This window comes from Odocoileus virginianus, chromosome 9 (genome assembly GCF_023699985.2).
Source record: "Odocoileus virginianus isolate 20LAN1187 ecotype Illinois chromosome 9, Ovbor_1.2, whole genome shotgun sequence".
Taxonomy (NCBI): Eukaryota; Metazoa; Chordata; class Mammalia; order Artiodactyla; family Cervidae; genus Odocoileus; species Odocoileus virginianus.
In genome coordinates, this window is record NC_069682.1 from 75,875,322 (window position 1) to 75,947,410 (window position 72,089).

General features: G+C 46.2%; 1 protein-coding gene across 10 annotated transcripts; it reads right to left on the reverse strand.

Moving 5' to 3' along the window:
- Window positions 1-8,690: 8,690 nt before the first annotated feature.
- Window positions 8,691-45,380, reverse strand: ZNF217 (zinc finger protein 217). 10 transcript variants are annotated; one of them, XM_070472770.1, is made up of 8 exons: window positions 45,284-45,363; window positions 43,864-44,099; window positions 33,110-33,191; window positions 17,715-19,459; window positions 14,399-14,515; window positions 12,064-13,431; window positions 10,739-10,870; window positions 8,691-8,896 (listed from the first exon to the last, which is right to left on the reverse strand). In XM_070472770.1, exons 4-7 carry the CDS (start codon window positions 19,108-19,110, stop codon window positions 10,761-10,763), a joined length of 2,991 nt encoding a protein of 996 aa, XP_070328871.1. In that variant the 5' UTR covers window positions 19,111-19,459; window positions 33,110-33,191; window positions 43,864-44,099; window positions 45,284-45,363; the 3' UTR covers window positions 8,691-8,896; window positions 10,739-10,760. The 10 variants fall into 10 exon arrangements, with proteins under 10 accessions (XP_070328871.1, XP_070328870.1, XP_070328872.1 ...); XM_070472769.1 differs by lacking the exon at window positions 45,284-45,363 and having other exon boundaries at window positions 43,864-44,301; XM_070472771.1 differs by lacking the exons at window positions 43,864-44,099; window positions 45,284-45,363 and adding an exon at window positions 37,413-37,466.
- Between the last annotated feature and the right edge of the window lie 26,709 nt (window positions 45,381-72,089).

The following is a 72,089-nucleotide window of genomic DNA, read 5'->3' on the forward strand; positions in this document are numbered from 1 at the left end:
TTCCGGAGCCCAGGCGCAGGGCCCTGTCCCCTCTCCTCAGCCGCCGGGCCCGCCCGCCGCCTGCGCCTCCTCCCTGCTCCGGAGGAACCCAGGGCCTTCGTACAGACCACGCTAGGCCAGATCTACCTCCGGAGGTTGTTGGCGGAGTCCCGGGGGGGGGGGCGGTTTGGGGAGGAGGGGTGGGGAGACGGGAGGGCAGGAGGGGGGTCTAGAGAGAGCGAGCAGGCAAGAGACGGAGGCTCCCTGCATGGAAGACTGACCCCCCCACCCCCTTGCCGAGATGACCGACGACCCTGGACCTTCCTACCCCCATCCTAACCCAGAGGCCCTCCTGTGCCCGTTCTCAGAAGCCAGCTCTGAGGCAAAGTGGAGGAGACAGTGCAGACCCATCTCTTTCTTTTTAAAAAATTAAACTGAAAAAAAAAATTTAAACTGAGTTTGGGGTATTTCCTGGAAAAAAACACACACACATATCAAAACAGAAGCGCTGTCATTCTTCTCCAGGGTTACAGTCAATAACTAATGAACATAAAGCCTAGCTCATGGGGTGTTGGACTACAGAATTGTTAAGTATTTCAATTAAATCCTATTAAGAGAGTCTCATGGTTGCAGATCATTATTGTTCTGTCTTAGAAATTTTGTTCCCAATAGTTGAATAGCACCTGCTTGGACGAGTAAATGACGTTTGTTTACAAAGAGTGCCACCTGGTGGCGTGGTTTATTTTACACTTTCCAGTGTCCTCTGGGGGCTCTCGTGGTCAAGAACCCACCTGCCAAGTTGGAGATGCAGGTTCGATCCCTGGGTTGGGAAGATCCCCTGGAGGAGGAAATGGCAACCGCTCCAATATTCTTGCCTGGAAAATTCCATGGACAGAGGAGCCTGGCGGGCTACAGTTCATGGGGTCACAAAGAGTCGGACGCGACTGAGCGACTTTCCCTTCACTTCAGGGCTAAGATGTCTGGGGTTTGGTCAGCGCCACTGGGAAAACAATCTGTAATCATTCAAAGTGTTCAGTCATTGACTGTCTTTAAGAACACACCTGTCACAATTTGGCAAGAATGTACTGAAATCACCTTCCTCATGACTAGAGGCTGGTTTGGCTCCAAATATACTCAAATTCCAGGAATGGCATTAGCTTAATTCACAGAAATACTGGCATTTCACAAAACTCGTGTATAAACGCAGCCAGCGACCCAGCTCTCTGTTAGCAGCACAGAGCTGGCTCAGCCCCGTTACCAGCCAAGAGCAACTCACTGACTTCTGGGTACCTCAGCCTCCTCATCGATAACAATGAGAATAAACTCTCCATGTTAAGATAACGTAAAGTCCCTTATTCTTTTTTCTTTTTAAATGATTTTTGACTCAGCAATTCCACTCCTAGATATACACTCAAGGAATACTCATATATTAACATATGTATTTTCTAATATTTATTTGATTGTTTGGGCTCCTAACTTCCGGCATGCGGGATCTTCCCTGCGGCACACGGCTTTCACTTTCTACACTCCATGTAGATGGAGCGGTGCCGTGATCAGTCACCCGGTCACGTCTGACTCTGTGGCCCCACGGACTGCAGCCTGCCAGGCTCCTCTGTTCCTAGAATGTCCCAGGCCAGAATACTGGAGTGGGTGGCCATCCCCTCCTCCAGGGAATCTCCCCAACCCAGGGATCAAGCCCCCGTCTCTTGCATTGGCAGATGGGTCCTTTACCACATGAAAGTGAAAGTCGATCAGTCATGTCCGATTCTTTGCGACCCCAAGGACTGTCCATGGAATTCTCCAGGCCAGAATACTGGAGTGGGTTGCCTTTCCCTTCTGCTGGGGATCTTCCCAACCCAGGGATAGAACCCAGGTCTCCCACACTGCAGGTGGATTCTTTACCATAGAAATGACCACTTGATGTCAACCTTTCCTACAATGAAGGATGCTTGGATTGGCAGCTTTTTCTGCATATGTTATCAGTGACTTGTGAATCGCTAAGCCTCTCAGATATGAATATCCTTTTCCAAGCATATTCTTTTCTCTATAATCTCCTACAATCTGCTTATCAAATTCTTGCCCTCCAACTATCTCCACGCCCTCCACCCCCACCCACATGCACACCCAGTAAAAAAAAACAATCATTTAAGTACTCCATACCAAAGCTCTCTCAATCCTATCTTCCTTTCATTCCTCTAAAGTACCTCTGCCACCCACAGTTACCCTCCATGTAAAACTCCTCTCACTCAATATACCGCTGTATAAGGAAATAAAGGGGTGGGAGGGTTCCCTGGTGCTCAGATGGTAAAGAATCCACCTGCAATGCGGGATACTCGGGTTCAAATCCTGGGTCAGGAAGATCTCCTGGAGAAGGGAAAGGCAACCCACTCCAGTATTCCGGCCTGGAGAATTCCATGGACAGAGGAGCCTGGTGGGCTACGGTCCACGGAGTCACAAAGAGTTGGACAAGACTGAGCGACCAAGAACAGCACATAAGAAAAATAAAACTAACCAGCGGTGAGTGCACATTACATTTGTTGCCATGGAAATGCTTATGTTGAGAAACTCCAAATCATTTCAAAAGTATGAGGTTGTTGAGATAATTCCAAGCACCCACCTGTCTTTCATGACTTGCTGGGTTAGAATAAACCATATATATTATCCATCCATCCATCCATCCACCCTACCAACAAATATCCGAAGCTCTGAGGAAGCCCAGGGGATACACTGATAACAAATCTCTGCCCTCCGGGGGGTGACCTTCAGATGGGGAAGACCAATCAAACAAATGCACATTGTGATGGCAGGCAGTGCTGAGTGCTTCGAAGAAAAATGCCACCAGATCCAGAGACGGAGGGGGCTGGAGACCTGGGGGTCAGGGACGTATGAGCACGTGAGTGTGGATTACCTGGACGACTGCGGAAAGGAGTCTGGGAGGCTCCAGAAGGAAACCCGAGTCCCCCGTGGCGGCCGTAAGCAACGGGAAGGGCTGGGGGATCCCGCTCAGGCAGAGAGCAGAGCCGCGGGCAGGCTCGGTTTCATTCTGAGCCATGTGAGGTCACCGTGGTCCCAGCGAGGACAGAGGTAGAACTGTCTCTGGGGGAGACCGGTGTGGCCGCACAAGGAGGCGCGGCTGAAGGGGACGAGCTTAAGGAGGGGAGACGGGAGGCTGGGAGGATGGCGTCATCCGGGGACGGCTGGCGGCCTGGCTCACGGTGATGGCGACCCGGGGACGGCTGGCGGCCTGGCTCACGGTGATGGCGACCCGGGGACGGCTGGCGGCCTGGCTCACGGTGATGGCGACCCGGGGACGGCTGGCGGCCTGGCTCACGGTGATGGCGACGGCGATGGCGATGGGGGTGCCTGGAGACAGCCCCGCATCCGGGCGTGTTTTGAAGGGAACAGAAGGCGCAGGTTTGCTCTTGGATTGGACAGGAAATGAAAGACGGGCAAGGGGGACTGAAAGGGCTTGGTCCACCCCTGGGCGGGCAGGGGGCGGGGGGACACAGGCCGCGACGGGCCGCCATCAGGGGGTGCGTGCTGAGCTCAGATGCCAGCTGGGGGCTCCGGGGCAGACGTGGAGAGGCAGTGGTGAGGGACACTCCAGGCTCAGGGCGGGACCAGTGTGGACAGAGACCTGAACCCTGGGATTCTGCTGCTGCCTGCCGGGTCAGAGGCGTGAAACTAAAAGATCCATCTGCCACTGTTGGGGGCACGAGTGAAAAGCCTTGGGGCGCTGAGAATGGAATCAGTCCACGGGTCATGCCGCCTGTGCGGCAGGAAGCGCAGAGGCTTTTTAACAGTCGTCATGACGAGATCAAGTCAGTTAGCGACAAGGTCAAGGGTTCGATCCTATGTGGGCCACTCTTTGGTCACCTCTGCAGGGAGGCTGCCCTGTTTTAGGGCTTCCCGGGAGGCTCTGCAGTGAAGAATCCGGCTGCCAACGCAGGAGCCGTGGGTTCCACACCCGGGTCGTAAGATCCCCTGGAGAAGGAAACGGCAGCCCACTCCAGTGTTCCTGCCTGGAAAGTCCCACGGACAGGAGCCAGGCGGGCTACGGTCCACGGGGTCACAGTCAGACACGACTGAGCGAGCTGTGATGGGACCCCTGCTGCCCTTCTGAGGCAGGGCGTCGAGGCGCCTCGCCTGACTTCTCGCTCTTTCGCGTTAAGTCACCTGACTTCCCTGGTGGCTCAGGCTGTGAAGCATCTACCAGGCGGGGGACCCAGGTTCGATCCCCGGGTCGGGAAGATCCTCTGAAGAAGGAAATGGCAACCCACTCCAGTACTCTTGCCTGGAAAATCCCATGGACAGAGGAGCCTGGTGGGTTACAGTCCACGGGGTCGCAAAGTGTCAGACGCGACTGAGCGACCTCACTGGTGTGCTCGGGAGGCACTCAGCCTTCTCCCTCCTACTCCAGACTGCCCACCAAGCCTGCCGGAGAGGGGGCTGGAGCCGTGCCAGATGCTTCTGCCCGCTACAGCCTGCGGGGGCCACAGACGTGCGGGAGTTTGACGAGTGTGCAAAGGTCACGATGAAATTTCCGTAACAAATAAGGCTAAAAGGCAGAAAAGAAATGTGATTTTCTTTTTCCTTCTTTGGTATGACTTTTCACAAACTCAAGAGGTTGGAAATCTTCTGTCACATGAGTATGTCCCATTCATTCTAATAAGTACCTTCCCTGGGTGGTCCAGTAGTTAAGACTGCCTTTCAATGCCATCACTTCATGGCAAATATATGGGGAAACAGTGGAAACAGTGACAGACTTTATTTTGGGGTGGGGGTAGGGGGCTCCAGAATCACTGCAGATGGTGACTGCAGCCATGAAATTAAGACTCTTCCTCCTTGGAAGAAAAGCTATGACCAACCTAGACAGCATATTAAAAAATAGAGATGTTACTTTGCCAACTAAGGTCTGTCTAGTCAAAGCTATGGCTTTTCCACTAGTCATGTATGAATGTGAGAGTTGGACTATAAAGAAAGATGAACATCAAAGAATGGATGCTTTTTGAACTGTGGTGTTGGAGAAGACTCTTGAGAGTCCCTTGGACTGCAAGGACATCCAACCAGTCCATCCTAAAGGAAATCAGTCCTGAATATTCATTGGAAAGACTGATGCTAAAGCTGAAGGTCCAATACTTTGGCCACCTGATTCGAAGAACTGACTCATTGGAAAAGACCCTGATGCTGGGAAAGATTGAAGGCAGGAGGAGAAGGGGACGACAGAGGATGAGATGGCTGGATGGCATCACCAACTCAATGGACATTAAGTTTGAGTAAACTCCAGGAGTTGGTGATGGACAGGGAGGCCTGGCGTGCTGCAGTCCATGGGGTCACAAAGAGTCAGACACGACTGAGCGACTGAACTGAACTGAACTTCAATGCAGGGAGTGTGGATTCAAACCCTGGTCACGGAACCAAGATCCAACATGCCTCAAGGCCAAAAAATCAAAACATAAAATAGAAACGGTATTGCAACAAATTCAAAAAACAAAAACAAATTCAACAAGCCCACATCCAATTAAAAACAAAAATCTAAGTGTATATATATATATAAAAACACGCTGCTTAGCAGAGTCTCACTGAAGGGTCACACGACTGGCTCACCCCCGGGTGCCCGTCCCAGACACGGGCACCGACGGCAAACCCCGGGCACCCCAGCCTGCCCAGGGCTGAGGGGGGAGCAGACTCCAGTCTCAGAAGGCCTGAAAATGCACCCGAGATGCCACGCTCCTCTCTGGCCCTGAGAAGGAGCGCACAGTGGGACAGGAGACCCAGCCGCTCCCGCTAACGCCCCGCAGAGCTGTCTGGCCTTGGGGACGCACGTGGCCTTCTGGGGACCTTGGGCTCCTTTTCTGTCCAAGGAGATGGTGCAGTCGCTGGAAAGTTCAGCTCTCTCACCCTCTTGACATTTCACAGCCATGGGGTGGGGAGGGCCCTTACCTTATTTCTTTTTCAGCACTTGTCTGAGCTGGGCTAAAATATGGTCAGTGTACCCACGCAAAAAATTTTGAACCCTAGATAACTGATAAACCGTACAGAATAAAAGGCTTGAGTACACGCAAGTAACTAACAGTCACACACTGTACATGTCCAGGAGTGATGGGGTAGAACTGGAATTGGGGGAGGAAAACCCCATCTCCCCAAAACTGAGATCAAAACTAAACCTCCAGACTATTCACCTGCTTATAGGGTCACATACAGAGGCTGGAGAGACAGGTTAGATGAAACCGCAAGATCCAATAAACCCAAACATGGAAATGAGAATTTCTACAGGACAAATGACCCAGTTTCTTCAATAAATGAAATGTCCTCAGCGTGCGTGTGGGTGTCAAGGGAGAGGAGGTCAACATTAAAATGGGGCCAAGAAACCCCTCAACTAAACTGCGTAAGTGGATCTTGTTTGGATCCTGACTGCAACTTCCTAGCTGTCAGAAGGTGTTTCTGACAACTGGAAATGCAGCAATGGAGATCGGTTATGAGAAATCGTTGTCCATTTAGTTAGATGTCATCAGGAAAAGCCCTTATCTGTTACAGATACTCGCGGAGGCATTTGAGGAACGAAAAGTAAAACATGTTGAAGCTTTGCTTTAACAAGGAAGGTGAGCTGGGGAGTCACAGACGAAGTGTCGCAGGCGAGCCCGTGGGGATGCAGTCCCTTCATCTTTCTACGACTGTGTGTGTTTACGAAAAGTTAAAAGTCAGACACCGGGGACTCAATAAAGACCAAAGCCCAAGACTGCAAAACACCAAATCTATATTTACATCCACATATAATAACATAACTTTAAGCTGAAATATATCATAAATAAAACAAGTAATGTCTACTGTTTGACAACTTAAGTATCAACAATTAAAATAAATCAAACTGGAATGAAATAAATACATAAACAAAAATCCAACAGATTGTACCTCTAGTATATGTACTGTTGTCTCAAAGGGAAAAGAACATACAAAACCAGTAGTATCCCAATAGTTAATACTGATGGACAAAAAAAAGGAAAAAAAAAAACAACATTTTGGAGTACAAGGGCTGTGGAAAGAAAAATAAAACTATTTTTAAGGATTCAGAAATGTGGCTAAAAAGGAGAAATCTGAAAGGTACCCAGATTTCAGCATAACGTGAATTGACTTGTTTTCAAATAGATTTGGTGATTTTTTTTTTTAAATACAGATTTAAATTTCAGCCCTCTATCATCGTGTTTATCCCCTTTTAAGATTTATATTTATCGTCACAGCAAGCTTTCTGTAACACTTATTGGATTAGGTAAGGATCATGTCAATCATCTTTCTCAATGTGTTAATCTTCAAAAATAGGCTATAAAAGTGCAAAACTAGGAAAACAAAAATCTAGATTATGTACATATGGCTCAGCTTGTGAACAGAAAGAAAGGTCAATAGTGTACACTTTCCTGATAAAAAGCACTTCATCACGATGCCAGCAGGGTCAGCTCAGGGTAGGTCTCCCTTCTCACCTGGGAGTTAAGACTTTTCTATCAAGTGAGCGTCGTGTTGCATAATGAGAACAAACAAAAAAGTCAGGATTCTTTTGAGGACATTACCCTTGTTCTAATGGAGAAGGGCAAGGCAAGAAAAATTAACAGTGCAAATTTATTTTTGAAACAGTTTTCTTAATAAAGTATGTTGTGGTCACTAAACCCAGGTGCTGCCTGTAACAGTCAGCCATGGACAGTGGATTAAGGGAACAGAAGTGTAATAAAACATTTAGTAAGGCAGCTGGTGGCCAGTCTCTCTTTAAAACCCAAACTGTCCTGTACACTGAGAAAATAGTGCTGCCTCCAAACCACCAAAAATGGGAAGATGCCGAGGTCTCCAGACCAGGGAACTCCCCGGAGTACCAGGAGCCTCAGTCAGCACTCCTGCATGATCCATGTGTCTGTAATTAACCGGAGTGTGTCCACAGTCAACCCAAGTGCCAGACACACGGAGACTACCAGATGCAAACCTAAAATTTACCCCTCAGCTTTCATTTCTTTTAAAACTGCTTCCAATATATGTAATTCACATGTATAATTTAGCCTTTATATTTTTATATAACTAATTCAGGCAAACGCCAGAATTTTCCAACAAAAATGATTCATTTGATAGAAAACTAAGTAACTCCACATACAATTTGGTATGTTTACTGAGTGTGTGGCTGGCCTAGAGGAAATGCTTCTCTATAGATACACACACTTAAAAATCCCCCCACCAATCCCCTGAGAAGAGGATTCTGGGTCTGGGTCTTCCTCAGACGACCTACCGAAATTTGTAATAAGAGGGCACCAACTAGAGAAAGGCTGATCTTAGGACAAGCAGCACATATTCAGGGGGTCGATGTTTCCATTCAGACAAGAGACTGTGGAGGGTTTAACATAATACAAATCACTGAGATTAAAAAACAAAAACCGCACATTTTAGATGAAAGAGGACAAATAGCAGAAATGTGCTCAAAGTGATGAGCAACATTAGAGGAAAAGAATACACACAGTATTTAAACAAGCAGGTTTACAACATATATTTACAAAATTTTTTACCTGAGGTGCAAGCGTTATATACTTTCTCCCCACCCCACCCCCTAACCCAAATGATTTCTTTTCAGCAGCGCTCAAGTATGCAAAAAAAAAAAAAAAAAAACCTCCATTTTTTTATTTGGTCAATTCTAAAAAACATATTATTTGGGGCAAAATAGAGATGATGTCCAGTCTCCATTTGTGTACAACCCAAATTCCAACTATAGTCTTTATTGCTATTTGGTACAAAAGTTAACAGAACAACTTTACAAAACCGTAGTGTTCCTTTATGTGTTATATACACAGTACAATCACAGCTTATTTCAGTAGCTTTCAACATCTGCTTTTTCAAAGGATGAACTAATTTAATTTCATGGAGAGTACACATTTATATCCATCAAGACCTAAGGGGGGAAAAAAGGTTTAAACATGATTAGGATTAAAACTAAATACAGTTTACAAAATTTTTTTAAAAGTGTAATAAATACACAGAACTAAAAGGATCTAGAAATGCAATGGGTTCCATTTAAGCTTAAATTTTTAACCAAGTCTCAGGAGTCTGAATAAATAAGCTGCACTATTTAGGAGATGCTTACAATGAACAGTGATTTAATGAAGATGATTTAACCAACAACCAGAATTTATATCAGATACGTGTCAAGTCAACTGCCACCTATAGGAAACTCTGGAAACTTATACCTAATGAAAGGAAAATATATGGCACAAGACCACAGGTATTTAAGATAAGACTCAGAATAGAATAACCTCCTCCATGAGAAGGACAGGGCATAAAACACGTGTAACACTGTTTGGCCAATGTCTATGGAGTTTTACAGCTGAAATTCCCAGCCCTGGGCCAGGCACCACCTCAGCACCGCTCAGGGTGGAAGTCGGGGGCACAGGTCAGGTGGGCATAAAGGTATGAACAACAGCACAGAAGAACACAAACGGAAGCCCCAGCGCCTCACAAACATGCTGCAGAAATACATGAACTTAAGTACCAGAACAAGGTCATCTGGCCAGGAGGGTGTGGCAAGGATGTTCCAGAGCAGAGAGAAAGGCAAGCAGAGAAGCCCAGAGGCTGCAGGAAGAGGCGGGAGCTGGACAGTCCCCACCTGCTGCCACACACAGTGCAAATAACCAGCCAGAAATCGTGTTTATGTTTCAAGGCAGAGAGGATCTAATCCCATTTCTGCTATGGCGCCAGCCTCATACCACCAGCATCACCTGAGTGGGAGAGAAGGATGCAGGCGGACAGGCCCGTATGCCCCAGGAGTCCCAGGGAAAACAGGAAGGAGAAACTATGCCCAGGTCCACAGGTCTCTATCTCTGAATCCAGATCTAGCAGGCACTGGGTCAAGAGTCTGCTCCACAAGAATATGGCAGTGGTTTAGCAGAAGAAGAGCAATCTGGGAGGGAATTAAATCTGTCCATGAGCCTCAGTCTTTCCATTCACTTTATTGTTAACTCTCACATAGAGGTCATGCCCTCTGCCCACACTTGGAAGTAACTAAATTAACATGTGCATAACTCCAAGAGTGCCACCTGAAGCTTTTGGGTAGTTACCACTAGATACATCTGCCTTGTGAACCAGAAAGTCAACATAAACCTCCTTGCTCTGGCCTACTCTTGCTCCCACTCTGATAAGGATTTATAAAGGTTCTTAACAAGCACTTAAACTGGAGGGTTGGGGCACAGGCCTTGGATTTTGCAGACCTAGGACCGAAAGCAGGCAGAGGAAGGCACTGGGCAAGTTACATAAGCCAAGTCCCAGTCTCCACATCTGTAAAGTGGGCACAGAGCCTCCTAACTTGGGGATGGCAAACTTTTCCTGTAACTAGCTAGACAGCTCTCTTTGCAGACCAAGTCACAACTATCCACTTCTGCTTTTGTGGCCGCAGGCAGCCATAGACAATATGTAAAGGAAAGGAAGTGGTTGTGTGCCAATAAAACTTTATTAACAAAAACTGATGGCCAGCAACAGGCCTAAGACTCTAATGATTAAACTGGTTCATGATGATAAACAATTCATTCAACCCCTGGCATGAAATAAGCCCTCAGTAACTTTCAGTAGCTTTTGCTACTTTACCATGATCATCACCACTGATGTCCAGAGACTCTGAGGGCTCTGTTTTAAAAACACTTCAAAATTCAAGTTAAAAGCAATTTTACTTTGTAATATTATACTGGATAAGTTAGATGGTTTGTTTTCAATTAGGTAAAATCAATACAGTGTATGTGCTCACCTTTCATCCCCAAAATAGGAAATCAAGTTTTTTTGTCATTTGGTCGATAATGTGCGTTCCCAATAAAATTCTCATAGTTCCTCTTTTGCAGCATGCTGCTAGATAAGTGTTGATAGGATACAGGCCTTTTTCCTGATTGGGGGGGAAAAAAAAGCGTAAACGGGCATTTAAAATTAAGCTCAACGATTAGGTAAGATGTATGGGGGTTGTCAGAAGTCAATTTTCAAAATTCCTAACTGATAATGTGAGCAGAACACAGAAGATGCATATGTATTATAAAGTTAGTTACAAGGTAAAATGTTTTTAATTACCAGGAAGACATTTCTTAGCTTAGAATTTTAAGTCACTAAATGGTAAAATTATCTAAGTGCTAGTAAAATTTAAAAGCCAAAACGGCAGCCTTTGTGTATCATGAACCGAAACTGTGTGGAGGAAAAAAAAAGACCGATTTACTCGCAGCAGAGTCTTTTCTCTTCAAGTAAAAGACACAGTTATGGCTCATGTCCACTTTGAGTGCTAGGGGAGGTGGGGAGGAACACTTCTAATCATAAGGCTGCAGAAATTATTTTTTTCACCAAAATTTTTATAACAGTCAGTCACTGGACTGTGTGAAAGCAACTGTTTTCTAATTAGCTATCCCCACATCAACTGGCATCAAGCCAATGATACAGAACTGTCACCACCCAGAACCTTTCATTTCAGAATAGCACAGAGACGTTTAAAATGGACTTGTCCCTTTGGGCGGAGAAACCTGCAGCGCTTACAGCCAGAGAAGGCACTGCGGTTTCCCCGAGTCGGCCGAGTGGGCCAAGGCCCCACGCCAGTCTCACCCACTCTCGCAGGATCCGGTGTGGGCTAGCCACCTCGAGGGAGGGGCGCCCGGGGCAGGGGGGGCTTTAGAGCCGCCTCCCGGGGACAGGGGCCTTCAAGGTACCTGTGCGCATCGAGGGTAACACGGAGAAGACTGTGCTTTGAGATTCACTTAAGGCTGAGCCCCGGCAGAAGGCGGCAGGGCAGCTCCCTAGGTCTGGACACCAAAGGGACCCAGCAGCCTGGGAGGGGCCCGGTGGTCCCCGCGCCTGCAGAGCGCTTCCGAGGGCCCCTGGGCCGCCTGTGCGGGCGCCGGACCCGCGCTCGTCACGAGGGCGGGCCGCCGGGCCCCCAGGCCGGGCGCCCAGGACAACTGACCCGGCATGGCAAGGGGGTGCCACCCCCAGGCCCTGCCACCTCCAGCCCGGGAGGAGCTGGAAGAGGGGCCGCTGCGCCCGGCACCCCCACCCCCCCGCCCCACTAGGGCCCCGTGGGGCCCCCCCGAAGACGCCCACCTTCTAGCGCAGCGGCTGCGGCGGCGCCGGGCGCGCAGGGCAGCAAGGCGGCAAAGGCGGGCCCGGGCGCGGGCCGCGGGCGCGCGGGGGGCGCGCAGGCGCACTCGGGCGGCAGCAGGGACGCCAGCCCGCGCACCACGCGGTACTGCGGAAGCTCGGGCGGCCGGCGGCACGGCGTGCAGGGCGGCTCGGGCGCGACCCGCGGCCGCTTGGGCAGCGGCTCCCCGAGCTCAGCGCCGCTGCGGCCGCACGCGTAGTCCCGCGCGGGCGCCCAAGGGCCGTCACTCCTGGCAGGGTGGTCGCTCCTGGCAGCGTCGGCGGGGGGCTGCGGCTCGGGCCGACGTGTCTTCTCCGGGCCCGCCTTGCAGGGCGGCGCTTCGGGCGGTGTGCGAGCGGGGCCGGGCCCCGGAACCCCAAGGCCTGGCGGTGGCCGGGCATTCAGCGCCTTGAGGTTGCTGGGGGCTAAAGTGCTGGCGTCGGCGCCCGCAGGCGGCGGAGCTCTGCCGGACCCCTGGGCACCGGACGCAGGTCTCTCAGCCGGCGCGGGCTTGGGCTGTGCCGGGGCGACCGGCCGCGGCTTAGGCCTGAAGGCGCCGGGCAGCGGGGGCACGTCCTTGCCCAGCAGGAACGGCGGGCAGCCGGTCCGCCGGCTGCGAAGCACAGCCCTGCCCCGGCAGCTCTTGTGCGCGTCGGGGTGGTACTTGTGCTCCAGCCTCTGGTGCATCGTGAGCACCTCCGGGTAGAAGGTCTTGAAGGTGCAGAACGGGCAGGTACTGCTGGCGGTCACGCTCCTGCCCAGAGGCACCCCCGCGCCCCCGTGCGGGGCGCCGAGGGACAGGTTCAGGGGCTTCTCCTGGCAGCCCACATCCGCCCGCGTCTCCCGGGGCCCGAGCTGCGCGTGGCGGGCCGCTGCGGCCGCCTCTGTCCTGCACCCCAGGGGGCTGGCCTGAGGGTCCGCAGGCAGCCTCTTCTTCAAGGCGTCCAAGCAAGCGGGCCCGGGGGCCTTGCTCGGCTTCTCGGCACTGTCATCCGCTGCATCCTTGCTGAAATCCTGAGTTTCCCTGTGCACTGGCACGAGCACTGCGCTGCCCAGGATGCTCTGAGAGGCGGGGGCCATCCCCTTCAGTTGCTTTGCGGGTGGGCTGCCTTTAACATCTTTGGCACCGTCGAAACATCTTTTCAAATTTTTGGTTTGCGCGCTGTCGGCGGTTAGGAGTGCATCCTCGGCCTCCTGAGGTCTCCCGTCGCTCTTGCCGTCTGCGGCGGCGTCCGTCTGCTTGTCCTTGTGATGTCTCTCCAGGTGATACCGCAAGGAGGTCTTCTGCGCTGCAGCATAGTCACAGAATTCACATTTGTATGGTTTTTCACCTAAAACGAGAAGTGTCACTTTACTACACAGGCTTATGAAAAGCATCAACAAGGACAGAGAGAACAGAGTTCGTCCCTCTTCCCTTCTTGTCTGTGAATCTCATCCGGAAGCTGTCATGAGTTGTAGCTTTATCGCTCTTTCTACCCTGAATATTTGAAACCATGAACATGTGTCTTCCATTTAAAAATTAAAAAGCACACCTTAAGATGATCTCATTTAATCTTCAGAACAGTGCTATGGGAGTGAATATTGTCCCACTTTTACAGCTAAGAAAATGAGAGCGCAGAAAAGTTAATCTGCCTATGGGTGCACAGCCAGTGAGTAGAAGAGATGCAAATTCAAATCTACACGGCCTCCCAAACCATCATGTCACAGCTGCTTCCACAATCTAAAGAAAAGAGGATGGAATTCTCTGGGGATCCAGTGGTTAGGGCTTCAAGCTTCCAGTGCCAAGATCATGGGATTAACCACCTGCTAGGGGAACTAAGATCCCCCCCAAGCCAGGCAGCGTGGTCAAAAAGTGATAGTAATAAACATAAACCAAAGATGATTAAATATTATTAATTTCATTATAAATCATAAAAATAAAGCTGTGACATTTAAATATATTAGAGATGAGATGTAGAGTAAGATGAGAGTATATAATAAGTATATTATATACATAATATATATATTATATACAATAAATATATATATAAATAAAAGTATATAATAAGTATAAAATGAGAGTAAGGATAAAGGAATCAGATATTAAACAAGAGACCAACTTCACATGAAAACAGATCAAGTTACAATACTACTAAAGGAATCAAATCAACAGCTACAAATCAAGAGACTACACATATATTCTTAAGATGTCCCAAAGATCTAGAAGAGTACCTGAACAACAACAAAAACCAGACACAGAATTACATCACAATCCTCAGAGCTAATACACGCAGTAAACAAATCTAAGGAGTTCCTTACCTGTATGCGTTCTGAGATGAATATTGAGGTAATAATTTGAACGGAAAAACTTTCCACAATAACTACATTCTCTTGAGGATGTAAGATGCTTCATTTTCCCTCCATCATCATTTTTATCTTAAAACAGAAACAAAAATATTCATGTAAGAAGACAGCTCAAGGATGTGAACAGGGCAAGCTGACTTAAAAGATTCTTAGTAGAACATCTTTGGAAAGTCTAAAATAGTTTTTATATTAGGTACTGGCTAAAACAGCCAACTGCTGCTTTGAGGCTGTGTGCAGCATTAAAGCCTGTGTGCAACAGTTTTGCTTTCTGAGCACAGCAGAATTCACTGTTGAAGATTCCCTTCTTCATGGCCTCGGTCACAAGACCATTTAATAGACTGAAATGAACAGGCAGCTTTCTGCGCTCCCAGGCCTAAGACACACAGAATCTGGCAAACTTGAGCTGGACCTGCACACGAGCTGGAATAACCAGCTTCTTCAGAATAAGTAATTTAGGAAACCCAGCCAACACAAATGCCAACTTTCCCAACCACCAGAGGAAAAGATTAACTTGCTTAAAATTAAGGCAGTTACCACTAGAGGGCAGCAGGCACAACTTAATCTAAAAGTTTGGCCCCGGGCAAACACCTAGGAAAGTTTGTCAAAATTTAGCAAAGCAGATTTTGGAAAGCAGATCATATTATTCACAAGTGCTCACATGGGCAACCTTGACGAATCACAATCTGTCCCCAAGAAACAGCCGGTTAGACTTTAAGCTCCACTCTGTCCATGATCAGGACGGTGGAGCGGACACAGGTCCACTGAGGGCACTGAGGAGCACTCCCAGGCCCGATGCCACAGTCACGGCCCAGCTCGTCCAGCAGGACCATGAGCTCCATATGAACCTCCTGTCATTGCTGGGCACATCACACAGAAGACGGGGCATCTGTAAAGTCAGCATACCTCATCCTTTTGCCTGGAAACCCTGTAACTTCCAACTGAAGGGCCGCTGCCTGGCCCTGTCCACACTCCAAGTCTAGATTGATAGACTTCACTGATTTTAAAAAGCAGCTTATAAGAAACCTTGGTGAGCCTCCAGGTACCATAAAGACGGAAGTAAATAGAGAATTCCCCAGTGGTCCAAACTCCACACTAAAACAGCCCAGGGCCCAGGTTCAATCCCTGATGGGGAAACTGAACTCCCACAAGCCTTGGGGCACGACTTAAAAACAAGAGACAGGACCATGTAATTTCTGTCACCCCTGAACTTCCGTGAAGACAGTACAGCCCCCTCCAAATACTGCGGCAGAAGACAACAGAGACAACCTTTGGTCTAAGAAGGTGTCACAAGGACTTAAAAAATCACTACTATTAATACAGTTTATAAAAGTTGAAAATGATAAATCATTTACTTTACTTTTTGATCGTAAAAGTAAATCTAAAGAAAGCCAGGCTGATAGTAGATGACAGTAAGTCAAGTCTGGACCAGAAGGCCACATCACAGTATGGATTCAGGAGGATCCAACCCCTCACAGAGCGCCCAGCGCTCCCTCTGACACTCATACCCAGCTCGCCAAGTCTGTAGCTGAGCCTGCGTGTCACAGCAGTTTACTGCTTCCAGCTGTGTGTCGGGATTTATGGCATGTTGCGTCACATCCAGAGTTACGAAATGCCTTTACTCCAACACAAAGGACGTGAAACGTCCGGTCCACCTGGTTCCTGCTCCTTTAGCTTCACCCGTGATTCTGCTGTGCTGTCCTTTAAAAGATTTTTTTTAATAAATAGGCAGCTGAAATCATCCTTGGGAGGTGGAAGACAAGGGTGGATGAACCAATTGTGTAAACAGGGAAATCAGGGCAGAGAAAGGTTAAGCAAGACCCAACGCAAGTCTTGGCGCTCCCAGCGATTATTGGCCGTCCCAGCCGCCCGCCAACGGGCCCGAGTTTTCCACTCAGTCTGGCGACGCCACCTACAGGCAGGATGTGACCGTCCACTCGGTCCTGCCCACGCCACCTACAGGTAGGATGTGACTGTCCGCTCACGTCTTGGGCACTGGGGCATCTCTCACCAAACAGCACAGCACTGCCACTGTTTCTAAGGAGTCACTTAGAAGACTAGAAGGCTATGTTTAAAGTCATTTTTATGATGTCATTAAGACACCTAATGCATTTTCTAGATTTCTAAAACCTGAAGTTTATACGCATGCCAAATGCTATGTTTCCTGCCTCCAAGGAAACTCAAAACACGCTAAATGTTTGCTATGAAAACTAACGCTCTCACGCCCATCATGTAATCAGAAAAGAAACTGGGCACCGGCTTGAGAAGATGTATTATCCGGTCACAGTCCCCCTGGGTCTCATACATGTGGCTCTTAAGAGACGTGAACACACAGCCAACTTACAACACCAGATGCCATTGTATGTTTAAAAGCACAACCACCTCTATCAACAACAGTATTTTTCTAAGACTAACTCATGTTCTCATCATTCCCCAGCTGATTTTGCAGGGGTTTATCAACCAACCTCCAGTAGCAGAGTTCCCTAGGCAAATAAAAGATTACGAAACGGAGAGAAAAACTGTGTCAAGAGGGTCGCGACCTGAACCACAGGTGGGACGCTCTGCCCTGGATGGACCTGAAAGACCCACCAACAGGCCCTCGGCGATGGCCTCTGTTCCCTGTAAGTGCCGTCAGAACACTAGAACTGTGACTGAGCAGATGAAATCTTTCCATTAGCTTCGATGTGTTCACTCTCTATACTTTACCAAGTAAGTGCTGGAGTGACTTGAGTTACAAGCCCCTGCCACCAGACACACGGTCGGCCCAGGCAGCGCCCAGCGGCCCACGGGTCACTCCCGTCCTGATCTGTGCCCGCAGACACACACGTGGAGTGTGTGTGAGAGCTGGCTCTTGGCAGAAAGGCAAATGTACTGCCTTTCAGGGCACCCTGCTTCAACAGACTAGGACTGGGATGCTGGGATGTGAGTGGAGGCCCCCATCACCCCCTTGTGGACATCAGGGGCCGGGGTACCCTCTGCTGTGGGCCGCCCGGGGACATGCAGCACCCCAGGCCTCCGCCCCCCGTGACACAGCGCACGCGCCAAGTGAGCTAACGTGGGGCCTCTGTTAGCAAAAAATGACATGGCATCACTCTTAGAGCAGGAAGCAACCTCGACAGACCTTTTAAGGCCACCCTACTGTCACAGAAAGGAGATGAAGGCCCTGAGAGCTTAGGGACTTTTACAATAGGAGACCAGGAGCCAGGACCCAGACCCGCCCTCAGTGGGCCCTGTCCTCCCTGCAGGACCGGGTGGGGGTCGGGGGGCAGCTCACCCAGGTGGAGCCCGTCCGGTAGCCCGTCTTCGGAGCCGTCTTCAGAGCCAGCCTCCCGGTCCAGGGCCCCGCTGTCCTCCAGGGCGGGCGGCAGCTCCGGGGAGCACGTCCTGGGCTGCCTGCCGTCCGCGGCTGCGGGGGGCGAGCCGGCGCCAGCCCTGCGCTCCTTCTTGTGTACGCGCGAGTGCAGCACCAGCTGGTGGTAGGTCCGGAAGGCTTTGCCGCACTCGGCGCAGTGCGTCGGCTTCTCCTTACTGCTGGCCAGCTTGGGGTCCGCGTCCACGGAAGGCACTTCGCCGTGGGGGTGTCTGGACTTCTCCTTGTCTTGGGAGAGGCCGGGGCAGCCGCCTTTACTCGTCCTGGGCTTCCCGGAGCCCTCGGGCTGGCTCTTGCGGGTGCTCCAGATCTCCCCCGGCTCCTCCTTGTCGGAGCACGACTCGTCGTTGTCCGTGCTGCCCTCCTGGCCCGGCTGCTGCTCCTTCACCTCTCGGCACACGGCCACCTTGCCCTTGGTAGCCAGCTGCCAGGCCTGGTAGGTGGTGAACGGGTCCAGCTGAGGTATCCACTTGGCTGGCTTCTTGGCGATCTCGGCGGGGGACGCGGGTCTCAGGTTCAGGAACTGCAGCAGCTCCGCCCCCGGCGACGGCATGCCTTCCGTCGGGACTTCGGTCTGCGGGCCACGGGGCCCGGAAGCAGCTTCTTTGGTGTGCATCTTCCGGTGATCGATGAGACTTTCTTTATTTGGAAAGAGAAAGCCGCAGACCATGCAGATCTTGTAGGGCGAGGAGACGCCCTCGGCCGCGGGCTCCTGCACCACCTCGTTGATGGTCGCCGGGCTCTCCAGGCCGGGCTGCGGCCTGCTCTTCGCCCCCGACTTGCCCGTGTGCGTCCGCATGTGATTCTTCAGAAACCAGGGCTCCTTGAACCGCCGGCCGCACATGTGGCACCCGTAGGTGAACGAGTCCTTGTGCTTCTTCATGTGGATCTCCACGTCGAAGGCCACGCGGAAGGTCTGCCCGCACACCTCGCAGCTCAGCTCCTCGCTGTCCTTGCAGCTCGTGTCCTTGGGCGGCTCGCTGCGCGCCTGCCCTTTATCCAGAGGGCTGCGGTACTCGGCTTCCACGCGCAGGACGGCGGGCTCACAGAGGGTGGGCCGGTGCTGCAGGAGGACGTGTTTGCTGAGGTCCTCGGAGCGCGTGAAGGTCTGACTGCAGAACATGCAGTCCAGGGGCATGCACCCCTCCATCTGGATGATGCTCTTCTCCGGCGTGGCTCGGAAGGGGACCGCGGCGGCCCCTTTGATCGTCACGGCGTCATCCAGCTCCATTTGGGTGCCAAGGGAATTGCCGATAACTTCCGGTCCATCCATATACACCAAGAGGGATTGGGTTGGCATGTTTCCTGTCTCCTGAGGGTTGTATATAAAATTAGAATCTGCTTGAGGAATCTCTGGAGTTGGAATAAGGCCACTTGTAAAAGACTTGTCACTCACACACCTGGCAGCCTGAGGCTTCAAAACTAGAGCAAATTATTTGTTGTAAAAATTCAAAAGAAAGTGTGTATTCCTCTACCGTCTTCTCTTCCCAAGTCCAGGAAGCTCAGTCACAAAGCCGAGGGCGGGCTCTCTCTCCGACCAGGCAGAGCCCCTTCAACACAGCGCATGGGTTCTCCGTCTTCACAGAGTGAGCCAGTCAGCTGAGCAAGAGGTCGGTGCCGGCAACCTGGAGACAAGGGGTTTCCCAAACCTAGAGGAGGGAAAAAAAAAAAGGTGGGCTCCAGTCAGAGAGGAGAGAAGGCAGGCGACGACTCACAGTGGTCTTCCCCACGAAACAGAGAAGGCACCCGCTTCGGCAGCTTCCCTTTTAGCTAGTATCGCTGTGTACAGAGCGTCCTGCTACACGTGCTCATTAATTAAACCATTAGTGTTTTATACAATAACCCTTAGCAAACTGCGAGAAATTCACAAACTGAAAACCTGGTGCTTCAATGATTTAAATCAAAAATGTGAAGTTTCAGAACAGAAATGATCAAATTGAGCTTAATGTGTTTTAACTACCACTAAAGTGCATGTGTATCCTTACAATCTCTGCAAGTCTAGAGACTTTAAAAATTGTTAAAAAAAAAAACAACAATGAAAGCACCTGAGGCAAAATTTTAAAAGTCAGAGTTTCACATTATCTTATAGACAAACACACAAGAAACACAGACACCTAAAAGCACACTGGAGGATTACACATAACCTAAATCACCAACAGAAGCACTGAAAAATAGGAACCTTTCCTGAAATCCCCACTCAAGAAACACATTTTGGAATAGTTTCTCATCCTGGCCACGCAGAACCTTGAACACCATGCTCCTCATTCCACTGCCCAAACCCGTTTGCTTTTAACAACTTTCTGCCTTCAACGGGCACCGGGGTAGGACTTCCTTGCCCAAACTACAAATGAGGAAATAAAGACACAAAGCTACTATGTGACTGCACACATTTTAAATAAGATCCTCAACACGGCTGGTTCAACATGGCTTAGACTTCCATCAGAAAACAGACCCTCTCATTTCTAATCCACCTTTCACGTATGCGTTGGCCAGGTACAAAATGGATAACCTGAGTGAACTGCAGGCTCTGAGCTGGGAGCACATTTTCACAGAAGGACTGCAGAAGGATTAACCTGTGAAGCCAACACCCTCCACCTTCAAGGTGAGCACAGGAACTGTTTCCACACAGTCCCAGCTACTTTACCTGAAGTCAGTCAAGTCCACCCAAGAAAACAGAGATACATGCAAACTGCTCCCACCACAGTCAACAGTTAAAACACACACACACAACTTTCCTTTCCTTCTCTCCACTTCCTCAAAGAGCAGGAGCCAGTGGACTCAGAATAGGAGGAAACATTTCTTCCCCTTCTTCACACCCAGAAAAAGAAAATCCTCTACTCCCTGTTATCTTTTAGTTCAGAGTAAACGAAATCTTTAACATTAAGCTTTAAGGAAGCCTGCAGATCAAAGTTTACGGTAACAGGAATGGACTGAAGTGTTTTATCTTCAGTTTCTTGGCCTTTTGTTGCAGTCACAATGGAGGAGAAACACACAGCCTGGGCTGCCAGCTGCCGGGAGGCCCGAGCTCCAGTTCTGGCCGAGTTACAGCCTTGAAGCTGTCACCCCCGGGCCTGTCTTCCTCCGTCTACTCAATGCCACAGGACCACTTGCGGAGTTCAAAACACCCATGGTCCTGGGGTGAGACACACTTCATGGGCAGACGTAACTCCCTGATCATGCTGATCAAGATATGAGATGATATTTGGATTTGCTGAGTGGTACTCTAGGTTTCCATGTGGTCAGTTACTCATTCAGCAAACATATACTGAGCTGAGTGTCCCAGGTAATACTGTGACTGAAGAAGGAACAGCACACCCTCTGGAAAAGCAGCTCTCAAACCCTGACGACACTTCTCCCTGGCCGACAGCTGAGTGAGAAGAGAGGTGACTCAGTGAGCACCACACGCAGCTACAGGAGTTCATCTCAATTTGAATAAAGCCTGCCCTTTATTTAAGACCCTTTCTACTTCTTGGGTGCCAAAATACCCCTCTTATAAAATCAAAGAGTGGCAATAGGAAAGGGTTTTTTTTTTTTAATGTCCTGATTTGACAAAATCAAAGTCCTGCATGTCAGACCGCAACATTTTTTTTTTTTTTTTTTTTTATGAAATCTGACAACAATCTGACATTTGTAAGCTTTGGGAAACTCCACTTTTCTGTAAATAACCTCTCCCCAAAGACACCAATCCTAAACTCCAACAACTCTGGATGAAAAGCATGATGTGGGTACACTTCCCATGGTGCGTAACGGCATAGACTGGACATTCCCGTCTTCTGACAGTTAGTTTCAACTTATATCTTTGAAACGTTCAAATATCTGGGTTAAGTAAGTCGTCATCAGCTTCCAACACAAGACCCAAAGGGGTGGTACAAGAGGACGCCAGAGAAAACCTTCGGAGAAAGAAGAGCTTCAGTGCTGCCCGAGAGGGTGAACAGGATGGGGTGGGAGCTGGGGGACGGAAGTCCCAGCCAGGGAGTCTTCTGGGGGCAAAACCTCCAGTGAAGGGACACAGCAATCCTTCCAGTTCTCTCAAGATGCCCAAAACAGGCCATGCCTTCAGCCCCCAGGGGCAGACCTCCTGTCTGCTGGCTCACTGCTGCCCCCAAGTGCCCAGAAAGGGCCACAGGCTCAGGCTCTCAAGAAACGGGCTCAGCAGTACAGGCGTGCAGAGTGAGTGTGTGTGTCTCTGGCCACACTTACCAACCGTAACTGAGACTTGATACTAAAATTAATTTGAATGTTCATCAAGACTTCTATATGGCTGTCTGTGGCTGCCATCTAATGACCATTTTCTACATTGTTAAGAGGATAATAAAAAATGAATCACATACAATCATACCATAAAGTTGACTAGTAGAAGCAAAACTGCATCATTGGGATTTATAACCACTTTTCTTATTGACCTACCAAACCCAAATGCAAGGCCTACTAGGGTAATCTCTCACAGCAAATGCCTTCGACTCTTTTCCATTTTATTTATTTATTTACTTTTGGCTAAGCTGTGCGGGGGCACGTGGGACCTCAGCTCCCTGACAGGGATGGAACTCGGGCCCCTTGCCTCGGGAGTGCGGGGTCTAAACCCCTGGACCCCAGGGAAGTCCCTGCCCTCAACTCTGGACAGACACTCAATGCAGACTTCAGCTATAAATCAGTAACTACCAAGACCAGACTGCTCAACAAAAAGTCAAAAATCTTTACAGAGCGCCTGTAATACCAAAGACTGGAATGATGACGCACGGAAAACGGACGTCCTGACCTCCCTCCTGCTCACGCTGACAGACCACCACCCAGCGCACAGGCCCCGGAACCCGCGGCTTCACGCGGAGCCGACAGTACCTGACGGGCTGAGGAGACCTGTCTGCCTTGACAAAGAACTGGAGCTGGGGGGCGACGTCATAAACCAACACTCACTCTGAAGGCTTTTCGTTTGCACACGAGGGAGCCTTCTGAACACACCAAGCTGACCGAAAGGTGCTCAGCAAAGAAGTTTTTCAGTATCTAAATTAAAAATGTTTTAACTCTTCCTCAGGTTAGTGACAACACTCAACCATCAGCCATTTACTCCTCAGGCACCTAAAGCAACAGGTTATTCAGTAGAACCTTCTATTTGGAGAGAAACTAAGTAAGTTGTATTGTGATCACTTCAGTAGATGCTTTTTTTTTTTAATTTACCACAACATAAGCTTTGAAAAGAAAGAACCATACTGCTGTAACCACCTAAAATAAAATGCAAGTCTGGTGTTCTTTAAGCCATTTATTTTTTTAAAAAGCAGATACTCATTTGTGAATAAAGTTACTATGAATTCTGCCAATACCTACAGACCTGGAAATTAGCAAATACTACCCATTCTATAATACTTAATGAAAGGCACCATAATTGTGCTTACGCACAATAAATTACAGGTGAATGCCACCTTGCTGACCAAGTGACTTGGAAATACCTTTCTTTATGTACAGTTGTTCTCAAACGGGTGACCTCAAAGAAAGCACACCCCAACTGAACAGGTTATCTGACATGGAATATCTACTACCATGGTGTGCAGCAATAAGGTATTCAAAGTCCTCAAAACCTGTTAAAAACACAGAAAATTCTATTTATAGCCAAATAATTTGCAGTATTCCAGCAAGTCATCGAAGCTACCAAGGTATCCAAATAAATGATCATTGAAACATTCAACCTAAACAAACTGCTAGTCTCTGGCTGATTCATTTTGTATCCTTTAAACTTCAAAATTATCTCCAAGATCTGGTTAGGAAACTGACAGTTTTTCTACAGGTTTCCCTTCTCTATTTTACACATACTATTTTTTTCCTTAGTCTGACAAGTGAAGAGAACTCTGCATAGCAACCTACAGTGGTGATCAAAACCCACTGACTAAATCCTTCAACACTATTTCAAGGAAATCACCAAGGTCACACCCATTGAGCAGATGGTCAACCTGACTTTCCTAATATAGCTGTGGAAGGATGTTTAAAAGCTAAAGAGAAAGATTAAAATATTCAGCTTATATTCAACACCACAACCTATTCGAAAGTGAATGATTATTCAAAGGCAAAGCCTGAGAATCTGTGACAAGACAGTCTCACTTTCTTGAAATTCAGTGTAGGTGCTCAGTTCTACATGGGAGACCAAGATAGGATAAAAATATAATCCTACTAGCACATTTGCAGGTTATGACGACGATGATGATGAAATCCAGCCTGATTCCTCCTAAATCAATTAAGGTCCATAAAGGATCATACTACGAACTTAAAGCACCACTTATTAGCTTTCGTTTCAGTAATACCAGCATTAACAGATACTATGGCCTGTAAACTGGCTTTTAAAAATTCCATCTTGACATGAAAGAGAACTATAAGGGAAATTAATATTAATTTTTAATTAAGAAGCATTGCTATCAGTGAGTTTCTATTATTACCACTTAACCAGTACTACCTTAAGTATTTTGAAAAGATTTTTTTGAACAGGACTAACTAAAGACAATTTCAACGAACCAAAAAAAAAGTGTGTTTTTTAACCCTACAGAGAAAATGCTGCACACACACACAGACAACTGTGTATATATATATATATATATATATATATATATTTCTGTATGTGCATATATACACAGATATACAAATCACCATAACCATTATATTACCCATTACCCACACACCCACACCTCTTTTTCCACAGAGCCAAATGGTGAGTGTTCTTAATTATACCCAATTTAACCCAACTTCAGATTATACATAAACAAGGGCAATGCCTCTTAAGGCATGAGATCTTTCTTTAGCCACATTTAAATATTCCCCTCCCTATCTCTGTTGAGTAAAATACTAAAGCTGTAAGTCTGGCTCTTTCAAATCACCTATTTGCTTTCAAAAAGAAGAAAAGTCTGCCTTCAGTTAACACCATCACTGCTCAGTAGACATACACTGAACTGATCTGCCGACCTAAAAAATACACAAGAACACTTCTCGTGTAACTGAACTGTTCTGAGGTTATCCTCATTTGTCACAGGCAGGAAATAGAGCAAGAAACAGCGTTTCTCCTGAATGCTGACTGGGGAACAGACATACCTGGACTCTCCATTCCCAGCCCAGAGAACGTCAGCTAAACTCAGGAGGTTCCCTGACACTCTAGAAACAAGAGCCAACGGCTCGGCCGGCGGAGCCGTCAGGAAACTGGCAGCTGACCGCAGGCCCGCTCTCCTGCAGGGGACCCCGCAGGCCAAAGGCGACAGGATTAAACTCATTCTCTCGTACACAACTTATTCAGCTGTCTTTTCGGGTTTAGTAATTTTATTTCTCAACTTTATCATAAAATTACCAAACTGGCCCCAGATTTCCAGTAACTCAAGTTATGCTGTGACCCTGGGCAGGAAGTAATGAGGCTGTTCGGAACAGCCCGCCAACAAACGCTCCAACTCTCTAAGGGGTCCGTGAGCGTGCGGGTGTGAGCTGTAAGGAGGGGTGCCTGGTGGCACCTGGCTGCCCTCTGTGTGCTGGGAAGATTTCTGTGGGAATTGAGCTTACTCACCATGAGCCGCAGATTTTAGGAAAGGATGGTTCTCTACCCACCCCCCCCAACGTCCCTCCCACTTCCTCAAAGTCAGATTTCTATCTGCCCTCACAGTCTCCATCCCAAATCCTCCGCCCTACATACCGTTGCAAATTTGCCTAACTATAGTAAAAAAGAGGAAAAAAATCCACATCACCTTCCTCCCCGAAGTCACCATTTCATCAACACATCGGAAGGGTTAACACTGCCCCCTCAAAATGAGGCTGCTCAGCTATAAAGATCAAGCTTCCCTCCCCCAAATTTAAGAAATTTCCTGCTGTCTTTGTGTAACGCATCCTTTCTTCCACGTGCATTTAAACCCGTCAGCACCCCTCCCCCAAAGACCTGGAGAGGAGGCCACGAATCAGGACTCTTCCGGGGCACCACTTTCATTTACATGCTGCAACTAAACCCTTCACTATTTAGAATATTTAATATGACTGGGATTCCTTCAATTCCACTTCAGTAGCTGTTCTGTAAATATCTTCCAGGCTGTTTTTGTTTTTTTTTTAATTGTGTAACGCATCTCAGTAATTTGAAAACTCAGTGTATTCCACATGAAGTCATTTAACTTAAAATCTCCTTACATTTATTTTATTCTAGTGGAACAAATACTCATCAGTTTGATAAGACTGTCTCCTGTGTTTCATTCTTACTGTGTAATTCTTAAGCTTGAAAATATATAGCCATTGTTCAGTTCTTTGACAGCACCTTTCCAATTCACCTATTAAACACACTGCTACACAATTCAGCTAATATAAGAAATTAGAAATGAACAATTTAAAATACAGGCAATAGTGGCATCTGTGAGCTGGAACAATCTGAATTTTTTTTTTCAACCAAGTGGAAACAAAGCTTCATGTAAAACATTAAAAAAAAAGATCCAATCATTTACAGTCCTAAGGTCTCTTTTTTTTTTTAAGTAGTAGATTTTAAGCAGTCAAGAGTCATTAAAGCTACTCAAAAGTTCTTATCAACCAATATCATGTTTGGAACAACTGTGAGAAGAGAATTTTACAAAGTGGGAAAACAGCACATCTTCTGGGACCCCCAAGGCTCTAATCAAGCGTATCAGAATTAAGAGTGCTCCAGGGTTGGGCAGGCAACCCTGCTGTGGCAAAAACAGGCCATTTCATCATAAATGTTGTTGTTAAAAGACAGAGAAGTGATTAGCATTTATCTGAAATGAAGAGACAGAGGGACCCTGTCCTTGCCAGGCCATTATATTCCTTAATTATTTCATCAGTTTGAAAGTGACTTGATGACTGAGTTCTATTTTCAGATTTCCTCTGAAAAGGACCACTGGAAGGGGCTTTTATTAAAACAGGCCAAAAATGGAGGATTAGGAAGAGAACTCAGACCAGCCTCTGCTTAAACCTTTACTGGCAAACCCTAACCCTCCATCTTCCTGCCTTACCTGGGGGGGAGTGGGGGGGGAATCAAGCTGTTATCTAAATCAATTCTTCAGGGTGACCGGGGGAATATTTTCTACAAGCTTTATCTGAGTGGTGTATTAGTTCCTTTTTTTGATTAACAAGTGAAAGGGAATAATATGAACCCAAGACAAGTACTAAACTTAGGTCTCACAAATTTTAAAAAAAAAACCAGCAAAGGTCAAACAGCAGTGTTTGATGGTGTTGTGAAGAGAAAATGACTGAAAGAAGTTAGACATGAAAGAAAAAAGTATGTGTCCTTTACCTAGAAAAGCCATGCTCTTCCCCCACTTCCTCCTGCAGCATGCAAATCACTATGCAATTCTAAAGGAGCAGCCTCCTCCTTCTCACCAAATAATTAAAATCCCAGACAATGAGATTATAAACCCTATTCTACCAAACAAGCCAAATAAATGATCAATCTGGCTTGTAACTAACGAACCACTGAATTTTTTAAATAAGTCACTGCCTCTTGAATTCAGTACTTATATAACTGATTCAAGATGGCAGCAATTTGGGGTGGGGGTCGACTTCCACTAAAACAGGGGTATTAAACACACACACACACATCACTGCAGTCTTCAGAATACCAAACAAAACAGTATCTAAAATAAACAGGACTTCTCAGAAAAAGTCATCTACCATTAAGGACACACCTTAAAAACTCCTTAGCACACATTAACTAAGCAAGCACAAACTAGTGGTTTGACTGTTATATTTTTCAGACAAAAAGCAATTAGGTTACCACTCTGCACTTGTCACTAGGCTTTATGGAAAATCTAGGTCTATTACTCATTCTCAAAGTATTACCAAATTCACTATTTTAAATCTTATTTGGTATCAATCAATCAAAGCAGTCCATCGATCCCAGGAGGGGGGAGGGGAAAGTACAGTATGGAAAATTTTAAATGTTACTTCCTGACACATACAAAAGAGAAGGTGAAAGGCTTCCTTCAAGACCCCTACCTAGTGGCCGGGCCTGGCGGGCAGCTGCTGTTACCCTGCCTTTTCTTTTGTTGAGCTTAATCTCATGTCAACTCATTCAACCAACTCGAAAGCGATGAAGACATAATTGAATCAACCTGAACTAAATCAGACCTCGGGTTCTGAAACCATGCAGCTCAACGTCTGCCAACGACCCAGAAAACGCGGAAGCCCGCTAGCTCGCACAGGGCAGGTAACACAGGCCCCCAGACCTGCCAAAGCAGCACTGGGGCCTCCGCGTCTTCAGTACGCGTTAAGGAATGTTCACGCTCAACACTGCAGGGCCTACAGGCTGATCCAGAAAGATAAACTGAGGCTCAAGGAATTTCAAAGTGGAACCAGCGCACCAAAGCCTCATACTCTGAAGTGACTATTCTTTTCTTGGAAAACACAACAAAAAGAGAAGGAAAGTTTACACTGCTCCCAGTGTGAATAGGCTACTTGGGGGCCCAGAAGTGGCCAGTGATGGCCCTTTCCTGCTCTCGTTACTAAGCCTCGCTCGAAAACTTCCCCTCCCCAACCCCGGCCCACCCCACCCCCACCCACCCGCCCAAGAATGCGACTTCCCGTCCTCGGTGGCCCTACCCTGAATCCTAAAACGTGGGTTCCAACTCCGGACCTGGACATCTATCCCGACCGGCGAGCCGGTCCCGGCCTGTGCACCCCGCGGGCCAGGTCTGGCCCCCTACGAGCAAGACAGCCCGGGCCGCCCCAAATCCAGCCTCCCGGGGCCCCCAGCAGCGCCCTCCCCTCTCGCCCCCTGCCCACCCCCTGGGGCTCGCCTTTTGGGACCAAATCAAGAGTGAAGAGGGCTCTACATCTGAAACTGAGCGGTTTCGCCACTCAGCGCCTCCTGGCAGAAACTTCCCTTTTAAAAAAAAGAAAGAAACACTTTTAGGCTAACATTTCAATCCCTCCTGCCCTTTATAGAGTTCCTAGTTCTGCTTCCAGCTGGCTTTTCGCGTCCCACTAGAATTGAGTGATAGTCTTAAAGCTTTTAAGGGTTACTTTTTTTAAGTTGCTTTTTAAAAAAAATCTTTCAAAATTAAAGGGGAGAAATAAAAAAAAAATTAAAAACCATATCACACACATCCAGGAAACGCGGCCCGGTGCACCGCCTGCTCTGGGATGGGCAGAAGCCTGGGATGCCCGGGGACGGGCCTGGGGGCGCCCGGGGGCCTGGCCGGGGTGGGCGCCCCGGTCTGCGGCGCGGCCAAGCCCCTCCCTCGGCCCGGTAGACGCGCCCTCCGCCGGCCCGTGCGCTCGGTCCCGGCCATTGTCTACGGGGGACGCCTGTTAGGACGCATTGTTTTGCCGTTCCCAACTTGCGCCGGCCCCTCCCGGGCCATCGTCGGGGACCCCGCGCCGGCCCGTCGCCCCCCGCCCACCCGCCCCCCACGGCCGGGCCGACCGGCGTGGGGACGCACCGGGCGGAGCCACCCAACTTTTCACAGGAGCCCCCCGCCCAGCCCCCCGCGGGGACCCGGGCTTCCCCGCGCCCCCGGCCGTCCTGAGGTCCCCCGGAGTGAGCGCGACGGCCACACCGCCGGTGCACACCCGGGGCTCCCCGGCACCGCGCCGGTAGGATCTCGCGCAGCCGGGCGGGGAGGGGGCGCCCGAGAGGGGCGGGGTGGAGGGCAGTGGTGGGGGGCGGGCTCGGGGGCGCAGCGCCCCTTTACCTGCGACGGCCGGGGTCCGCGGGAGTAGGGGCGGGGACGCCGGGGCGGGGGCCACGGCGAGCCCCCCTCGGCCTTTTGTGCCGGCACCTCCGGGCCCCGCGCCCGCACCGGGCCCCCCGCCGGGCCGGAGCCCGCGGGCGAGACCGCCTGAGGACCCCGCGCCAGGGAGGGCCCCCCCGAAGGTGGCGGCCCCCACCCCAGCCCACCCCCCGCCCGGAGAATTTGGGGGCCGGGCTCACCTCCGGAGCGGGGCTAAGGTGAGCGGGGCGGGGGTGCTCACGGGGGGCCGAGGCGCGGGCGCCCCCTACTCGTCCGCGCGGGGACAGTGCAGGCGCGGGGGTCCCCAGGGCCGCAGGGCCGCGGCGCGTCCGGCGCACGGGGACTGTTGGGTCAGAAAGTGCTCGCGGAGCAGCTGTTGCGCCCGCCCTCGGCCCCGCGACTCCGCGACGCCCCGCCCCGCCCCGCCGGCCGCCGGCCCCGCCCCCGGCCCGCCCCCAGGCCACGTGACGCGCACGGCGCGCCCCCGTCCCGCCCCCGGCGCGGGCCCCGCCCCCGTGCGCGGGCGCGCGGGCGCGCGGGCGCAAACCCCGCGCCGCCGGCGCACGCGCGCGCCCTTCGCCGCCCCGCCCCCCCGCTCCCGCCATCCGGCCTCACGCGGCCCGCGCGCCGGCGGTTCAGTGACAGGTACGCGGGGCGGGGGCCGCCAGGGCCGCGCGCAGGCGCAGTGCCGCCGCCCCGCCCCCGCAAGGTGTGCCCGGACGCCGGGTCAGCGGCGCTGCCCCCGGCCAGGACGGGCCTTGACGCCCTTCGGGGGGTTAGGAGGCAGCTGTGCACGTTTTGTTCAGGTTTTCCTCAGGCATAAGAAAGGTCCATGAGATGAGATGATTAAAATGCCTCTCAAATGTGCATCTGCACAAAACTATCTTTTAACTGTCACTGTTTTTTTGAAAGGGCTTGAGCTTGCGCTGCTCCAACTTGAAATGTCTAAACTTGGCCTAGGTTCCAAGAATCATCTTGGCTTTGATAGAAATCCACATGGGTGAAATCAGACGTAAAGCTGGGGATCAAAAAAACAAAATAAGCCTCCTCCCTCTCCTGAACTGAAAGCGTTTCCCAACTATTCTTTTTATTTGTTCACACAGACGCACAAAGGTTATGATTCCGAAAGCCAGGGATATTCCCCCCCAGTTTACGTAAATCCCAAGGAGGAACCACAGAAGCAATAATCACATCCACCAAGTTCTCTGCCTCAAGATGCAAACGAATGCAAAAGTAAAAGCTATGCAAGTTGCCACAAACGAATAGCTATTTGTTTGTTTTTTAATTTTTATTGGCCTTCAATGTATCCAAAGTGGAAAAACTTAAAACGTATCCAAAAAGGCCCTTCAAGTATATATTTAATAAATCAGTACCCCCAAAAGCCTTACCTAAATGCTCCATTGGTGAGCAATGCAATCCTTAATAAAATAGGAAATGGAATTTGAGAGACAGTTTCTTAGCAAAGGGGAAGAATTCGTCCAAGTGTGATGTTTTGCTGTCATTTTATATATAACTACTAACCCCACATATGGTCTGGTTAGTCTTTTTTAAAAAGGAAGTGAACCAATTACTTACTCACACCTAATTAATTAGCAGTGCCAGGAGTCTTAAGCCAGAACTTTTTTTTCACTCAAGTACACTGATATTGATCACTTCATCACTTCTAGTACTCGAGTTCCTTTTCTCAGGGAAGATGAACATCATTCTTTAAAATATTTTTTAAAGTCTTTATAGTCACATCCCAAACACAGTCCAAAGACACACACTCTTCCTAAACAAGAAACTTCATTTAACTTATCAAAATAAAAATGACTCTGGGCAAAACTACAAAACAAAGAAACGATGAACAAGTGAAACCAAATTGAGTCCTCACCTAAGTGTAGCCTCACTCTACATGTTAATGGATAACCTTTGAACTCTGAAACCTTGAATGCTGTAAACACAATAGCACTGGTAGTTAAAACTCCTAGTGTCAAAATGGAGCAAAAAGAAAAGTCCAAACTTTTCAGTAGGAATAGGGAAACAATCAAAATGTTTGACAAATAATCGTTTCACTAAGAACAATGAGGCTCCCCCGGCTCTCAGACCTTGTTGCTACTGAATTATTTTCTGAGCAAAAAAAAAAAAGGAGCTTTTCCCTATGCCCTCACAAATTTCCTACTTTGTGAGCCTAATAGCATCATATGGTTTGTTAGTTACTGTTTCTTTCTCCTCCGCCCCCCCACTCCAGCCTGGCCAAAACAGCAACAACAACAAAAAACAACCTTATTATGTTGTGGCTTTTAAAATTGAAAGATAATTGTATTAACTAAACTGTCCCCTAAGAGTTTTATAGGCGACCCTTATGTTTGAGCAAAGAATTACAAAGAACCTTGTTCCTGGAGACGTGCCAACAAAACTGGGAAGTCGTTGCAAAATTCTGCCAGTGTCTGAGAGCTGGGTTGCAAACACGTACTGTGTTTTTAAATGGACACAGAGTGAGCTGAATGCGCCGAAAGGGCGTCTCGCGAGCCACATTCGTCCCTTATAGATGGTGGAGACCCACACTTCAGATTTCCTTAGAAAGCATGTATGGTTAAAACAATTAAGAATGAAAACTCCAGAAGCAACAGGAGGGCACTGGGAACACTCGGTTTTGTAGTAAAGCTAAGAACTCATTATTATCTTATGAAATGAAAATCGAAAATCGAACGTTGGGCTCCATAGACTTAGCTCCGCCCACGCGTAATCCTGTTTTGCCATCGCCACCCCCCAGCTAGACTCTCTCTAAACGAGTCAGGTGCTGCAGAGACGCAGGCGACACAATGGAGCCAGAAATGTCCCTTCCAACGTGAGCTGATGCTCCTGCTCACACGTTATTCGGGGAGAGAGGGAAAGACCCCACTTTACCCCCTCCTAATGCCGCACACATCAGCTACACCTCATTTTTCACAGTTATCCAAACAGACCAGCCTTTCTTAAGATCTATTTCCCAGTGTATGCTTATAAAATCGCACCATTATCTCCGATCTAATCCTCGTGATAGGAGCCCTCTGCCTTTAGCTAACTTCTGATTTTCTCTCCAGCTCCTCCTGCCTGCCACCGCATTCTCAGCTTTCTAACAAAACAAAACCAAACCCCTTCTGATTTGCTATGTTTAACATCCATTGGAATCACCATTTGAGAGTTAGCCTTAATGAAAAGAAGAGAATGCCGGTACTATCTTCTTACTTTCGCAAGTATTTGTTTTACTGTGGAACTATTATAGAGAAGCGATTTGGAAACTGTATGTAAATCCAGGGGCTGAAACGGTGCCAAGACAGACTTAAAAGAATTCAGTGTTCAGAGCAGGAAAACCTGAAAAACTGCAGTGAGGAGTTAGCAGGAAAAGAAAATGAAAAAGTCAGGCAAGCCCTTGCCAGCTCTGCAAACTACAAGGGACATTTGAGAAGGAAGCTGGGGCAGCTCTTTTAACAAGACTGAATGCACTAAAGGAAGTAGGGATCACCAACCACTCCAGGGAACATGAAACTTCTCTTTTCTATGAAGTTTCCTGATCCCCTTCAGTCATCTCACAATTTTAAATGCCCTGTAAAACTTCACAACAGTACATGATCGAAAACAAATAGCAGAAATTACCTTTGAGAAGGGTAGACAGGGTCTGGAACCAGGGGGGCCTCTTTCTCCCTGAGTTGGCCGGTCCACCTGACTCTGAACAATACTGGAAGAGATGTGATTGCTGGTTTTTATAAGCAAACCAAAAAAGGGAGGAGCCAAGAATAAGGCTCAATATAAATAGAGGTTTAGATGCAATCCCGACTTGACTAACCAATCATGACTGGTAACTCGACTGAGGACCCTCCCCCACCCTACAAGCACAACTTATTCACACCCCCCTCCACCATCCTGCACGATTGGCCCAAGGAGGTCTCCACTCAGAATGTCAATTAAACGTTCTTGACAAATTACACGGGTCACAAATAAAACAAACTAGAGGCTATAGCAAAAAAAAAGAAACACTCAGATACAGACAACAAACTGGTGGTTATCAGTGCGGGACGGGAGGGGGGAGGGGCAAGACGGGGGAGGAAGATGAAGGCTGCGAACTACTCCGCAGGGAAGTAAACAAGCTACCAGGATGTAGTGTGCAAGTCAGGGGATAGAGCCAGTATTCTCGAACCACCATAAATGGACCCTTAAAAGTTTTGAGTCACTTTGTATACCTGAAACATAATACTATACATCAACTATACCTCAAACATATATATATTATATATATGTATATATATATATATATATATATAAACAAGTACTAGGGATGTAGTATGCACCATGATTGATCTAATTAACACGATTGATATAATTAACACAATTGATGTAGTTAATGTTATCTATGAAAGCGAAACAGTAAATCCTGAGTATTCATCACAAGAGAAAATTGGTGTGTGTGTGTCAGTATGAGATGATGTGTGTTCACTAAACCTACTATGATCACTTCATGATTGTTTTTTAAGTCAACCATTACGCTATACACCTTAACCTTACGCAATACCGCACATTGAATATATCACAATAAAACTAGAAGAAAAATAAATTAAATGGGTCATATAACTTTTGGAGCACCTCTTTAAAGCATTTGTCCTCATCGAATATTCTAGATGGGGACCCAAGGGGTGAGGAAGGGGTGACGATAGGAGAGGAAGGTAACTGGCGTGTCCTGAAATCCAGTTTTCATCATCATCTCAAAACAGGGAACCATCTTCCATCCACCCACTTATGCCAAAATCTAGAAATCAAACTGGTATTTCATCTCCATCCCCCTACACACACGCACCCCCACCCCCTTCACCCATCAGCAGGGCCTGTAGCTTCTATCTTACTGTATCTCAAACCTGCCCCCGGACCTCCATCTCCAACGCAAGGGGAGCCTTTACCCCACAGCACCGTGAGCTCTCACTCCTGCCAACACGCCACGGTGTCTGCAAACCTTCCTTTCTAGGTTTGCCTTAATATGTTCTCCACCCATAGCCCAAGAGATCTTTTCACAGTGTAAATCAGACGGTGTCACCACCCTGTTTAGTGGCTTCCTATTGCCTCGGGAAAGAAGAACAAACTCCAGGGCCTGCCTGCCTGCCTGCCTGCCTGCCAGCCCTGCCGATCTGGGCCCTGCCTGACTCTCCAGCCTCAAGTCTTGGCAAGCCCGTCACTCAGAGCTCTAAGCCACAGCTTCTCTCTGACCCAGAGGCTCCAGCCCTGGGTTCCCTTCGCCTACTTCTCTCTTCCGAGCCTTTCAAAAAATCAGCTTCTGTTCCTCCTGAGAGGTTTAAACTCTCTCTGGGCAGGGAGCCGTGGCAAGATGTTGGAATGTCTTCTCTCCAGTAATCCAATCTTGGGCTCAAATATTCCCGTTTCAACCTCTAGACAGTTGCATTAATCCTAGAATACTATTTCATCTCCATGGGTTTCCATTCCTGATCCATCAAATCGTGTGATGGAGGGAGAGGGAAGTAAATCTTCAAAAAAATTTTTCTTAATTGAACTATAGTTAAGGAATTCCCTGGCAGTCCAGTGGTTAGGAGCCAGAGCTTTCACTATAGTGGCCCCAGGGTTCAATCCCTGGTTGGGGAACTAAGACCTTCCCCCCAAAAAGTATAACTGATTTACAACAGTATGTGAGTTTCAGGTAGACAGCACAATGATTCAACATTTTTATAGGTTATGTGTGTGCCTAGTCAGTCATGTCTACTTCATTTAAAGTTTTGAAACGTTGGCCATATTCTCTGTATATTCTTGTAGAAGCAGACCTTTCTCATCACAAGGAAAAAATATTTGTAACTCTGTTCATTAAACTTATTGTGGTCATCATTTCTGAAATATGTACATATATCAAATTAGTATATTGTACAATTTAGGCTTATACAATGCTATAATGGTAATAATTTGGGCTTTCCGGGTGGTTCAGGGGTAAAAAAAAAAAAAAAAAAAACCCTCCTGCCAATGCAGGAGGCATGGGTTCGATCCCTGGGTCAGGAAGATCCTCTGGAGAAGGAAATGGCATCCCACTCCAGTCCTCTTGCCTGGAGAACCCATGGACAGAGGGGCCCAGCGGGTTACGGTTCTTGGGGTTGCAAAGTGTCAGACACGACTGCTCCTGAGCACATGTGGTAATCAAAGCTCAATAAAACTGGAAGAACTATATAATAATACAATTATTTATATAAATATTTCTGTTTATATAAGACTTGAGAGAATTGGGACACTGCATGAAGCTTGTAAGCCCACAGTCTGGCGGGCCTGGCACTGTTGTAGGCGCCGGACCCATAGCTTACAGTAAACAAAGCAAATGAAGCTCTTGCCCCTTTTGGAGCTTGTTTTCTAGAGGGAGGCTGACAACACAGGCTCTGTGGAGACGGGAAGAGCCTGCTGTTTTTTGGACTGGGGCTCCTTGAGGAGCAGACCCCGCCAGGAAAGCTTTCTAAGATGAGCCGCAGAAGGTGAAAAGGCTCAGGGCAGAGGACAGGCTGCCCTGGGGAGGCCACTGCAAGGGGCCCAGCGAGTGAGAACTGGGAAGCAAGGAAATAATGAGACAGAGGCAAGGACTGGCTTTTTCTGGGTTTTCTGGTGGCACTGGGTAGCATGCAGGATCTTAGTTCCCGGACCAGGGATCGAACTCATGCCCCCTGCAGTGGAAATGCAGAGTCCTAACCACTGGACCACCAGGGAAATCACAAGGCCTGGTTGTGAAACTGGTAGCAGGACAGCAAAGAGGGTCAGTTCTCTGCTCTAGCTTTATTTTATCTCATCTGCAGCCCTTGACAGAGTCAACCCCTTCCTCAAAACACTTTCTCTCCTGATTTGGGACACCACCTCTCCTCCTGATTCCCACCAGTCCTCACTGGCTGCCCCTTCTCCCTGCCTTCGCTAGCTCTGTTCCCCTGACTCCAGATTCTGATGTGCTCAGAATCGCGGGAGCCTGGTTTTTTTCCTACACATTCTCCAAGTATTTCATCCTGTCCAATGGCTCAAAATACCATCTACAAGGCGCCTAAATTTGTATATTTCCCACCCAGACTTCTCCCCTCAAAGCCCAAAATATATTTCCAGCTGTCCACTCCAGTTCCATTTAGATGTCCAGAAATTATTTCTGGATTTCAACTCTCAGACCTTCTCCCAAAATCCCCCACCACTAACAGATCCATAAGACCATAGAATCGCATTAGGCTCTCCGGGAAGGGAATGCGGATGGAGAAGAAAGATCCAGTAGAGAGATGGGTCGGCCACTGACGACTCTGGATCACGCATCCCTGCCAGGTACCCCCCAGCTCAAACCAATGCCCTCATACTCACCATTATAGCAATTATTCCTTCCTCACCCCTTCCCACTAGAGCCCAAACTCCATAAAAATACATGACACTGTGCTTTGTTCTCTGCTGACATCTAAGTCTTAGTATGATGTCTGTCTACAGAGGAAATCAATAAATGCGTTCCAGACAAATGAATATAGAAATAACGTTAATGTACACAACTCACATGATTCGAAGAGATGACTCATTGGAAAAGACCCTGATGATGAGAAAGATTGAAGGCAGGAGGGGAAGGGGGTGACAGAGGATGAGACAGCTGGATGGCATCACCTACTCAATGGACATGAGTTTGAACAAAACTCCAGGAGGCAGTGAAAGACGGGGGAGCCTGGTGTGCTGCAGTCCATGGGGTTGCAAAGAGTGGGACAGGACTTGGCGACCGAACAGCAGAACTCAGCCGCAGTGAGATCCAGCCAAAAGGGACCTGAAGTTTGAGCATTTAGGCCACTCACAGGGGTCTGGGCTGTTTCCTCATATGTACAAGGGGGCTTCTAACCTCTCTTCGACCTGCCTAGTTGGATGGTTGGGTTGCCCTGTGTCATACCAGAGGGAAACTGTAACAGCAAAGGATTGTTACCATAACTCTTGTCTTGACTACTGAGTATCAACTCGGCAGGGGGCTCCACTTCTGTCTGGACTCAACTCTGAATATTCTTGGAACTCGGCCCCCTTGACGACCTTTTGTTGTTCGGTCGCTAAGTCCTGTTCTACTCTTTGCGACCCCATGGACTGCAGAGCATCAGGTTCCTCTGGCCTCCACTGTCTCCAGGAGTTTGCTCAAATTCATGTCCATTTAACCCAACAGGTCCTATACTTTGCTAAAAGCGTATTCAGAGGCTCTGAACTCACTTTTCTCTGGTTTGGATGAGATGATCGGTGTAGGAATGGCTTATAGAGTTGGTTGGTTATGAATTTTTTGGTCTGAATCAGACTGTTAACTCCATCAAAATGGGGACTTGCCCAAACTCACTGCCGGCAGAGCCTCCTGCACGTCTCTGCCTTGGGATGGGCTGTGTGGACTAAACCACCAAGACTTAAGACGCTCCGGTGCCAGAAACGGGCCAACCTGCCGAGAAGCACGGACGCTACCTGGGTCCACTGTGCGTTCTAGTTGGTAACTCACTTAATCCACCTAACAGTCCTGCAAGGCAGGGCCTGTGTTTTCCCACTTTTATAGACAAAGAACCTGGGTACCAGGAGATTAAACAGCTGGTAATAAGCAGCAGAGCCAGGTGTCTAAATTCAGCAGCTGCCTCTAGGGCCTCTGTCCTCGTCCTCATACACAGCGCTTCCCTCACAAGGGGGTCCCCTGCCTAGGTCTCCCCTCAGCGCCTCTCTCCCCTCCCCCTCACCCCAGTGTCCTTCATCACAGTGGCCTCTTTTTCCTGTGCAGACCCCAGCAAGGCCTCACCCCAGCACCTCGTGGTATCTCCCCGGGACCCTGCGGATGTACTGCTAGACCCTATGTACTACTAGCACACAGAAGATGTTCATTAAATACTAGATGCAAACTGAGGGTGAATGCTGTGTGCCAGGCACGTGCCATCTACCGTCTCAGTACGTTCTCCTAGTAACACGATGAAGCAGCTGTCCTCGGCGTTGATTTCCGCGCAGGCGTTTAACACGTCTCCAGCCAATGGCACGCGCACCTACTGTGAGCCGGGCGTGCTCCCCACGTGCTGGGGAAACAACTGTAAGGGAAGTGGGTGCCCATCTCTGCCACACCCCAAGCTCCTTACGATTCAAAAGTCCAATCTGGGGACTTCCCTGGTGGTCCAGTGGCTAAGGCGCCATGCTCCCAGGGCAGGGGGCCCAGCTCCAATCCCTGGTCGGAGAACTAAATCCCACATACTGCAACAAAGAGTTGGCACACCACAACGAGACCCAGCACAGCCAAATAAATAAATAAATATATATATTTTTTTTAAGTCAAGTCTGATCATATCAGGGCCCTGCCCCGAAATTCCAATGTCTCTGAGAAGACAGACAGAATTTCTGGTAAGGCCTAGTGGGCCCTCTGAAGACTTTGGACTTTGTTCTAGAGCACTAGTCTGCCACCAAAAAAAAAAGTAAGACTGGAAGAACTATAGAACTTCAAGTGTTTCTTCCTCAAGAGATTATCTTCAAGGATCTCATCCCACTTAAAGAAGCGTGGCAAAAATTGAAGAAGTTACAGCCCTCTTACTTCAAGACCACATTCTCCTCCCCTTGAGGGTAAGATCTTAGAATCAGCCCTGCCTTCCTGATCACCACACCTGGCACCGGCTGTAATCTGATCAATCTTCACCCCTTGAGTTATTACTGCCTTTCCTTTTTTCTACCCCCTCCCCCCCGCCTATTTTTTTATTATCAGATAGATGCTCTATTTATAAAAATAAAATTTTATTTTTACATAACACTGAGCAGAGTTCCCTGCATGACACAGTAAGTCCTTATTACTTAACCATCTTATGCCTTTCTTTTAAAAAAGAGGAACCCAAGGCTCAGGAGCCTTGAGCAGGCTGCCTGAGGTCACACAGCTAACAGTCTGATTCCAGATGAAGGTCAGTGGACCATTTGAACCCAGCGTCAAACCCCAGCTCTGTCACCAACCTAAAGCTCTTCTAAAAATGAACCCTGATGCACACTGTTGACACTTATTTCCTGAACGTTCAGCCCTGCGCGGCTCTGGGGCAAGGTTGAAAGCTCCTGGCCCAGCCAGCCTCCCCTCCCCCGTCCTGGAACGGCCTTCCTTCGCGGGCTGCCCCTGGCTGCCCCCTCCCACCGCAGCCGCTCCCTGGCGTTCCGGTGTCCCGGCCAGCTTCCCTAACAGTCTGCTAGTCTCCTGTGAAGGTACTGAAGGTAAGAAGAAAAGGTCAAGCAAATTATGTCCCAACAGCAATTAGCAGAGTGCTTTTCGCAGAGCTGAGAGGAAGTATATGTTTGTAAGATGAAGTCTCAAAAACTTCCATGCCTCCCTTTTACCCTGCCTGTCAGAGCTGATCAGTTCGCAAGTCTTACAGCTCCTACCATCTCAGAATCTCCCAAATGCACCCTTTTGCATTTCCAGAGCCCTTGGATCTTGTTTCATTCTTATCTGTGTAACAATCTCATAACCGATCCTCTTGTCCCTGTCTTCTTAACCCAGAACACTTTTTCCTGAGCCCCGAAAATAACCCCCTGCCACTGCCCTGTGCAGTGAAGATTCGGTAACATCTCCAGTTTTACCAAAATAAACCATAGTTCCCTCTCTCAGGGAACAACACTACACACGGCCCAGCCGACCTTTCGGCCAGATGCATTCCACAAGTATTTATGTGGGCGCACTCCTCTGTCCCAGGCACTCAGCTAGATAGCACTTAAGCAGTGAGATACAAAACGGACTGGATTCCTACCCTTGTGGAGCTTATATTTTAACAGGAGAAATCGTAAACAAATTAAGACATAAGCAGAAAAGCACGTAATCAGAATACCTACTCTAGAGAAATAACCACTGAGTTACATAAAGAAGCATGTACAAGGATGTTCACTGCAGTACTGTTTATAAGAGTGAGAAATGGAAACAACCTAGGTCTTCATCAAAAGGAAATGGCCGCATACACTGTGCTATATCCACACTGAAGAATGCAGATAGCAGCTAGAAAGAATGAAGTAGTATGGCTAGATCAGGAAGACGTGGTGGAATAAAAGAACAAAGCTGCTGCCTGCGGCTGAGTTATGTTGATGTCTGAGAAAACAACAACATTCTGTACAGCAACTATTCTTCAATTAAAAAGTGAATTTGTTTAAAAACCTGCAAAAAGGAATGCCATACTTTTGTTTAAAAATATATACACATTAATGTATTTTCCAAAGGAAATACATGTATATTGTATATTTATGTGTGTATTATAAAATAAATATATATTTATATTTACACATATATTTACATTTACACATATAGTATATATTTAATAATGTACATTTATATGTATTACATTGTGTATGTGTACACACGTGTATACATATACACGTATATTTGTATGTATATGTAATGTAAATATATTTATGAACACACACATAAGATATATCCATGCTGATCACTTCTCAACATACATAAATAACCAAATCATTATCTTGTACCACTTGAAACTAATATAATGTTACACGTCATTATATCTCAATAAATAAATATATAAATATATACACATATGCAAATACACCAAATTTGGCTAATTCTCAAAAATGGGCAAGGATCCAGGGCATTTTGGTGATAGCTAAAATTTTAATCTCTTTACATGTAAAGCATACACATATGCGTACTAACAAGAAATTCCAAACTGTGTGGAATAACCTCAGAAATTAAAGACAAAACAGGCAATAAAATGTTTAGTGCCCCCACCTACTGCCTTCTCATGAACAGGAGATGCCGCACTCTCTGCGTGCCCGCCTCCCTGCTCCGGCCGCCTGCCTGTCTCCAAACACACGTGCCATGCGTGTGCACAAGGCCCTCCGGAGCCACCCTGCCCGCCCCCCAGGCCGCTGCGGAGGCCTCCGCCCTCTTTGTTCCCTCACCTTTGTGACACCGGCTGGACCAGGCTGAGCCCACCTGTGTAAACTGCAGGCCCCTCAGAGGGAAGGCCGCTCTCCTCCATGTCGAAGTTGCTGGCACACAAGAAGTGGCTCAATATTTAGCTGTTCTATTTAATTAAACACTGGAAAAGGAAATGGCAACCCACTCCAGTATTCTTGCCTGGAAAACCCCATGGAGAGAGGAGCCTGACTCCACAGGGTGGCAGAGTCAGACACGACTGAAGCGCCTTAGCACATCGCACATTTAATTAAAAGAATGCGCTCTTAGCTGTACCATTTAACTAAATAAACATGCTCCCTAGGTTCTTTCATTCACTCATGCATTTTCTTTCCTCCACAACATTTATTAAGCACCTACTGTGTACCGGGCACTGTTCCAGGTGCTAGGAATGCAGTTGGAAAGCAAACCAACCAAAATGCCTATCACCACAGAGTTAGCATTTAACATTCTAATGTGCTCCATTAAGTGCCGGGTCTCCCCTGGTGGTCCAGCGGTTCAGGCTCTTCCCTCCCAATGCAGGGATGCGGGTTTGATTCCTGGGCAGGGAATTAAGCCCCAAGTCCCTTGTGGCAAGGAGAAAAATAAGGGGAGAAGCGGTCAGTAAATGAAGGGGGAGAGGGGGTGTTAAATAAGATAGTCTGGGATGACTTCATAGGGGCAGCCATCTGAGTAAAGATCTGAACAGGGTGACAGTGGGAGCCATGCGGACTCCTGAGGAAAGAGTCTAAAAGGTTGGCCCTTCTAAGACCTTAAAGGGTATGTATGCCCAGTGATTCAAGGAGCAACCGAGGAGGCCAGCATGGTGGCGGAGTGGCTGGTGTGGAGTAGAAAGAGACAAATCAAAAATGAGAGTGGTGGCGATGACATCAGTTGCCTGGGGCCTTTGGGGTTTTGAGAAGATAGGATTTTATCTGAATGTGCCTGAAAGCTATTGAGTGGTTTGAGCAGAGGAATAATGACCGGGTATTAAGAAGCTTATTAAAGAGATGGTAAAAATTAAGAACACTTCTAAAATAGTCAAGCAGATAGTCTCCTTTGCCAAAAGCACTCAGATATTTGTGTGTTCATATTTTCAGGTGACTTTGATAACAACAATAATAGTAATAGAAGAAATAAAAAGGATAAGAAGACAGGAAAAATAAAACAATTTATTGAGCCCCTGCTATGTGCCAGTCTTAACTCCACACCTAATGTACCCAAGGCTTTACTGAGTTCTCCTGATATCCTATCTATATTTATGTAATTATACATGAATTTATATTTATGTATAAATTAAGAATATTTAAATTCATTTGCCAGATGAGGAAACTGGAGCCAGCAGAGGTTTGCTTGCTGACTTACTAGCTTCTTTAACTTCCTTGAGGTTCGACAAGAATAAAATGAAATTTTAGCCCAGTTTAATTCCAAAGCCCACGCTGCCACACGCCATTCTTTTTCATCCTAAATTGTTGATGTTGGCCTTAGGAGAACAGAGGATAATAATCAGGATCACTGGTGGAGCACTTACTATGGTCCCAGTACATTGTATGCACCACTTCTGGATACCCAGGGCGACTTACTACCCCCTTCACCCAGACTGAAAGTGAAAGTGAAAGTGAAGTCGCTCAGTCGTGTCCGACTCTCTTTGTGACCCCATGGACTGTAGCCCACCAGGCTCCTCTGTCCATGGAATTTTCCAGGCAAGAATACTGGAGTGGGTTGCCATTTCCTTCTCCAGGGGATCTTCCCGACCTGGGGATTGAACCCAGGTCTCCCGCATTGCAGGCAGAGGCTTCACCATCTGAACCACCAGGGAAGCCCGGATTAGAAACCTGCAACTCTGAGCGGTCACGTGGATGGTGGTTAAAGGGCTGTGCTCAGAAGCGGGGTTCACACCGAGACTCCGCAGTAGCCATCTCTCCTGTCCCCTCGTTCGAACTCTGCCTCTTCCCCCCCTTTTACGGATGAGGTAAGAACGCGCACTGACAAGTGTGCTTGGAGAAATGAATACATCCGCTCCGGTAAGAAGCTTTGGAGACAATCTGCTGCACGGTGGGTTTCCCAGGTGGCTCAGCGGTGGAGATCCCACCAGCCAAGGCAGGAGACGCGGGGTTGGATCCCTGGGTCGGGAAGACCCCCTGGAGGAGGGAATGGCTACCCACTCCAGTATTCTTGCCTGCGAAATCCCATGGACAGAGCAAGCTGGCGGCTGCAGTCCACGGGGTCGCAGAGTCGGACACGACCGAGCCACTGGACTGGACTGAACTGAATATGATACAGATTATTGCCTCCGGCCACAGAAGCTCGGCCACTGCAGGACCCTGCCACAGTGCCTTTCCGTGGGTTAGAGAAGAGAAGCGAGTGTGCTTATAGCAGGTGAAGGGGAGAAAAGGATTTGGACCCGTATTGCTCTCTCCAGAACTGAGTCGCTTTCAGTCATCTTCTAGTCCACCCAACATTGGCTAAGCAAGCGAAATCCTTTGAAAAATCAGGATACCTTAATCTGGGCGATCTCTCGGAGGTTCGGAGACAACCTGCCTCTCAGGGTCCCCCGGGCATCTTCTCCCAGCGGAAGGTCAAGGAGGCCCCCAGAAGGACGAGGTGGGAGGTGAGGGGCGGCGGCGAAGGGTGGGAACAGCAACCTTCAGACGGTAGGTGCGCGCTCAGGCCACGCCCGCCAGCAGGACCCCGGGCCGGGGGAAACGCTGGAGAGCTTAGGGCCAGAGCCACACCCTAGAGAGGCACAGAGCGACCAGAAAAATCCCTGAGTCTAGACGGGAGATCAGACAGCTGCCCTAAACCTCTGGAGCTGGTTAATCCCGCCCCAGCTCCTTCACCACTCGGCTCTCAGCAGCTCCCAGCACTAGCAGCCTGTTTCCCCCAGAAACCGGAACTGAATCAAGTCCAGTGCCCAGAGCCTTCCTGGATCCACATCCTGAGTGCACTGCCCGGAGGTCCCAGCCCGATGACCTGGCCTCCCTGTCTCATCTGTAAAATGGGAATAATGAGTCCCCAGTGCGCCGGACACCTTTAAGGCTTAAAGAAGCTGATGGCAATGGGACCTAAACAGCCTTAAAAGTGACTCAATAAACGTCAGCCAGAATGACACTAGCCATCCTTCTCCCTGTCCTAATCAGCCCTTCAACTGAACTAATCCCCTTGGCTTCTTTGACAACTTTTTTTTTTCAAATGTGGTTAGCACATTTTGTTGACATATTTTTACAAATACCAAGCCTGTGTGTCCTCTTAAAAATATTTTAGAAGATTATGTTTTGTTCCCACTTGCTTTGAGGAACGGCTTCAACAAGTGGGATGAAAACAGTGTAAAAAACAAGTGAGGAAAATAGGACCATCTTTCCTGAACTTTTACAAAAAGAAAGAAAAGAAAAGAAAAAGCAAAGAATGAAAGATTCAGATGCTCTTAAAGACTATCTTGTTAAGTATTTTCTTATCAGGTTCCTTTTCTCTTTTTTTTTTCTCCCCAATAAACACAACAGTAATGATATAGCCTTTCTTTCTTCCCTGTTTAAATTTAAAAATCTGACACATAAATTTCTCCAAACTAATACAACTGAATTTTCTATAATAATTTCTAATTACTATGCTATGTCCTTTAAATAATGCTACACACAGAAATAAACAAGTTTCTCAAGCCCTTGTGTCTGAAGTCAAGGAATAAGAACAACGTGTCCCCAAGGAGACAAAGTAGAATTTGGACTCCAGGCTAAAATGGCTCTGCCTTAATCCTCTGTTACCCGGTACCACGGGGCTGCGTTTACAGGAAGCGCCTGCCACCAGAAGTTTTCTGCTAGTTTCCAACCCGATTTCAATCGTATTTTTGCATCACCCCCTCAGCCATATGGAAACAAATAAAAACACTCAGCTTAAAAAAAAAAAAAAACGTAAAGATCGCTGACCTGTTCTTTTCTGCCTTCTCCAGGATGGGTAGAGGCAGGAAGAAATGCAGGGCGCCCCTCCCCCTCCACGACGGGCTTCCCGGCCGGGTAGAGACTATCTCATTACCACATTTTCAACAAGCAGCCCGGCTTCCTCGTTTAATCAAAGTTAGTTTGTGGTTGTTTGGCAGTCTGCGCATGCCAGCTTTTTATGGCTATAGAAAATGTGTATTTATTTATTTTGAGATGGCTCTGACCATATGACACACGAGTCAGCCCGAGCCAATGATTTTATAAGAGCTCTGAAAAGCATTGCCTTTAAACATTTTAATAGAGACTCTCTCATCCTTTGTAAGTGGAAGTGTAAATTGGTACAGTCCTTTTGTAAACAACTCAGTGATACAAGTCAAGGGTCTTACAAATGTTCATACATCTGGGTGCAGTAATAACACTCCCTAAATCTATCCAAAGGAAATAGCCCGATCGAGGAAAAGGTGTCATGAACAAAGACATTCAAGGCAACAAGATTTACTACAAGGAGAGGAACAATACACGCACACTCTCTCTCCACACCCACGTGGAAACATACAGAAACAGCTAATCATCCCAATTATGCCCCACTTGTGCACATAGCCATTTTGAAATCAGAAAGTTTTGAAAAAGAATGCCATTGGGAAATAGTTAAAAGAGCAAATGGAAAAAAATCAAGATGCAAAATCATATTTTTCATAAACTGTCTTTTTCTTAGTAAGCAAGTAGCATATAAGAATACATAAAACTGTTAAAATTGGTTTTCTTATCAGGGAAACTTGAGCATGGACTGTACATTATGTGATAGCGAGGACTTATTGTTCATTCATTCGCTGTGATAATGGCATTTTGAGTTACTAGGGGAAAAAAAGCACACTTTTTTTAGAGACATATATTGAAGAGTATAGGAGGAGAATGGCATGATATATTGAAATTTATAATGCTTTAGCAAATTTCAAATAGGAGAGAATTGAAGCAAATGTGGTTCACATCTTGAAACTGCAGAACTGATTCTCTCTATTGTTATGTTCATTTCAAAATTTCTTGGTATTTCCCTGGCAGTTCAGTGGTTGAGACTTTGCCTTCCAATGCTGGGGAGGGTACGCGTTCAATCCCTGGTCGGGGAAGTAAGATCCCACGTGCTTTGTGGCCAAAAAACAACACATAAAAGAGAAGCACTACTGCAATAAATTAGAGACTTTTGAAATGGCCCACATCAAAAAATTTTTTGGAAAATTTTTCTAGTAAACATTTTTTAACGGCTATTTTTTTATCACGGGCTATGCATGACCTTTTTCTACCTCCTCTTTTTCTCAAATTAATTTTCTCTTATATGCCTGTATTATCTTTGAAAAAAAAAAAAATTAACATTTATTTTACCAAAAAGAAATTACAAAGAATTGACAGTCCCACAGAGATGTTTTTATTGCTGTGCAGTAGTAGTGAATCGTCAGAATACTCTGATAAGCCTAGGCACCTTAAAATGCGACCCCATAAATGGTCCAATTCCTCTCTGTGGGTTGCACCACTGTCTGAGACGATGCTGTAAATATGATCAGCTGATAACAAGGCCAGCTGCAGCGAAGCATTTTTAAGATTAGGAACCATTTAAACACACACATACCACCTCCTGCCTCTTAAGTGTTAAGTGGCAAGATATTCTGGTTTTATTTCCAAAGTTTCATGCAATAGTCATGTAAGCAGCAAGCAGCCCAGAGTTCCACATACCGCCAAGCTGACTCAGAAGGAAGGGTTCCACATTCCTTAATTAGCAGCATCAGAAAAGCACCACTTCCTGCATTGGAGTTTCCCATTTCACCAAGCTACTCACGGCTCAACACACCCCACCATTTCACAGGGAGGATTTCCATAAAGTCTGGAAACATAGATAGTGTTATTTCTTTTTCTTTATTTAATTTACTTACTCTTTTTTGTTTTGTTATTTGATTGTACCATTCTGTCAGTCTTATTCTGTTGTATTCTTATTTTTTTGCAGATTGAAGAGAATTCAAGATGGCATTACGCATTTCCTTCTTTGTTTCCAGACTTCACAGACACTCTGTAAATACTGAGATCAAAGTTGGGAGCAGAATAGATGAACAACACACCAGCTTGAAAATACAGTTCTCTTGGTTATTAATAGTCCAAAGATTCAAAGTACTGAGCCAAAAGTTTCTCTTTTAGCACCATTTACTTAAATTAAGTTTCTGATTTGTATTAAAGTTCTCTAGCAGATCTCTTACTGAGGGCAAGAGCATGAGAGAAGGTTCCAAACAAGATTACACGGTTTTCCAATGTGATATATTTGATCATCTTTGAAAAGGCAGGGGTAAGACTATTGCAATCTTAATTGAAATGTCAAAATCTCAGGAAATAGTCTCCTTGCAAATACTGGATTTAACTGTTGTAACAATTATTTACTTTGAACTTCAGAGATTTTGAAGAAGTGGGAAGTAACCTTAAGCAGGTAATTGACAGATTTGACAGACACTTAAAAAACTATTTGGAAAACATTATTTTGCACTTTGAAGGATCCTAAATCTGCTCTATGACCTCGTATTCCGTTTTTCTCTTTCAGACCTCTCTTTCCTAAACTGTATCTTTTCAAAGACTTCTTGCCCACCACTTTGATAGATTTATATTTCATTTTTAATTAAGTACCTTAGCTGTAAATAAGAAGGCACAAAAGAAAAGTTCACAGTCTTAAGACTCCAAAATAAAGCAGGTGATTGCCTTCATGGCAAACCTGCCTTCTCAGGGGTCTAAAAGGGAGCAAAGAAGGCCTGCTTAGGAATTTTATTTCTTCTGAAGGCATCTTCCAGCATTTGAGAATGTCTGAGGCTGTGTAGTGGGTAAACTAACCTTTGATTGGGTCTCTGAAGAATGAAAGCCTTTGTTTCTGGCCTCGGAGACTGATGAATTACTTCTAACACTATATGATAATCATGATGAAAACTATTTTTTAAAATTCATGTGCTTCAAATAACCATGATGTCAAGTTGAGTTGAGAGTCAAGGGCACAGGCTTCAATTAAATAAGACTTTGGGCTTTTGGTTCGTGGATTATGTAAGAGCTGCAGTTTGACTCCATCCCTGACCGAGTTCTCCTCCTTATATCACGAGACACTGGAGGGGTGCACGAAAAATGCCCCAAGACTATCATATTATCTTTTTTTTTTTTGGCCATGCCACATGGCTTGCATGATTTTGATCTTAGTTTCCTGACCAGGAATGGAACCCCCGCCCCCTGCAGTGGAATTATGGAATCTTAACCACTGGACTGCCAGAGAAGTCCCATATTGTCTTTTGGAGACATCAAGGTGTCATCGATTTTTTTTGTCTTGAGAATAATGTTTATAAACACAGTACTTTGTAAGAGAATCCTAAACCCAAGAAGCTGTCTCACCTTTATGGAAATCAAGATTGATATAAAACTGTTCTTATAAACATTTTAGGGATATTATTTTTATCTGAGAGTTTTGCTTGTGAAAAAAGATGATGTCCGAATTCACACTCAACTTTTGTCTCCTTCCATCTCTGTGTGTTAAAAAGCAATTTCTGCCCATCTCTGAACTTTTCCAAGTTATTACAGATTTTATGTCTTTCTGAGTTTTCAAGTATGCAGCTCAACACTGTAAATTCATCAGAGGAACCCTGGAAACCGGTAACAGTTCAAAGCTGCTACTCGGAACACAGGGCACCCACCACTCACCCATATTCCGTTGTGTTCTGGTCACGGAGAATCCAGTGTGAATGGCGTCTACCTGAAGCTGCTCAACCGGCTGACATAATCTTTGCCAACTTACAACCACTGCTCCTCATCAACCAACTGGGCCGTCTGCCGGTGCCGCCAACTGTCAGATAGCGACTTAGGAGGCCTCCTGGCCTGGCTGATATTTCTTTGCCTATCAGCGGATCATAAGTCAGAGTATTCCCTTAGTCATACAGACTGGCCGTTTATTGGGATGTTTGCAGTGGGAACTACAGTTGAAGATAACAAAATTAAACATGAATGTGAAAAAATACATATTCTTTTTTCCTTGGGGACTTAAGATTGGTTTTGCTATTTTCTGATTCTTAAACTGTTGGTTGTTTTTAGGAGTAGAGATCTGATTTTTTTTTTTTTTAATTCTTTCCTATGACATTGAGTGTTTAAGTTTTTTGAAAATATTTACATTTTCTGACCCAGCCTCCACAATATCCTCCATGGTTCCTAAGATGAAGAAAATAAGAGAAAACTAAAGAGATGTGGCAAGCAAGTATGTAATAATCTGGCAAAAAATTCTTGAGCAAAAGTACATGGGTTTGAGTTTATTGGAACATTTGAAACCAATTAAAATTATCCCCCCCCCCCCAGAAAAACTTATTTTTGTCCTTTTTACTTTTAACACACACAGGCATACAACTGAAAAATAACATTACAATATAAATGAAACATTAAGCTGATCAAGCCAAGATGCTATACCTGCATCTAGAACATTAGATGGGGTGTCTGTAATCCATTCTCAGGTGTAAAAGCCAACCCTTTAAGAAAAGCTGACCAGATCTTCAGTATTCACGTTTAATTTCTATTTATTGATCTGATACAGACTATCTTGAATAGTGTTAAAAATACCAACTTTCAAACTGTAGGGATAGCTGCTGAAATGCTATCTATCTGGTGAGAGTCTGTGTAACTTAATGTCGAACAAAGGTAAATAGGAGGCAGCAGAACCCAGAGATGAATCAGAATTATTCAGGATAACCCCCAAGAAGCTAGAAGAATACTGTTACTAAGTCTATGCACCTGCCATACTTTAAATATACATGTTCCCAAATTCTACAATATCACTGAGAAAATACTAGAGGATACATTCTAGACACAATATAGAATGCATAAAAGATACTTTTGAATGTTTATGATTAGAAAGACTTACTGTTCATGACAGAAAATTTGAAAACGGAAGAAAACACCCGTAAACCCAACACATGACCCTCAGAAACAACCATGGTTCCTAAATTGGTGGGTTTCCTGGCAGCTTCTAAAAAACGGCGTAGTACCTGGTTTTCTTCTGCTTTTCTTACCCGATCCTTTGCAATGATGACTTTTCTCATATGTCCAAAATGTCAACTTCTTATCATGCCTTGTTTTCTATCTCTTATAAAGATTTATAAAATGCAAATGCTGCACAGAACACCTCCCTCCCCGCGCCCCACCTCCAACTCCTTTTGGCCTATAGAATGGGGCAGAATATCAAGGGAAATGGAAAAAAGGCTTCACTGATAGTTGAATTAAAACCCTAATAGGTAAAGCCTATCGTACCATGGAAACTCTTTTATTTCCCTTCGTATGTTAAGATATTTCAGAGCAAATTATTCAGCAATAAATACCACAAAAGAGGTATTTACATTGTAAAGGAAAACCAAATTGTCAGGGTAATTATCTCCTTGGAAAAATCTTCACTCTGGTCAGAGTGGTGACCTCCAGGGAGGGAACATGGTAAAGGTGGAGGGGGGGGTGGGGGGGACAGGCTTTTTCTCTGTCCCTCCATGCGCTTCCTGAATTTGACATCAGAGGCAGATTAGACTGGGACAAAATGCAAACTGTGGGGTTTTAAAGTCCAGGAATATATACGTCTGCATTGCAATCTGCAGGCACCAGGCTCTGCAAACAGGCACACCAGCTCTGCGTCTCAGGACCTAAGATTCTTACCACTGCTCCTGTTTCTCGCTTTCCGCTTCTGAATCACACTTTGGGGGTGTGTGTGTGGGGGGGCGGTGGACAGCAGCTAAAACTACTGACACCTGCTTCATCTGGTCCACGAGTAAACCGTCAGAACAGCCTCGACAACGCCCCTAAAGCCGGATTGTCTAACTGTATAAAACAGAAATGCCTAAAGGCGATTATGAACTGAATCTTCACAGCATTTGTGTTTGTTTCTACTCTGGGCACTTTTCTCGTGTCTCTCCAGCACGCCGTCGTCGAAGGCGACAAACCCGCCCCTGGAGGTGAAGATGTGCGGGACCCGGGCGGTGCGCGCCGTCGGGATGCTTGTCTGCCGCGGGCGCCGCACGCCGTCCAGGCGTCTACCTGTGATGCGCTCTTGCTGGCCCGCCCTGCTCCACCGTGGGTGTGAGTCACTTAGCCACGTTCTGCAGCTTGAAATCCATTCTCTTCCTGAGTCAGTATGAACTTTGCCCAGTCTGTTTCCTTGCAGTATTTCCACCGGCACATGGAAGAGGAATCGCACGTGAGCGCGTTTGCTCCGAAGCACGAAGCGGCTCACACGTGCTGGCACAGATGGACAAAGATGGACAGGTTGAGCTTTTCTTGCAGAATGAGGACGAGTGATTCTGGCTAGAATGCACAGCATTGAGCGTGGTGAGATTTGTGGTTTGCTATACAGCCTGAGACTCTGCCATGGGGCCCTGTTGGATCTTCGGCTGGAATGGAGCCTCTCTCTGGCCTGGGGAACTAGCCAGGGGCCCAGGCAATGATGATGAGTCCACAGGCTGCGCAGGGCTCCTGAGTAGGCATAGAATCAGCCCGTCTAACCCACCAGACATGAGTGACCAAAAAAAGTTTGATTGTGGAGTTTTCTCGGTAAGGTGTCCTGAGGCTAGTGCCTTTTACATTCTAGAAAATGTTTCTAATCTGTAGGATTCTTCTACATTAAGTATTTTTTCCTTTTTTTTTTTTTTTTTTGCTTGTTATGGGGCCTGAGTTGTGGTGCCTTATTATAAGATTACATTTTGAGAACATGTGGTGAAAGTTAGGATTTTTCCTCTCCCTCTTTTTTTTTTTTCCTTACTGCTTTAAAAACAAGATAAGCCTGTATGCAAAGAGAGTCCACGGTAACCACAGTAACATTCTCAGCCTTATTTATTGAATTGCAGAGTCTTCCTTCGCCGATTAAGCTCTATTTGCATACCTTTAACATTAGAAACATTTATTCCAGTAATGAGTCATTGGAGACATCTTCTGGGTTTATAACTCTGAAGCTGGATTCTACAGTAGTAATGCCAGAAAAATGAGTGTCTTCTGTGTTAAAACTTCAGGATTTTTTCTGAGTTGAGACAGAAAGAGAGGTTTTTGTTGTTTTGGGTTTTTTTATTCTAAAACTGAAATGTGCCCAAATGAATTAAACATAATATCTGAAACATATTTTGTTATTTATTTTATACTCTAAGGAAATATACTGTATGACTTTCTCATTCTGTGAAGAGATAAAGAACTTGCTATTCTCTTCTTGTCTGAATAGAATTACTCTTATAAAGAAGGGTAATAGCTTTATATTTTGAAATTTTTTTCCCAGTCCATTGAGGTATAACTGACAAATGATATAATGTAAATTTAAATTTAAATTGTGTTAATTGATACTTCATATTTTGCATTTTTAAATGGAAAAAAAAAAGGAAAGAAAGAAAAAGACAACCTCAATGCTTTTCTCAGAAAGAACAGGAAGCCTGAAGGAGGAAGTATGTGACAGTTTATTTTTCAACAAGTACACGTTATCAAGTGAATGAAATTCCTCTGGAAGCTATAAAAATGAAGATTGGAGGATGGTTGTGTTCAGATAGCACAAAGGGCTCCTGGATATTTAGAACCTTTTTTTTTTTTTTTCGTTTTAGCTAAGTTATTAATGAATGTCAATTATTGCACTTTTCCAAAAGGAAACACTGAGTCATTCATGAAATGATCTAAGATTTCGAAACTTGCTTACAGCATTTTTTTCTCTCCTTTCCTACCTTGCCAAAAGCAGACTCAGAAAAGCCAACCAGTAACCATGGCCTACATCCAAGGAGCCGGCACCAAATTAGCACAACACTGCAGTAATTTCACAAAGGCTCCTGCTGCCCCCAAGGGTTACTGCCCCACCAGAACGGCCTCCGAAGCTGCCCGGGGCCAGGCTGGAGGGGCTCTGGCCCCCTCCCCTGCTCTGGAGGGCCTGTGATTAACTCATTCTGGCACAGTCATTATTTGGCCATAGCCTGGCCTGCCTCCAAGTTTCGTGTGGAACAGCAGATGGGCGTGGGCCCGCAGATAGGCAGGCCCGTGTTCCTAGGAGGCATTACATATTTATGGCCGGAGCCCTACAGAATTTGGCCAGAGATGGGGTACAGATGAGAGTGTGTTTGGCGAGGAAATACTGCCTTCTTGATCCATTTATCAAGAGCGCTTCAGCTTAGGCCATTAGATGGTGTCCAAAAACAGTCAACAAATGTTCAGTCTGGAATAAACTGTGAGTGAGGTGGTTTTAACCCCGGGACAGCTGAGGAAGCATATTTCTAGATACTTATTTTTAAAAACATGACTTTAGATAAATGTGCAAAGAATTAAACCATCCGAGTTTCTGAGCAGGCCCTGGGGAGCCTACTCATTTCATCTTTACAAACAACTGGAAGTCCATGTAGGTAAATAATGTAGACAAGGAAATAATGCTTTGATCCAAACAATACAGAACAGCTTGGAATTGTGCCTCTTAACAGTCTGTTTGCATTGTACTACTGAAAGAATGTTTCAGATACATTATCTTAATGTGACTCTGCAGGGGAGAAAGAGGAAGTATATGGACCCATTTCACAGATTAGGAAACTGCCTCAGAGAGACTTTGACCTTTCTAAGGTCACAAAGTTAGTTAATTGCAGAGCTCAAACTTAAATCCAGGACTTCTTGCTAAGAGCACTGGCCTTCCTCTGACACACCCTGCCCCTTGTAACTTGGCTCTGCACTTCCAGTTCTGTACAGTCTGTCAGCTCCCTTGCCTGCTGCTGTTACATTAAACCTGTGCTTTTCAGCTCCTAGCATTCCCAAGGAATTTTCTTGTTTCTGCTCCCTACCTTGAAGAGCCTGGTCCCATTTGTTGTGAGGATGCACCGATTGGAAAAGGAAGTGGTCTCCCATTCTGGCATTTGTGTAGAATAGCTTCCTCTTTTTCTCCCTAAATTTATTTTGGTCTTATTTTATCATGACACCTAAAAAAAAAAAATCCCACATACGAGGGATTTTTTAAAAAACCCTTTCTCATCCACTAAGATGTTATTAATAATCACCTGTAATTTTTTATTTCCTCTGTGTTTGTCTCTTTATTTTTCACATTTTTTAAAACAGTGATCACTTTTTTGGTTATTTAGAGAAAAATCATTTTTAAAAACTCTCTTATTATTTTTGTGTAACTCACGTGGTGTAATTCACACGATGGATGTTTACTGCTAACACCAGGAGAAAAACAAGTACAGAGCTTTGTGACAAACCATTAAACTGTTGTTTGGGTATCACTTATTTAGAATATGCCCAGTAAGCACTGGTTAGAAATTGATGATTAGGGGCAACCTTTCTCAAGTGATTTTTGAAAAACACCTAGGAGACCTTGAACGTTCTGTTTTACGATCATGGGGAGGTCGGAGGGTGGTGTTCGTGAGGAATATTACTTTATTACTCAGCTAAAAGTCCCTGTGGCTCTAAAAGTCCCTCCTTCCTGATGCCACAGGCTGGAAGAAGTCCGTTTTCTCTTCTTTACTGTCTCCTGTGAAGGATCCCATTTTCAAAATACATAAAAGAAAACTTTGTTCTTGTAGTTGACGACGTCCCCCCCAGTGGGTACAGATCACTCCCTCCGGAGCAGACTCTTATTTGCTAAGCTGTAGCCTTTGGGCAAGGAGGGGGTCATCACCAACCCACACCACAGTCACGCAAACACTCTTATACAGCTCACCCCCGCGTCTCAAGGTGCTGTTCTAAGCATTGCATGTCTGGGCTCTGTGGATCCTTACCACTGCCCCCTGGGGCAGATACCGTCTTGGAGACGAGGAAAAAGGCACAGAAATGTCAGTTCACAAACGCCCTAGATCACACAGCGAGGTGCCAGGCTCAGACCCATTACTCCCAGCTGCCTGCCTTCAGGCATTAGAGCAGCCTGCAGACCTTCAGTGAAGTTAGCTCATTGACCTTTGGCCCAGAGACAGATTTTTTTTTTTTCCCTAAAGTCAGAGGAGTGTAGGCGAAAGGTGGGGAACTCTTCCTCCGGAGTCTGGGATTCGGTAGAGCGCTTTGACCCACTGAGGAAGACGAGGCTGTGGCATGGATCCGCATCAACACTTGGTTTCTGCCCATTCATATTCCCTGTAAACACTCGAGTCAGTCATTTTGTTGCAGCATCAGCCAACTGTGGTTCCCTAGCAGAGTCAGATAGGCTAGCAAATAAGACGCATCTTTCTAGGGAGTGCTAGATACCTTAGCTTTGAACAAGCAGATGCATTTAAATTCACTTTAAATGCTTAGGGAGCAAACTGTAGAATGTCAAAACGTAGAGGATTTCATTCACTAGCTGAAGGACTCAGAGTTAACTATCTTAAAAAAGAAAAAAAGCAATCAACAAGCAAACCAGAAAGAAACCAGAAGGGAACAGACACAGCCAAGCAAACAGCCAGTTCGATCTTGCCGTAATGCTTGAGAAAACGCAGAACTTGTTTAATTATATTTTCCAGGTACTCAGATGTCCACCAATAAAAGTTTTGTTTCAGCTTTTATATATTCTAAATACATACTAAAATATATTTATATATATATAAATAAATATTTCTTATACATTTTTAAATGTACTGGAAATATTTTCCAATCTTTAAACATGTGTAATACAGGAAATATGACATCTTTTATGAAACAAGTTTGGATATCAATAAAATAAAGCACAGTAGAAAGAAAGAATTATGGATAATCCATCATTCTTCAGTAATTCTTCAATACTTTCATTCTGAATTGACTAATCATTCATGATGAAATAGAGGTGTCTTAACTTTTACCTACATGGACTTCACAGCATTCCCTGGAAACTTCTTTTTTTGGACTAAATTCCTAATATGAGTTCTGTTCTCATGATTTATCTCTTCCTCCTTCTAAGAGGGAAGTGAAAAAAAAAAGGTCTCCATTTTTACACAGACACACACATACACACACATTTTAAATGCAGTACCCACTTTATGGATATTGCAGTACAATTTTAACAACAGGAAGAAACGCTATCTCTGGGACTCAATTGAAATATACAAAATTTATATGGGTCATTAAAACTTATTATTATCAAGTTGCTAACCACTAAAGAACACACACAAAAGCTATGACAAGTATAATTGAATTAAGCTCTCCAATCTGTGGTTAATGAAAAGACCTGAAGATTCTCATCTTAAAGTGAACTCAATGTAAATCCCACAGAGAAAGTTGAAATGATTTTACTGTATGAAAGAGCTCAGTGAACTTTTAAATTCTTATTCACGTGAGAGAGTTATACTGCTAAAGCCAAATATCGTGAACGCAAAAGGCTATGTCAATCCCTTCTCTATGGAGAAGGAGCCTTCTTTCTCTCTACCATATGCAGGATGTTTTCCATTCACCCAAACCTCAACTAAAAGAAAATACAGTAAGCAAGTTCAGCCAAGTGAATCACCTATGTGAAACCCATGGATTTCCTATGTCTCTGGCATTACAGACCTCAAACTCAAATAGATAAAGAAGACTCTTGTGGGGCTTCCATGGAGGTCCATTGGTTAAGACTCCACACTCTCAATGCAGGGCGCACGAGTTAAATCCCCCGGCAGGGAACTGAGACGGCATACAGTGAGGTCAAAGGAGAAAAAGGAGAGAGAGACTGATGAAATGACTGATCTGAAATCTGGGTGAAATCATGGAAGTGTGCAATATGTGAAACTGTCACACCCCTGGACTACCATTCAACAGGTCGTCTACTGTGGACATCTACTGTAGATGTCTACTGTAGTCTACTGTAGGCTTCCAGGCAATATTTTAGGGGAAGGAGGTACACTGATAGATTAGACTTACAGGTCCTTGAAAATAGAGTTGCCTTCCTACAACCAAGGCAAAATGGGAGCCTTGTGAATATGTCCAGGTACATTTTTTTCCTTAGTCACTGAAAATTTATTGAACACCTACTATGTACTGGGACCTGTGCTGGGACACAACTGCTCACACACGAAAGGGTCCTCACTGGATTCAAAACTTTAGCCAGGTTAATAGACTGAACTGCTCCCCCAGTGGTGCAGATGTAACTAATCGGCCTGCAATCCGCAAGACCTGCGTTCCATCCCTGGGTTTGATCTCTGGGGTCAGGAAGATCCCCTGGAGGAGGGCATGGCAACCCACTCCAGTATTCTTGCCTGGAGAATCTCCATGGACAGAGGAGCCTGGTGGGCTACAGGCCACGGGGACACAAAGAGTCAGACACGACTGAGCGACTAAGCAGCAAGCACCAAACAGCCTTACACAGTGAGTTACCGTGGATCCCAGTCATTTGTCAGCATCAGCATGACCACTGCCGTGATTAAAAATGCAGGGTGGGCTTGGCCCCCTGAGAAGGTCCTTCCCTGGGACACTAGAGGTCTCACACTCTGAATTTGACCCCCCGGGGATTCAGATGTAGGTGTTCTGTGTTTTGGTTTTTTGGCCCCAAGGCTTAGGGGTCTGAGTTCCCTGACAAGGGATCAACCCGGGGCCCTCAGCAACGGAAGTGCAGCATTCTAACCAGTGGACCGCCAGGGAAGTCAGAGATGGAAGCTTCTTAGTCTGCACCTCACAGAAGCAGCTAGCAACAGCTGAGATACACGCTCAATAGAAAAATTACGTTTGCTGTGAAGGCCAGATTCTCTATGTGGAATGGGGGTATGGTACCTGGGATCTATGATACTTTTAGGAGCCCACAAAAATGTTTCTATTTTCACTTCTTTTAAAGTCAGAAAAAAAATGAATATAATAATCATGAATATATCATAATAGGTCCAGCCTGGATGATCTTCAACTTTATTCATTTATGTATCCGCAGTTGCAAAATACAATTTTTAACATCCTTGTATCAAGAAGTGACCCACATAGGCAAAAATACATTGGACCCACAACAGTCATGATTCAGTTCAGCCCCAGCAGTCTGGGAATATGTGTGTATGTGTGTGTGTGTGTGTGTGTGTATGGATGTGAGAGGTGGACCATAAAGAAGGCTGAGCACTGAAGAATTAATGCTTCTAACTGTGGTGCTGGAGAAGACGCTTGAGAATCCCTTGGACTGCAAGGAGATCCAACCAGTCCATCCTGAAGGAAATCAACCCTGAATACTCTTGGAAGGACTGATGCTGAAGCTAAAGCTCCAATACTACGGCCACCTGATGCGAAGAACTGACTCACTGGAAAAGACCCTGATGCTGGGAAAGAGTAAGGGCAGGAGGAGAAGGGGACGACAGAGGATGAGATGGCTGGATGGCATCATCGACTCAGTGGACATGCTTTTGAGCAAACTCCAGGAGATGGTGAAGGACAGGGAAGCCTGATGTGCCGCAGTCCTTGGGGTTGCAAAGAGTCTGACATGACTGAGCGACTGAACAACTGTATACACACATAGATACACAAACACGAGGGATGCAGCCCTGGAGGGGGCGGAAGTTGGAAGTTGGTTAAGGCTTCCAAGTAGGAGGAACAGTTGAGCTGAGACCTGCAGGGTGAATAGAAATCCTCCATATTAAAGTCAGAGTAGGGAGGAATACACAGGGCGGCATTAGAAAAAGGAGGAGAGTCTAAGAAAAGGGACACGGTGTTGCAAAGACCCCGGGGTAGGGAAGAGCTCGGGAACAGCAGGAGCCAATGACAGTGGGGTCAGGGGGTCTCCGGCGCGAGGAGGAGGGGGGCACTGTGGCAGGGCCAGTTAACGCCAGGCGTAGACAGCAAAGAAGACACGGCCCTGCTTCTCATCCGCCCACCCCTCTTCGCCTAATTCCTAGTTTGCATCCAAGAGGATGTAAACCTTTCACATGTATTGATTTTCATCTTACTGATGCGCAAAATGTGCCTGAGTATCTAGTTTTAGTTATTACCTCTTTCTTTGAATTCTATTTATTTGCTTTTCGCTGTGCTGGGCCGCCCTTGCCGCTCCAGCTTCTCTCCAGCTGCGGTGCTCGGGGCCTGCTCCCTGGTTGCGAGGCTGGGACTCTTCCTGGTGGGGAGCAAGGAGCTCCGGGGTGCAGGCGCTCCAGCAGCTGCGGGTTCCGGGCCCTGGAGCATAAGCACAGTGGTTGTGGGAACCTGGGCTTAGGTGCTCCGCAGCGTGTGAGATCTTCCCGGGTCAGGGATCGAACCTGTGTCTCCTGAATTCTTCACCACTGAGCCACCAGAGAAGCCCCTAATTATTATTTTTCAATGTCAAATAAGCCTCTAGATTTTTGTTTGTTAGGGATTGGGGGTTCCTTTGAAAAAAGAAGAAAATAGTCCTGTTTTCTGCGCATAGAATGAAGCAGCTTCTTTGTCTTCTGGAAGTCTCCTTGGCACTTTGATAGCTAGGCACGACAGCCAGGTCGTCATTACCAGCGCTACAGTTTGGAAAACTCTCGAACGCTTTCTGTCAGATTCTAAGAATATTCCAGAAGATTTGGTCTTCAAAACACCGGCTGCTCTGGTCACTGGGAGGAGAGAGAGAAGTAACCGTGAGCACTGTGACGTTCGCTCCGCGTCTGCAGCGCGGGGTGCAGGGCGGTCACCGTCACCTCCCATCCCGCAGGGCCGCCCGTAACCATGCTCCCCTCTAACGGGGGCTCCGAGGGGGGCAGCCATGTGCAGCATCTGCCGGATGCCAAGGGGTGGACATGCTGCTCTAATATTGATGAATGAACCGCTTTTCCGAAAGGAACCAAATATCTGAGGTTTCACTTGATCTTTGTGAAGTCTCTCAACTTTCTAAACACCACATACCGACCAACATGCATCTGTGGCCACATTCAGCCTGTGAGCCTCAAGTTCAGGGTCACGGCAGTGGGTCCGCACAACTCCAGGGGGCGCCGCTCGTGGAGCCGAGCCTTAGAGCTCTGCGACGTGGGCACCCTGCCTCCCGATCACAGCGACTCTCTTCACGTCCTCTAGGATTTAGGCCCCATTCTCACCCTGAATGGCGTCCCACCCACAGCAAGCGCTGGACAAAGATTGTTGAATGAATCAAGATCTTGTCTTCTTTACAGATTTGCCAACTAACCCTAGCTTCTTCTCTCCTTCTGAAACCTTCCAAATCAATGCCATCTGTCTGTCCTCTCTCCCAGTTTATAAGCTGTCTGACCTTGGACAAGTTACTTAGCGTCTCTGGGCTTCTGTTTTCTCAGTTGTAAATGGGAATGATAATAACTCTGTCTTGTTTTGAGGACTAAATATGTGTAAAGTGCTTAGGACAATATCTGGTGCACAAGAAGTAATCGACATGTGCTAACTAGTAATAACTCTTTAATCATCTCTTAACTGGAACGTCCCAGGCGGTGCAGTGGTAAAGAATCTACCTGCCAGTACAGGAGATGCAAGAGACACGAGTCCAATTCTTGGGTTGGGAAGCTCCCCTGGAGAAGGGGATGGCTACCCGCTCCAGTATTCTGGGCTGGGAAGTCCCGTGGACAGAAGAACCTGGTGGGCTATAGTCCACAGGGCCACAAAGGGTCAGACATGACCGAGCAACTGAGCATGCATGCATATCTTGATTAATCATCTTATATTTTGTGTATCTTTCTCTCAGTTAAATTGAATTTACAACTTTTACCTTGTTTCTCTCACAGCAATTAACATGATACAGCCTGTAAAGTAAGTAGCAAATATTAGGGACTTGAAAAAATAAAGTTTAACAACTATATTAATTAGGATCAGAACTAGTTCTGAACAACAGAAAACACAGGATAAGAGTTTTGTTCTCCTTCATGAAAAGTAAACTTGGAAGTAGTCTAGGGCTGTGTGGCACTCCATCATGTCAGGAGATCGACTCTTTCTGTCTTACTCTTCCCCCATTCGTTCGTGTAGCTTCTGACTCAAGATCCAACGTGGCTGCTCAGGCTCCAGCCATCAGAACACATTCCAATATGCAGGAAATGGAGGGGAGATCAGAAAAGGAGACATACCTCTTTAAAGATACTTCCAGGAAGTCATGTATACACCACTTCCCTTTAAAAACCATTGGTCAGAATAGAGTCACACAACTATCCTCAGATGTAAAGGAAGCTAGGAAAATGCTTTTATCTGGATGGCCATGTGCCAACTAAAAGTTGGACATTTTACTGCTGACAGAGAAAGGGATACAGATATTGAGGCAAGTAGGGTCTCCATCCTAGCCTGTCAGTTTGACATGTGAATATCACCAAGAATACAAGTGATCTCAGTCCCCTTGAAGGAGGCTGGTAACTTGGGCTTAACTGCGAACTTTATAAAAAGCCTGACCCTATCTTCTACTTAAAACTCTAATAATAATTTTAGAATGGATGGCTTTTCATTTATAAATGTCAGTGTTCACTTATAATGGAGCTCCCTAAGGAAGAAAGACATACACGTAAAACCAATTGATTAGGTGGTTTTTATGACTTTTCTTTACTATGGACAATGTCAAGCAAACACTAGGTCGAGAAAAGAGAATAGTGGATCTCCGCCTTCCCGTTACACAGCTTCCACAGCGACCAAGCTTCCGTTGAGGGACCACTTACATCATCTGCACACCACTCCCTCCACCACATTATGATAAAAATTCTAGATATCATGTAACTTCACCTATTGATATTTTAGTATCTCTAAAAGATAAAGACTTCCTTAGAAAGCTTAACCACAGCGTCATTATCACAATTAGCAATGTCTCTAACATCACCACAGTTTTTATCCGTGTTTAAGTTGTCTCATAGATTTCTATTCTTGAAGGTTCATTTGTTGGACTAAGAATCCAACCAGAGTGTTTGCAATGCAGTTGCTAATATGTCTCTCAGTGCCTTTTGTTTTTATTTATTTTTAAATGTGTATTGGAGTATGGTTGGCTGACGGTGTTGTGTTAGTTTCTGTTGTATAGTAAAGCAGTTCAGTTCTATGCATACACATTCCCCACTTCTTAGAGCCTTTTCCCATCGAGGCCACACAGTATTGAGTAGGGCTCCCTGCGTCATATAGCAAGTTCTTATGAGCTATTTTATACATAGCAACATGCGTACATCAATCCCAGTCTCCCAACTTATCCCCCACCAGGCCCTTTTAATCTATAGCTGCACGGCTCCACATAGTAGGGGCCAGCCTCATGAGGCTATTCAAATTCAAATAAAAAATTCAGTCCTTCGGCTGCCTCACAAGTGTGAAATAGCCACAGGTACAGAACGCTGCCATCAACCCAGAAAGTTCTGCCGGGGAGCTCTGCTCCGTGGATGCTCCTGATCTTTTTGCCCCAGCAGTGCATTTATGGAAGAGATTGGGGTGTTTGTCCTACAGACGCGTCCACAGTTCAGACTCTGCTGATTCCAACCCCCGTGTCGTTTAACATGCTTCTTTGTTCTCTGGACTCGCTGTAAGCCAGGAGTCAGACTTAGAACCTTGATCAGAGTCAGAGTTGATTCCTCCGTGCTGTTTAAGACGACAGGCAAACCAGTTCTCCGTACTGTGTTAAAAAGCACACAGGGAGATCAGAATCTAGAAGGACGTACACCAGAAAAAAAAAGAAAAGAAAAGAAAAGAAAAATCTTATCCGTAGTTATTTTGGGGAAGTAGAATGACCTTATTTTCTGTCTTATTTTTGCTCATCCGTATCTCATTATTCATTCCCCCCCATGAGGATGCCTTTCTCACGTAAAGTAAATAAGAGTTGCTATTTATTGCAAACAAGGTGCCAAGCACCTTGCGGACAGACCCGCTCGCATGAGCTCATGGCCTCCTCGTGACAATCCCATGAGGTAATTACGGTCCCCACGCTGCAGTAAACACACAGGAAGATTAAGTGACTCGTCCAAGGCCATTCGGTCAGTATTTGGTGGAGTCTGGGTTTATCTCCCAACTGTCCGCCTCTCCAGAGATTCAGATTTTGGTGAGCGTAGCCTGCGGCCAGAGAGACTCCATTCCCGGAAAACTCCGTCGGGGAGGCAGAGCCGGGTCTGGGGACCGAAGTCCACCCCTGCCCACCGCCCCGCGTCGTGGTCGCCCGCAAACATCTGGTCCCCGCGCCAAGCCCTCCTCTCAGCTGCACGGTGCTGCGCGGCGCATCCGGAGGAAGCCTGCGCGGAGCGTGTGCTTACCCCCGCGGCCTCTGCGCCCCTGCCCGGGACGGGCGTGCGAGGCCGCGGGCCGCCGGTCTCGGCCGCTGACTCCGCGCGCGGCCTGGCCCCGAGCCCCCGCACGGGCCGGACCTCCGGGCTGTCGGGGCACATCGGCGCCCAGGACAAACAAAAATCCCTGCCCTCATGGAGCTTGTCCGTGGAGACCTGGGAGGAGAGGTTACAAAATAATAATCATAAACAAGATAGTAAGTTAAGTATAGAGAAAACCAGATGGTGATCAGCTAGTAAGAGAGAAGGCTGTGAAGAAAAGGGTGTGGGTGTGTGTGTGAGAGAGAGAGGCGGGGCACACTCGTAGAATTTTGGGGAGGATGGGCAGGGAAGTCATCTCTGGGGCGGGTGGACGCGCCAGGAACCGAGGGCCAGTCCAGCCCACTGCCTGTTTTTATACAGCTGTGAGCTAAGAACCGCTCTTCCATTTTTAACTTGCTGGAATAAAACTCAAAGGAAGAGCAACATTGGGGAACACATGAAAATCATATGAAGTTCCATCTCACTGTCCCTAATAAAGTTTCATTGCATCGCAGCTCCGCTTGTCTGCTTACTGTCCATGTCCCCTCTGCACAGCAATGGCCCAGGTGTGGTCACCAAGAGCCCATGTGTCCCCCAGGGCCTGAATGCTGACCGCACTTCTCTGAGGGGGGAGCCAAGTAGCTGTCACAGCGCGTGCAAAGGCCCTGAGCCTCACAGGACCGCCAGGAAGAGGGACGCGTTGAGACTGAGCGAAGCGGCTGAGCTCAGAAAGCGGGGGTCCACGGCCTGAGCGGTCTCCCCCAAGGACCTTCGCCCCCAGCCTGAGCGAGACGGGAGCCAGCGCTGCTTGGTGGTGAGGGATGATGTGGTCTGTTCTAACAGAGTTTCCTATTTTAAGAGTAAAGTGCAGTGGGGTAGGGCAAGAATGGAAACAGTGAAAGCAGCTATGAGGTCATGGTAATGCTCTGGGTGAGGGATGGTGAGGTGATGAACCAAGGAAGAGAGAGTGGCTGAGGTTTAGCTAGTAGATCCTCAGTAAATGTTGAAGGCGGAGTCGACAGGATTTGCTCAGGAGTAGAAACGGGAGTTGAGTGAAGGGACCAGTCAGGGCTGACTCCCAGGTTTTGGCCAGAGCCAACAGAAGCCTGGAATTTTCTTTACCAGAGCTGTGATAGACTTCGGGAGCAGTAGGGTGAGTGGAGACAAGATGAAGCGCTCAGCTTGGGTTTTGCTAAATTTGAGATAGTTTCACTTTTATTTATTTTTTGGCCGTACTGCAGGACGTGTAGGATCTTAACGCCTTGGTCGGGGATAGAAAGTGGGCTCTCAGGAGTGGGAGTGGAGTTCTAACCACTGGACCACCAGGGGATTCCCAAAAGGAATGCTGTCTTTTTTTCCTCTTTCTTTCCCTTTTTTTCTTTTTTTTTTTTCTTACAGGAAACTGCAGACTCCTAACCACTATGCCACCAGGGAGTTCCTTGAGATGGTTTTAAACACTTAAGGGAGATGTCAAGTGGGGAGCTGGATCAGGGAGGCAGGAGCCAGGGGTAGAGCTGGGGTTCAGGAAACCTGTTGGGAGTCAGCAGGCTGCGGTTGCACAGAAGTCTGGATGAGACAGAAGAGATCTAATAGGACTCATGGGGTGCTCCTCTCCTCCCCACTCCATCCAACGACAGCCTCCGCGATGGACTCTCATCTCTTTTCATAATAAAATCCTAAATTCTTAGACAGTCAACCCTTTCTGACTGATACTCCTATCGGCTTTCTCCTCTTCCAATTCCATCAGCTCTAATTGAATCGTTCTTACCTTTGCTCCAGAAGATTCAGCCTATGCAGTCTAGTGGAGGTGATGGAATTCCAGCTGAGCTATTTCAAATCCTGAAAGGTGATGCTGTGAAAGTGCTGCACTCAATATACCAGCAAATTTGAAAAACTCAGCAGTGGTCACAGGACTGGAAAATGTCAGTTTTCATTCCAATCCCAAAGAAAGGCAATGCCAAAGAATGCTCAAACTACCACACAATTGCACTTATCTCACAAGCTAGCAGAGTAATGCTCAAAATTCTCCAAGCCAGGCTTCAGCTATATGTGGGCCGTGAACTTCCAGATGTTCAAGCTGGTTTTAGAAAAGGCAGAGGAACCAGAGATCAAATTGCCAACATCAGCCGGATCATTGAAAAAGCAAGAGAGTTCCAAAAAAACATCTATTTCTGCTTTATTGACTATGCCAAAGCCTTTGACTGTGTGGATCACAATAAACTGTGGAAAATTCTTCAAGAAATGGGAATACCCAGACCACTTGACCTGCCTCCTGAGAAATCTGTATGCAGGTCAGGAAGCAACAGTTAGAACCAGACATGGAACAACAGACTGGTTCCAAATAGGAAAAGGAATACCTCAAGGCTGTATATTGTCACCCTGCTTATTTAACTTCTTCTTTTTTTTTTTTTTTTTATTTAACTTCTATGCAGAGTACATCATGAGAAATGCTGGGCTAGAAGATGCACAAGCTGGAATCAAGATTGCAGGGAGAAATATCAATAACCTCAAATATGCAGATGACACCACCCTTATGGCAGAAAGTGAAGAGGAACTGAAGAGCTTATGGATGAAAGTGAAAGAGGAGACTAAAAAAGTTGGCTTAAAGCTCAACATTCAGAAAACAAAGATCATGGTATCTGGTCCCATCACTTCATGGCAAATAGATGGAGAAACAATGTCAGACTTTATTTTTTTGGGTTCCAAAATCACTGTAGATGGTGACTCCAGCCATGAAATTAAAAGATGGAAGAAAAGTTATGACCAACCTAGACAGCATGTTAAAAAGCAGAGATATTACTTTGCCAACAAAGGTCCATCTAGTCAAGGCTATGGTTTTTCCAGTGGTCATGTATGGATGTGAGAGCTGGACTATAAAGAAAGCTGAGCGCTGAAGAATTGATGCTTTTGAAATGTGGTGTTGGAGAAGACTCTTGAGAGTCCCTTGGACTGGAAGGAAATCCAACCAGTACATCCCGAAGGAGATCAGTTCTGAACATTCATTGGAAGGACTGATGTTGAAGCTGAAACTCCAATACTTTGGCCACCTGATGCGAAGCGCTGACTCATTGGAAAAGACCCTGATGCTAGGAAACATTGAAGGCAGGAGGAGAAGGGGACAACAGAGGATGAGATGGCTGGATGGCATCACCGACTCAATGGACATGAGTTTGAGTAAACTCCAGGAGTTGGTGATGGACAGGGAGGCCTGGCGTGCTGCGGTCCACGGGGTTGCAAGGTGTCGGACACGCCTGGGCGACTGACTGATGCAGTCCTCGGCCCCCTGTCTGCTCCCCCTTCTGCCTGGAACACTCCATTTGCAGCCTTTTACACGCCTGCTGGCCCACTTCATTCACAGCTCCACAGAACACCAGCTCTGCAGGAACTGTCCCTGACTCACCTAACCGAACAGCTCCCTGCTCGCCACGACCCTGCTTTGTCTGCCAAGTCCTAGGTTCAGCATTTCTCTTCTCCTATGAGACTCTAGACGCTGGTGGCTCAGACGAAACTGTAAAGTATCTGCCTGCAATGCAGGAGACCTGGGTTTGATCCCTGGGTCAAGAAGATCCCCTGGAGAAGCAAATGGCAACCCATTGCAGTATTCTTGCCTGGAGAATTCCATGGACAGAGGAGCCTGGCATTCCATGGTCCATAAGGTCAAAAAGAGTCAGACATGACTGAAGTGGTTTTGCACAATGAGACTCTAAGCTCCCCGAGGGCAGGAACTTCATCTCGGGCAGAGCCTGACACACGGTAGGCACTCACATATTTCTTGAATACTAAATAAAGCTTTTGAGCTGTGGTGCTCGAGAAGACTCTTAAGAGTCCCTTGGACTGCAAGGAGATTAAATCAGCCGATCCTAAAGTAAATCAACCCTAACTATTCATTGGAAGGGCTGAAGCTCCACTACTTTGGCCATGGGATTCGACGAGCTGACTCATTGGAAAAGACCCTGATGCTGGGCAAGATTGAAGGCAGGAGGAGAAGGGGACGACAGAGGATGAGATGGCTGGATGGCATCACCGACTCGATGGACGTGGGTTTGAGAGTGGAGGACAGGGAAGCCTGGTATGCTACAGTCCATGGGGCGGGAAAGAGTCAGACACGACTTAGTGATGAACAACAAAACAGGAGCAATGACCAAATAAAAGAGAGGATGAAGAAAGATGATTTTCTACTTTATGTATTCTGCGTGCTCTACCCTTGTTGTTCACTAGGTTTGTCTACCCTAGAGCCCAGCAATATGCCTCTTGATCTTTCAGTTTAGAAGTCAAGCTTAACACCAGCCAGGCATGTCACAGAGGAGGTTGGGAGCAAGATGTCACATCTTCAAGAGATGGGCAGGACCGAATAGATATTTAAATAATAATAATCATAAAATAAAATAAGGTGAGTGCAGGGCAGGAGCAGGACACACCCCTGCCATCTCTTTGCGTGTTTGCTCTACTATTTCAGGGAAAGGGGCTTCCTCTTGGATACTTGGCAAAGCAAGTTTTGGTATTTTCCAGCATAGGCAAAAACAGCAACACCAGGAGAGGAGATTTTCCAGGGATATGTAAGTTGCAGCCAAACAAAGTGACTTTCCGTGGGTCTCTGCCAAAGAGGAGAATCAGCTCTCTTCTATTCCTAAAATAAAAGCCCCTTGGAGAGGGAAAAAGAAAAAGAAGGGAAAAAATAGCAGTTATGTTGAAAGTACAGAATTTAGAAGGGCTTCTTGCTAGAATAGAAAGGGGGATTTGGGGGGGAGTGAAACTCTTCTATATGATGCTGTGGTCATGGATACAGGTTACTATGCATAAAATGCATAGAACAGCACAACATAAAGAATGAATCTTAATGCAAATGATGGACTTTAGTTAATAATCAATTAGGTGTACCAAATGTAGCATACTAACGCAAGATGTTAATAATAGGGAAATTACATGAGAGGTGGGAGGAGAGTATATGGCAACATTCTGTAATGTTTCAGTTTTTCTGTAACTTATACCACTCTGAAAAATAGTTTATTAATTAAAAAATAATAAAAGTGTAAAAGGTGCACACTTTTTAATGAGCACAAAACTTGTGAAGACAACCCTTCATCTCATTACAGTATCAATGAGAAAGGGACACATTGTTAAGCACACGTATCTCTTAAGAAAGGGAAGTGGAAACAGTGCCAGCCACCACTTCTTGACTTGGAACCTGTCCACTGTTCTTGAGTTTGAACAGTGTGTGTGTGTGTGTGTGTGTGTGTGTGTGTGATTTTGCCGTTGTTGTCCTTGCTTTTAAATGTCAGTATTTTGTCATCCAAAAAAAGTCCTTAGAGCTCTGTGACTCTTAAAAGACAGTATCAAATGTTTCAACAACTGACAAACCTCAGACTTCCTGTATTTCTGCAACTTGTCGCCTTCCCCTCCTTTGAATTTGTTAATGATCTCTCTGGCCACAGGCTCTCCCTGCCACACATCCCTAACTAGATCACTAGATCAAAGGTGAAGCTTTGCTAAGTAATCAGTGTAATTTCACCCGTGTAGCCAGCTATTGAAAACAGACCTACAGGGGTTGTCAAGGACGACCAAGGTATGGATTTGGCAACTAAAACCTCCTGTAGTACAAGCAGTGATGGACAAGGGCCAGTGTTTCCACACCATTCCCCATCCTGACTCACTCGTCCTCAGTGAGATCCTGCAAGCTCAGCAGAGGAGAATGGACCCAGCTCCCTTCCCCCGCCCGGCTCTCCCTTCTCCCCGCCCCAGTTCCTGACTTCAGAAAGGAATGTCACTATTATAAATTAGAAGAGCAAAGAGCTTGTCCATTTCGTGGACAAGCCTTTTTTTTTTTGAGATTTGTTTTCCCATACATAATTTCTCCTTCCAGTCATTAAACTTTTATGTGGATTTGCTTCTTTTTAAGAACATATTTCTTACTATATTTAAACTAGATAACCCACAAGGATGTCCTGTGTAGCACAGGGAACTCTGCTCCGTGTTCTGTAATAAGCTAAATGGGAAAAGAATCTGAGAAAGAACAGATACACATATACATATAACTGAGTCACTTCATATACCTGAAACTAATACAACTGTACTATGCTAACTATACTAACACAACTACTGTTCATCCACTAGACTCCAATATGAAATAAAAATTTTTTAAATAGAAAAAGAACATATTTCTTATGCAATTTGTTTTGCATTGCTGGAATGAGGAACCTTTTCTGTTCATACGTGTTAAAATCTAGTGAAGGTGCTGGTGTGAGAGATCACCCCGAGCCTTGGAAGGAAATGATTCACCGAAATACTGTAACCGAAAGTGTTCAAACTCACCCAGGGAAGGAGGCGGGTCATGAATCGAGTCACCTGCACCGGCCGTTCCTCAGCCCAGTCCTGCCTTCAGAGGTCCCCACGCCCAGCCCAGCCTCCTCCGAGCAGCCCTGTTCTGGCCCTCTTCTTCCTCTGTCCAACTGCAAATGATTGACGCTGGGAACTCAGCCTCCAAATTTAATCTTTAAAAGAAACCCGCAAATTTATGAGTTTTCAGCATTCACATCTGACCCTCTGCTTCCAGATGGGCCCCGCCAGGCTGTCTTCTTGTTTTGCACTGAAACTTTTTGCGATTAAAACATGGTTGCACTTAAATGCGTTGGATGAGTGAATGAATAAAATCCAAAAATGTTGAAGATAAATCCAAAGTTGTAAAAATAAAATATACCTTGATTTTTTTCTAATGAAATACATTTTTATTTAAACAAAAACCATCGCATTAAAGCAATGTCTGGGAGGGGTGAACAAAGAACATACCTATTAGCTAAAAAAAAGATGCCAAACAATAAGAATAAAACAAATGGGAATCTAAAAAATGAAAAACGTGTATTTTATTTGCTTCTCAAGGTTTTGCTGAAGGCCAACTGCAGACCGACCCCGAGGTTCATCATTCTTCACAAAAAAGTGATGTGAAACATTTCCCATCTTACTTTATTTAGTTACATTTCAGAATTGAAAATTGGTCATTATTAATGAAAAACTATGTGAACATTCTACGCACTGAGATACAAGTTGCTGCTTTTATTCCATATATTCTATATGGAAGCGACCAGATTTGATCCATGTGGTTTTGGGTTTTTTATTTTTTTAACTTTTTAATTGAAATATAGTTGACTTATAGTATTTCAGGTGTACGGTGTGTGTGTGTGTGTGTGTATTCAGCCATTTTGACTCTGCGACCCCATGGACTGTAGCCCACCAGGCTCCTCTGTCCATGGAATTTTCCAGGCAAGAATCCTGGAGTGGGTTGCCATGCCCTCCTCCAGGATACAGCAAAGTGATTCAGGCTCTTTTCCGTTACAGATTTAGTACAAGATACTGAATCTAGTTCCCTGCTACACAATATGTCCTTGTCACTTATCTATTTTATTTATAGTAGTGTGTATCTGTTAATCCCGAATACCTAATTTACCCCTCCTTCCCCCTTTCCCCTTTTTTTGCTGAGGCTGTTTTCTACGGCTGTGAGTCTATTTCTGTTTTGCAAATAAGTTCATTTGTATCATTTTTTTTCTTTAGATTCCACATATTCCACATAAATGATATTGTGTGATATCTGTCTTTGATTTACTTCAGTTAGTATGATATTCACTAGGTCCAACCAGGTGGCTGCAAATGTCACAGCCTCGTTCTTTTTGACCCATGATGGTGCAGTGGTAGAGAATCCGTCTTGGTAAAGAAGCCGATGCAGGAGATACAAGAGATGCGAGTTCCATCCCTGGGCTGGGAAGAGCCCCTGGAGAAGGAAATGGCAACCCACTCCAGCATCCTTGCCGGGAAAACTTCGTGGACAGTGGATCCCAATAGGCTACAGTCCATGGAGTGGCAAAGAGTTGGACATGATGCACGCACACAGACACACACACACACACTCAGGCTAAAGCTATGCAGACTTTCATGCGTCCTTTCCTCCATAAAAGATAAATTTTATCTGATGACTGCATTGATATAAAAATAAATACATTAACATTAAATAGTAAAACATTTTCTTCAACCTAGAAGGTCACTTGTTTCTTCTGGTTTTAAAAGACATTAAAACTTTTTTCATGGGCCTAGTGTCTAGTTAAGAAGTCTGCTCTGGAGGAAGGCCATTTTATAGAAACACTGATTAAATAATCACAAATCCAATGTAAAGATGACAAATAGTTTTTTTTTTTTTTTTTTTTTGGTAGTCTTGTTTATCTCACAAGACCTACAAAAATTAAGGGAGAAATGCTCTATAGCCCTCCGCAAGGGCGGGGGGCGGGGGAGAATGACCCTACCTCTAACAAATAGTTTTTAACATTAAAAAAATCTGTCAGTGACTTGTCACAATTATGAAAAACATTTGTACTTGCTTAAAAAAGAAAAAAAAAAACCCTTCAGTTCAAAATAAAAATCAACTGAGTACTCAAATCTGGAGAAAATAAATAAATTGTGCCTCTATTCAATGGAACATTATTCTATCACTGAGAAAATGAGTTTCAACAAACATATAACTGTTTTTTAATGTGTTTGAAGTACAAAAAAATATTTTTTAATGGATGGTCTCCCTAGAGTTAATGGAGTTCTATGGAAATGGACACATACATTTAGTGGGTAAACTAGCCTTGACATTTTGGAGCTTTCTGGAAGGCATATGGGTGAAATCTATTGAAATGTAAACTGTTTGTACTCTTTAATTCACAAATTTCACTTCTAGGCATTTA

Excerpts from the sequence above, each read along its gene's own strand:
- ZNF217 (XM_070472775.1), bottom strand. The coding sequence starts at position 19,110 with ATGCCAACCCAATCCCTCTTGGTGTATATGGATGGACCGGAAGTTATC. Across the intron at positions 13,432-14,398 it reads TCATCTCAGAACGCATACAG|GTGAAAAACCATACAAATGT; the intron begins GTAAGGAACTCC and ends TTCTCGTTTTAG. Across the intron at positions 10,871-12,063 it reads CGCAGCCGCTGCGCTAGAAG|GAAAAAGGCCTGTATCCTAT; the intron begins GTGGGCGTCTTC and ends CCCCCCAATCAG.